Here is a 60,948-nt window from a genome sequence, read left to right as displayed (position 1 = left end):
ATGAATTTAGAATAGTGAATAGTAGTTATTTGGATAATGGAGTGTAAACTGAAATGTTCTAATAGTTTTCTCAACCACGTGGTACACTTCTTTATTTCTTTTAGAGTTCTTTTAAAGTTTTGAAATCATTTTGAAATAATTTGCTGGTTTAATTATCGTATCCCACCGCTGGTCACCACTGTAAGCCCTCCGATATTAGCCAGAGAGGCTCATGGTTAATAAAAGGGATAGCGTTTTGCTGCCACCACCCTAGCTCGTAGGGAAATTTAGAATAGTGGTTGAGAAGGGTCTTGAAATAATTACTCACGTTTCTCCTTTGTTTGAGTCCAATCTATATTCAAAATGCACTAAAACACTCGTAGGCGCACCCAAACTACTATATGTGTACCGGTGTGTTCGCATCTCACTCCACCAAAATAAACTTACTTCACACACTCTACATTGCCAATCCCTCCGCCTACCTCCGAGCCCTCAACTCGACTGCCGACCCGTGCTGACGAGTGCTGACCCTTGCATTTCCTCAGCACGGCCAGTCACCTCACATCACGCGGTTTAAAGGGACTTGGGTTAGTCCAGTTAATTTACACACTGTGTAATTACTAAAATACCATCTAAAAATTACTATATTAAAATAGTAGTGTGCGTGCGCGCTACAGGTCTATAATGGCCCCTCAAATTCTTCAAACAGAGTTAAAAGCTGATCATTTCCTTGTTTTCTGCACAAGTCTTTACACAGTAAAATATTGTTCTTCATAATAGCAAGCTGTGGTGTATACCAATTCAAAGTTGGCTAACTCTTTTTGTTAAGCTCCAGATTAGACTTACACACCTTTTTTTGGAAAGACTTTTCAAAATAAAACCAAAAATGTATTGAAAAATTTTTCAAAACAAATACAGGCAGACTCATTCTGTTGCAAAGTTGCCATAAAATCTTCATTCGCCAATATTTTTCTAAACTTCACTATTTTGATTTTTGTTATTGGCCTAAACACAAACTGCGTTTGATTTTTTACCAAACCATTAGTGGACATACATAAACTATCTAAACATATTTCTAAATACAGAGCATCATGATCAGATAAATCTGGTCTCAGAATCTCACACTTAAAATTTTGTAAATTTATATTGGTAATTATATTGTGTAAAACAAGATTCACCTCGTGTGGGTTTGTTATTTGTGCAATACATATTATATTGTCCTGAGTATATTTAAAAAACTATCAACACTATTTTTTTGAGTTAAAACGTCAAATTCTGCATTTATATCTCCACCTATAACAATTTTACATTTTAGGCCTACTAAGTATCTTAAAAGCACTTGTAGGGTTTGCAGAAAAATATCAGTCCTTCCCTTAGGTGATCTATAAAGTGAAACTATTATTACATTTTCATTAACGAGTTCTATACCAGTCACTTCAAAATGGAGTTCTTGACAATACATGCTTAAGTCTATTGTTTTAAAAATAGAATTGCTCTCAACAAAAATGCTCACACCACCATGGTTATGCTGGCTGCGACAAAAACTGTTTCCCAGTAAAAAATGCTCTGGAACTAGAAGCCCAACTTCTGACTGCAACCAATGCTCGGCAATGCAGAACACTGTGCAGTTATTCTTGCTGATCACCACTTCTAATTCCTCCATTTTGCACTTAATTCCTTGTACATTTATAAGTAACAACTGAATATTTGCAGAATTCTTTACAATAGTACGCTCAACAGTATCTGTGTTATTATCACATAGTGCTATTTCGTTAGCTCTTCTTCCTTGTCCCTCAAGTTTAAAGTAATTTGACTGTCTGTGGTCACTTCAGCAGGATTACTAACTAACTAACCCGTTGTGCCGCATGCTGCTGCAAAATCTTGTAGACGTCGAAACATCTAAATCTTGAGACCTTTCTGCTCATATAATGTTAGTTAAGGTTTGCAGGCATTTGACTTTAGCAGTATGTATGGGACGAAGTATATGAAATAGATAAATAGATTTAATTTTAAAAGGAGTGAAATTATTCAACTTATATTACAATCATATTTTCCTTTCGGTTTGAACCTTCATTAATTTATACAACAATTTTTATTTTTACTCGCATTTCTGATGAAATATCAGCTTTGAAGATTGGCCTACTACTCTTGTTTTGATGCATAATTACTATAGAATTTAAACAAAGAAATAAAAAATAAATAAATATTGACTTTATAACAGTTTTTTATTGCTTGAAAACACGGATAAAACAACGTTTTATAAAAATGAAACCTAACTAGATCGATTTATCACCCCCGAAACCCACTAAATTTCATGAAAATTGTTGGAGCTGTTTCCAAGATTCCGATTATATGTACAAGAATTACTCGTTTAAAGATATTTGATTTTTGTAGAAATTTTACATGAGTGATTGTGCTTGTTATATTATGTCTTATTGTTCAAACTAAGCTGTAAATCAATCCCAAAAAATTGCTTAAGTAAACTAAAAATAACTAAAAAATTACCACTTTACCTTTATATGGAAAACGCAAAATGTATAATAAATTTTCAATAAAATCTCTTAAGAATCCTTCGTAACCTCAATACTAAATTACATACAGTATCTTTAATTAAAGCAATATTTCCTACAGTTTGGCTACCTATTCTTGATGCTCTCTAAATTTGATAGCATTGAAATTTTTCATCACATTTTTTGTTCTACACCAGATAAAATTTTTGTTTTGTACTGCTACCTTACTTTAGTTTTTGAGTAACTTGGGGCTGAATTGCCTGTAAAAACTTAGGATTTCACAAATGTACTCATAATGGGTTTTCAGGTTGCTTACTTTGAATACCAAATAAAAAAGTCTGCTCTTTATTATTTATTTGTTGATATAAGGAAAGTGACCAACTTTTAGAAAGAATTGTCACAGGGAAAGACATACGTGCTATTTGACATCAGAGTCTGAAACGTCAGTCAATGGAATGGTGTTACAAGACATTACCAGTAAGTCAAGGCCAGCAGGCCATCTCAGCATGTAAGGTTATGGCAACTGTTATACTGGTTGTGCAATAAGGGACAACAATAAATGCTACAGTTCCCTGTTCCACCCTGATTAAACTGCAACATGCAATACAGAATAAGTGACATTATCTTATGTTAGGAGGTTTATTGTTTCATGACAATGCCAGTGTTAAATAAATTCATTATTGAGCATGTAGACAAAATAAAAATGCATATGCCAAGTCAAAACACAAATATAAAAAGAACATGATAAGGGTTCCTTCTCATTCAAAACCCAAATTCTAATCAATTCTTTTGGATGGGAAAAAAACAACCACTCCATTTTTCCCAGACCTGACTCAGTTCCTAGCAATTTTCACTTGTTATGCTACCTATAGGAGTTTTCTGACAGGAAGAACTTAGTGAAAGAAACACTTACGCTTGTTTTGTTCTATATAACCAGCAGAGTTGTATGACTGCTATTCACAAAAATCTTGTAGAAAGTCATGATAAACCTTTAAAAAATGGAAACTAAAAGTATGTAACAAGTAGAAAAAGAGGTAAGGAATTAATTAAAAGGAAAAATCTGTTATCATTTATTGGCTGAATGTTAGCGATGCCTATCACTCGAGGAGCTGGAAAAATTTCACTTGTCATCTCTGTCCACACTATATTTTCAAACGCAAACTAACTTAGACTTGAAATTTTGCATGATGCTTCCTTTATCTATATACATACATGTAACACTGAGTTTGAATCATTCTATGGAATTTGGCTGAGCATTAGCTGATATCTTTACATTGATCTTATGAGTAATCATGATGACAAAGAGAAAATAACAGAATAAATATTTTTTTAAAGAAGTTAATTACAAGTATTATACAATTTTAGCATGTGAAAAATTAAACTGTAGCTTATTCATAGGCTAACAAATTGAGTGTGAAGTCCATGTTAAAAGACAGTGGCAAGATTTGATTTAAACACATTCTTGCATTGTAGTACCCTCCCTACCTCATCCGATCTTTTTTAATTTAAACTTTACTAGGAAATCTAATGCATTAAATAAAAATTTGAAATTTTCATGGTGTAGAACATCTTTGAAAGATTTCGGCTTTAGAATTTAATTTTTGCATGAAATTTAATTTATTTGTAGACAAGAAGAATTCTATGGTGGTGCATGTTCAACTTTGGAATTCGGTTGTGTGTCATTAACCAGGCTGACACAATTTCTCTTTTGTCTGGCGGAAGGATGTACAATTTTCTTCTCTGTACGATGTATGTCTATCTTTCCGCAGGACACAAATGAAATGAGCTACAAATCTGAAATTCTCCATGCAAAGCCTATGGGGTGGCATACTCTTACTTGTCTTTTTATAAAACAGGACCATTTTTTCTGAATAACTTAGGTATATACAGAGTGAAAAGTGTCCTGGGACAGCTCAGTATATTTTAAATGGTAAATTGCATGTAAAGTGAAACGGAACACAAAAGTAAGACATAAAAGCTACTTTTCCACATTATCGATGTTTCTTCGCAGATGAATTGAACATCTCAAATGTGAAAAAAATCTTGATTAAATATAAGTCTAGATGAATGTCACTAATCCTTATCGTGCTAAACCAGTTGGACATGTCAAGCTGTATGGAGCAAGTTGCTCCAACAGGCACTAGGCTTTGGTCACAAAGTATGTTGCAGCATTACCAAGTCCTATTAGCACTTATTATTCGTGTATGCATAAATAATCATAGCTTTATTTTTATTGTAATAAAAGTATGATTTTACGTTGTTTATTCCATTTTTAATATTAGTACAATTATGTACAAACGTATTTTAAGATTATTCAATTAAAAGTAACATATATTTATAATAACCATAACTAGTTTGGAGTAATTTTATCTCTAACTTTACAATACAATAAGTACATGAATAAATTTTACCTGTAAAATCTCTATAGATGATGAGATCCAAGGTAATGTATTGATAAGTTCTATAATATAACATAAACATTTCTAAAAGGAAAAAAATGTTTGTCGGTTAAACAAATGGAGGTCAGACAATACTTATTATGAATTGTCATGGGATGTTTCTGCGTTGTGTATTAAGCTTTATAAACTAGGCAAAACTGTTTTTAATTTTCTAATATTTAACTTACAGCTGATATGTTATCAATATATAATGCGGATAAAAACAATACATCTACATGTTATGTATCTGTGTGTGTGTGATGTTTGAGAATTTTAATTAACTAAACAATACTTTTAGTATCTAATTTGAACAATTCCTTTAATGACAGTACCATTTTTGACATTTTTAGAGAAAGAAATTGGTCTTTCCTCTTTGTATTTTTACAAATTTAAAATAAATGTTGTACATATTGATTTTTGTTAAAATTCCTCAAATTTTGTGATTATTCCAGCATTGAAAATATATTTTTCACGAAATTGTAATTTGCTATAACGAAAGGTAGAATGGAGAAATGTGCAGTTTATTTGTCAGATTGATGGACATATGTAAACACCATTGATGGACTGATGGGTCTTCTGACGCTCAAGAGTTGAGCTCTTTGTAAATATACAATTGTGGCAACTCACAATAGGGGGAACTATTATAGCAGCATGTGTGTGTGGGTGTGTGTTGGTCTGACTGACGACTGCTAACACATCTTGTGTTCAGTGTTGTCCAGACCTTCTAGTCGACAAGATCATCTTAGAACCTTCATCAAGGTTGGTTATCGTGTTTTATGAACCTTTATCCAACAATGGAAAAAAAGGATAATAACCAAATTTTTAGTCTCATTATAAGAAACAATGTTATGTATTCTAGGGATAGTAATAATACTTATTAACTTAAATTTAATTTTTGTGAATTTCGTTAAATATAAAAAAAAATAATTTTTTATTTTGCTATATTTCTTTAATAATCTCTTGTATCTGATCCAATGCTCTTAATTGTTTTGCTATTTTAAATCATTGTGTTATATTAACTTCTTTCAAGACTTGGGTTCGTCTTTAATTTCATTATTTATTATTTTGTATCATTATTTGTATTATTTTCATAATAATAATAATATTAGTAAGGCTCAAGATTACAAATTATTTTTTAATAACTGTAAGAGTGCCAGAAACGGAGAATATGTTTTCCGCTGTATCTACTATCTATACTTGTATTTGTAAATTGGCTGCTGCCGTTGGAAAATAATAAAATAATAAAAATATATCTGGTTTGAAAATGATGTTTCCATTATAATAAAAACAAAAAAGTTTATCAACAATAGTGCTCTATCATTGAGTAAATTGGAAGACTAACATACAGAAATACATATTTTACATTGAATATGAATGATAATCGGTGAATGAAGCAGTGATGGGGAGGGGGGAGATATAGGAGTGTATTCCCTTTGAAATTTCAAGATCTGTCTATTACATATTTCATATTCCATACATTTACACTCTACAGAAATCTTTTGGTCCTAAAATAAATCAACTTTAGATCCTTACATGATTTTTGTTATGCTATTGGAGTGCAATCTTGTCAGTAGTTAAGGTTACAGTTTCCTACCAAGTTTTCTACCGTTCCTACAACAACAGTTTTAGTCCAAACAATGGAAATTTTGCTTCTAGCTATAGAGTATTTCCTTAGAGAAACTCAGATTAAATGGAATGCTCTTTTCCGATGTTCTTAACTAACATATGCAAATTTATCATTATGCAGTTGATAATCGTATTGGAGGTAAGAATTTTGTGCTGAAGTTTGCAAGTTTCTTTCTAAATAAGGACAATGAATTCACAAGGAGGGGTAGTTACAGACTATACACACATAATTGGAAATAGAAATATATATATATATAATATGTGTTTATTTCTTTGAAATAATAACTAAAAGTAATTCACTTCATATAATATATAATTATATTATTATTATTATTAATATTATTAGGCTTATAAGACGATACAAATCTTCAATTTTTAAGAATTAAGACATGTTTATCTCTTATTATGTTATACAATATTTTTATTATTACACTTAGTTATCAATATAAATACCTATTCTACGTTTTTATTTAGAAACAAGTTATAAACCTACAACATTTTAAAAACTTTTAAAGCAAACATACACATAAGAAACAAACAAACAATAAAATTATTCATTATAACGTAGAGAAATAGGAAAATTATAAAAATGTTAATTACTGATTAATATAAAACTTGATGTCTGGTGAAAGATCAAAGATCAGATGACTGCTATCACTTAGCGGAATAGAGGGAACTATAATTAATTCAAATATGTACTTTTCATAGAACTCTCACATTGTATAATATAATTTCCTGATGAGATTATGTTTAAAACTTTCAAGTAATTTATTATTCCATTTTCTCTTCTAAATCTCCATCATAATATGATTCACTACTTCTCAAATCATAAGTGAAGTGATAATAAGTAGAGAGTTTACTCATTTTAGAAATATTAAATTAATTGTGTTCTTTTACAAAATATTTTAAGGACTTAATTGTTTTGAAGACGTTTTATAAAATTTTATTTTCCAGAAATAATAACCCACAAATCAAAATATACATTCCTGATTATTTTACAACTAACAAAGCTCGACTACTATATTTATACTAATATTTTTTAGTGAAAAGCAGAATTTAACTTATTTGCAATGTAATATGTTTACAAAAAGTTAAGTTTGAAATCTATTGTACCAGTAATGTCTAAGAATTTCTCTCCTCATCTCCGTAATTCTTTCAATAATTACATACATTTTTCACAATTTTTAGACGGGACAATTAAGCATTTTGCTCATTTACTTTGAGGTCATTTATCTTGTATCACCAAATAACATTGTTATCATTACAAAAATTGGTATAAGAATTAAACCTAAAACCTAATTCATTAAAATAAATTATTTTATTTTATTCTATTAACATGTTTATTATGGTGCATGTATTACATCAGTAATGTGAAGGAAACAGGATTTTTCCGGACATTTCCTATTGTTCTGTGATACAAAAAAATCAGTAACACTACATTTCGAGATCTGCAATCTGATCTCTTCTTCAGGTAAATAACTAACCTAACACAATTAAAAACTAGGTTAATATAAACAAATCATACCAGAGTTGTGATACGCATAAGTCAGGAATCACAACCATTATGTTGTGAGTCAGCTTCACTAACTAAATCATGCACTTAATACCATACAAAACAATACTAAAGCTGAACTACAGAATACAGGTCACAATAGGTCTGCATTTGTCGACCAACCACCTACAACTGACCAGAGGGCCAATAGTAAATGGCAATTGTCATGACGGAAACAAGATGGCGGCAAAAAAATAGGGAACGGGAGTGGGCCTTTTTTATTGTTGGTTCATGCTAAATAAATTTCTTAAAACCATACTGTGACTCCGCATTGGTTTACTACAAATATCTAATCTGTTTGATACTTTTGGTTTTCTTTTCGATTTGTTTTTCAGAATTGGCAACCAAAGCGGCCTAATCTAAACTGATGGTAGACTGATCGGTTGGTCTGCCAATATAATGTACAAAGTCTAGATTAGTTCCCTTTTAAAGAAATGAGTTTCCCAATGTATTATGCCCAATTTATATGGTGGTCTTTGGAACAACAATGGTGTGCAATTTTAGACTTTTCTGATAGACCCTTTCTTGTATTTTCTTTGTGTTCTTTTATCATTACATATAATACATTGTTTTGTCTCTCTTATATATTCCCTGGTGCATATCTCTTGTCATAGTGATGATGTTAGCAACATATCCTATTGCTTGAGAAATATTATAACTAAATATGATTGTGACAGAAGCAACTAGCATGTGCTGTACTCAAGCAACAGTGAAGATGTTAGCAACATATCTTATTGCTTGAGAGGTATTATAGTTCAACATGATCGTGGCAGAAGCAAATACCATGAGTTGTGTAGATGTTGCAGTGAAGATGTTAGCAACATATCTTATTGCTTGAGAGGTATTATAGTTCAACATGATTGTGGCAGAAGCAAACATCATGAGTTGTATAGATATGTTGTATATATAATGAGTTGGTCTCGTATATGTGTATATATATATATATATATATATATATATATATATATATATATATATATATATATATATACCAATAGCAACCAAACTTTACTATCTATTAAATGGTGGTACAAGATAAATAACCTTAAAGTAAATGAGTAAAATGTTTCATTGTCCCATATTCAAATTGCGGAATATTTTACGTTATGTTATGGAAATAATTATGGAGGAGAAATTCTTAGACATTACCAATACCTTATATTCCAAACATAACTCCTTGTTTCTTGAGGTATTGTTATATGCTGAAGAGTCCTCAGGATGTTTATTGTCACAGGCCCTTAAGAGAAATAGAATTTCCGATCCTGATTATGTCCTCGGTTTCAACCAAGAACACAAGTTTCCCTAATAGTTCGACTATTAAATTAGTAACCTTTTTAATGATCAGTTAATCTTGTATATAAGAGTACATAATGCACCTATGTCGATTCTCCATATTTTTCATCTCGTATAAAGCTTGAACTCTTCAAAATCATAATTTAATTAAATCTCTCCATAGACATAAAATTCCATCGAGCAAACTCAGAATGAGATACATGTTAAGTTTCTTCTGTTTTGCAGGATTATATAGATCCTTTACTACCGTTTCATTTACCATGGAATTATGGGTTGTCAAAATGGGTTTAGACTATACCTATTTTAATAAAGGTATTGACATAACTGCATCATCAACTCAGTGCATTTACATTCCTCTCTACACTCATAATATTTCTGATGTTAATAGACACCAAACCATTACAATTCTCAATTATAGTCCAAAACAGTCGTGATAATTTTAATCATCTGAAACTTGTAAAGTTTCGTTTTAAAATAAATTGATTTTTAGTATCCAACCACATATATTAACAAATCACATAACACTACCTTGTTTCCTGTAATCCTTTATCATTATCAAAACAATCTAGATTACAGCTGTTTGCGAAGGTAGCTCATCTTGTTATTACTGAATCATAAAAGGACAAACAGTGTGATCTTGCAACAAACATTTTACCTGTATTATCTGTTGTTGAACTATAATAGGCAGCACATGTACAAGTATACTCAGTCATTCCAATGTACTTGTACGAGTGCTGTATATCATAGTTCAACAACATCATGTAGCTTCAAGTTCAGATTGTTTATAATTTTTTTTTTTAATCAGATAAATATGTTAAATAAGAGATAAACTTTTCATCTCTTAACTTGTTTTTGACATCAAGATTTTGGCTTGAGGCCATCAAGAAAACTGTAACTTCTGATTTTAAGTTAAACAATCTAGCAAGTATATTGCCTTTGGACAACCAAAAAACCTAAGTGTGATTAAGTAGATTTACTTGATTGTTGTTTAATTCTTGACACAATGTCTTAAAAACTCTATTGTTTAAAGCCTAGATTTAACATAACTTGCTAGTATAATTGCTTTTTTTAAAGCAACATTGAGTATCTCAGGTAGATTTTAACAGGCTAAAGCTTGTCTGTGTATGTTACAATGAGAACCAATTATATTAGAGTTGCTTTTTTGGCCAGTTCTCTAAATCCTGACGGGGAACCTGTCATAACTTGACCAGAGTACATATTCTGAAAATTTTCTCCCAAGAAAGGTCATTAGCTGCTATGAAGATATTAAGGGCAGAAAATGTATCAAAAGCTTTAGTTGTAATTTCTGGAGATTTTGAGATGAACATTTCAAAAATGTTTTTCTTCAACAAATCTCCATTAAATAAATCAATTACTTAAATTATAAATTAAGACCTTTTACAAGTATTTACATCAGTATTGCAGCACAACTACAAGTCTAGATATACTTTTAAATATAGATATACTATAAATTACAGATAAACTATTACATTTCAAATTCATATTCTTTTATAATTTGATAATTTTTGTATGTAAAGGTGTAAAAAGAGTTGTTAAAATAACGCCATAAATTAGTTAAAATAAATTACTTCAATTAAATGACAATTAAAAGATTTAAAACAATGGAATTAATCAACAAAACTAAAATTCAACAATTAATACAATATTTATAAATAAACTAATAATAACCACAAATAAATAATAACAAGAGGTTATAGACTAATTTAAAATAACAAGAAAAAAGCAAATGTAAAGAGTTGAGACAAAAACAACATCAATGAGTAAACTAACTCCAAAATACCCCAAAGGCTGTAAAAAGGATTAACCACTACCACACATAAAGCTTTTTTTCTGAAAATTGAGTCAGGATATTTATCAACCAATTATATTATTTTATTGAAAATTGGCCGTGTTGAAATTAAAACAGTAACTGGGCATTTTTTGAAATGTCGAAAGAAGGTTTTATTGCTCCTGGCTATTATTATTGTGTTTACTATCTCTGACTTTTGTTGTTGCCAGATGTACAAATAAAACAGTGGTGTTATGAAATATGGAGGTGGCCACGGATCTGGGTTGATTAGTCTTATTTTTTATTATTTTAATACACTGATACCTCCCTTGAAAACCTTTGCCCCCAAAGGGGGTGTGTGTCCCCGACTGGCAACTGCTGAAGTACGTAATGTTTGACCTCTAACTTGTATTTGCAATAGATCTCTTGTTGTTGAAAGATTACTGGTAAATAAACAACTAGTTTACGTGTCATCAGCTCTGCAGTTCTGGTTTATAAGAGTCAATACCACACCTTTGGAGAGTTTGCTAGACACAATAGTCCAAACAAAAAAAACATCTCTTATCTGAAATTGATATCTCTTATCTGATTTCCCTTATTTTCAAGTATGCACTTTTCTTCATACTTATATACATATCATCGGCATCCCATCTTAAATCTATGAGCCAGTTTAAAGTACCTGTCAATTATGCTATAAAAGAGTCACTTCTTGTTTGTCTTTTGTTTAGGTTTAGTAGGTTAGGTGAGGCTGAGACATAGTTTTGTGTAACTCCCAAAATGTTTTTGTTATAACAGCTGTTGCCAATTAAAATCCTAGTTATTTTTTTAAAATTTATATCAGATTTTAACGACTGGAGTAACTTTGGCAACACCTGATACATTTTTATGCCTATGTGTTCTGGCTTTCTTTCAAACAAGATAAGAATGAAGAGAGTGTATTGTGTTTTATAGAGATGGACTGTTTATACTCAATCTTTTCTTGGCGCTTGGGTTCAAGGTTTGACAGAAACATTCCTGTTGGTTATGACTTACTTTTATGCTTTCACCAACATATTCGATTTTTTTTTTACTTTGATGGATTTTTACTTTAATCAAATTTATGTTTTGGACCTACTTCTTCCAACATGCAAATTAGGGTGGAAAATATTTGGTCTTGAGAGAAAAAGTTGTATGCTGGTATAAGATTTGAATTTACTCAATAGTTTATCAATTCAGAAAGTACTTGGTATGTTTTATACTATAGCCGATCTTTTATATAAAATTAGTACTTTTGTGGATTGATAAAGTACTATAAATCTATAACTATTGAGACATTATAGGTCTTTTGTAGGAGAGCTGATGATTTTATTAAAAATTGTGTATTGAAAAGTCTTTTTAGATTAAGTTTTGTTAGTGTCTGTGATCTGCCATCTTCTAGTCATATTTTCATGCATTTAAGTGATTGTATATAATTACAAAAAAATGAAACTACACAAAAGAGCCAACTTTGAAGGAGCCGTTCTAAGAATTAAGAGGTGTTAGATTAAGATTGAATAGTGTTATGGAAAAGTACTCATCACACAAATCAAATAATATGATTTTATATAAATATTTTTTTAAATTTATTACACAAAGTGAAAAGATTTTAATAAGAAACAAAAATCAAAAGTGTAAGAGAGAAAGTACTATTTTTGGGTTTAAAAGTAATTCTGTGGCAGCAAGAAAATCATTGACTTTTCTGAGACAGCACTTCTATCAAGACCATATATTATTTCCTGATCCTAAGTGCAATCATCTGGCAGGTTTTATTGCTTGTAAAACACATTTCCAAACAAATGTCCAGTTTTAATATGTTACATAATAATTGCACACAGACTGTCAGAAATCGTAATGCCGAGAATCATATAATTTCTTTGTTTGAAGGTTATTTTTGACGATGGAAGGATTGTGAAGGAAACAGGATTTTGTGTTTCAATTGTGACTGATTGTTACAATTGTTTCACTGAACGATGGCAAATGTCCGGAAAAATCATACCATGTTTGACATCATTTTTAAATCACATGTATTGATGTTTCAATACTTTGTATAAGCACATAAATTTGGCAAAGCAGAATGAATGAATAATTTCTTTATTTTCACATGAAGTACAGAGGCGAAACAGATAACGTTAAACTCTAGACCTCAGTCAAGATCTATAATTGTCATATAAAAAAATTAACAAGTCAATAGATTTTCAACTCAATATTTAACTAGAGCATAAATAATAAGGGAGTGATGGGAAAGTTTTTGATAGAACTAAGAGGGTTGAGAGTACAAAAATTATAGACTAGTGACTAAGGTAATATTAACCTTAAGATTCTCTATTAAGAGCTGTATTTTTACCAGTCACTATAACTCATTAAAATTAAACATGATTAACGAACATTACATTCTTTGCTGTGACCGTTTTTACATTTTTATCTCTTAGAACAATAAACTGAAAATCGTACATTGCACTTAGTTCAAAAAGGACCTTTGGACTTGCTTCCAGAGTGAGAGGATATTCAGGATATAAGTTTGGTGGTAGAGATCCATAAGGAGGATCAATGTTCCAGCCCCTCCAGTAAAAGCAGACAGGGGGGTACTCAAGGGGGATGAGTCATGTGTAATAAAAATTACCTTGAGCCTTAAGAACAATGATAAACCTTGTGGAGTTTTATGCTCTTGTTTTTATCTTAGCCTTATGAGAGATGTCTCATTTTAAAGATATAATTAATATGTATCCAAATACTTTGTAGTAAAGTATTTTGTTAAGTGTATATATTTGAAAAATTTTTTATATTTAAACAATGAAATTCAACAAAATTTGAGATTTTTTTTCTGAATAGCCTATAAAAATTGCACAAAACTAAAAAGCGTTTGAATGCATATTAATTATATCTTCAAAATGAGATATCTCCTGTTGGAAAAACTCAAGGTCATTTACTACAGCCAGTTCTTAAGTCAATGCTAGCAACTGCCTTTAGCACTTAGGATACCTACCAAAAGTTATCTCCACAGGAGACTTATCTATCGATCCACTTTTGCACCCCAATATCTCAATATCTACGGTACGTGATTCATAGGGTTGTCCATATTTGTGACACTTTGAGTTTGCTGTACCCAGTGAAGGTTCAACTGGAAGGTATAAACCAGGCAAAGTGAACCTTCCTGGGGTTTGCTTTAACTATACCAGCAAACGAGCTCCTCATGCATATGAAGAACGGGGCGATCAAGTCAGGCGGAGAGAAAGAGTGGGGGCAGAGCCAAGCAGTACCGATAAATCCCGAAAATTCCTGACAAACACTGTACATGCGGCTGATAGCGACCTCAGTTCGGAACGGTTCTGATTTCTATTATCTTACGAATTAATGAGTCGTTTTATATTTGAATTAATGAGTCGTTTTATATCCGAACATATCTGCAAAACATAGAAATTATATCAAATTAATTATATTAATATTGAACTTTCTTTATAACTCCAAAGACACTTTACAAAATGTGAGATGGTGCACAACGAATAACATGTTATAATCTCATCATATTTTGCATATAGGCTTAAAATGACGGTAAATATATTTTTTTGTGCTATTGGAATATATTCAAATTAATAGGGCAAAAGCAACATATTATAATATGGAGTCCTTAATTGGTAGTAAATAAATTAATAATTACGCTACAAAATCTGCAATAAACTAAGGGGATTAAAAAAGAAACTTGCGAGTAAATATTCAACCAAAAACATAATTTTGAAATATGACAAAATCAATGAAAACTACTTGACTTAAATACCTAACATAGCACGTGATATCATTAATAAATACAAAATTTTCCTAATTATATTATATTACTGTAACTGACAAATTCAGTTACAGTTACATATATGAGCATATGTTTGGTTTACAATTTTAAACACTTATATTTATGTAAGAAATATTACACTTATATTACAGAATTATTTATGTAATACAGATGATGAAAATAATTTAGTCCTACTGATCTCTAATGCTACGAATATACAGATTTATGATAAAATTACAATTACACTAATTTATAGTGTAATAGACATCTGTGGCATGTCCTTTGATATCTTATCGTATTTTCTTTTGAGAACTTTAGTAGGTATTTGAAACACTTTGATAAGTATTCATATTTTAATAACCTCAAATTATTACTATCAAGTTTTAACTCATAGCAATAGAAATAGATTTCTCTGTCCGTTTGTTGGATATATCTAGAATGAAAAATAAACTATAGACTTGAAATTGTGCATGCAACTTCGACCAAGCCTGATATGTGTCATGTGTCGTCTGGCGTACGCGATTATAATGCTGATCTGATCTATAGTACATGGCAATTATCGAATAATTTCTAACTAATAGTAATGTAACCTACAAATTATATTTATTTGATTAAGGCAGTTGGAAAATGCAATGAACCAAATATAATGTTACGAAACAATTTTATTGATTTACATTTTAATACAAAAGATGCAATTAAAAAACTCAACTTAATTGTTGATTTTGTATTTTGGAGACCCTGAAGATCATTATTTAACTACTATGCTAAGAACACAAGTCTCGAATGTTTTGAAAAGTTTAAATGTTTTCAAGCATGAATGCTTACAATCACATTTGAGTGACTAAGAAAATTAAAAAAAAAAGTACAATTAAATTGAGAATTCACTTGTAAACAAACAAATTTCTAAATTTTGCGAGTAGGGCTCTTTTTAATCCTCCTGGATGTTTAATCCACCCTCGAATGTTTTCTAGCTACGCCACTGAATGTAACGAGGTTACTTTGTTACATTAGACTTCCTTACGTCTTTTTGGGTCTTTCGATGCTCCGTTGTATTGGTTTATTTGTAGACAAGATTAATTGCCTGTCATTAATTACGTTGTAAAATCAAGGTTTAATGAAATAAATTTAATTGCGATGCATCCTGCAGCATCCAGCTTTGAAAATGTAATATATATGTATGTTGAGAAAACTCTTGAGAAATATAATGATGTCAATAGATCATGGTAATAATACCAATGCCATCACATCCAATGTCCCATTTAGGAATTTCGCTGAAGATCACATTGGATATCACAGAGGAGATGATTTTTTGGAACAAGGGTCAAACTTAACATTAAACAGATTTATTCACAATGAGGCTTATGTTGTATTCAAACTTGAGAACAATGTACAATTTTAAGAACTTTGAAAGATTACTCTAAGCTTGATGACTTTAACTCTTCAAGGCTTGATCGCCCCATTCTTCATATGCATGAGGAGCTCGTATACCAGCAATGGGTAATGTAGCAATCTAGCACTTGCAACAAAAGCATGAAATACCAGGCTTTCTCTGAGGTTCATTTAACTTATGGAGTGTTATCAAAAGAAATCTCAGTTACTTCATTTGACCTAATAATATATGTCTATTGAAAATAAGTGGTCTGTCCTAGAGACATGGTAATAATGTCTTGTGGTATTTATGGCTTTCAAGAAAACTCTTGAGAAATATAATGATGTCAATAGATCATGGTAATAATACCAATGCCATCACATCCAATGTCCCATTTAGGAATTTCGCTGAAGATCACATTGGATATCACAGAGGAGATGATTTTTTGGAACAAGGGTCAAACTTAACATTAAACAGATTTATTCACAATGAGGCTTATGTTGTATTCAAACTTGAGAACAATGTACAATTTTAAGAACTTTGAAAGATTACTCTAAGCTTGATGACTTTAACTCTTCAAGGCTTGATCGCCCCATTCTTCATATGCATGAGGAGCTCGTATACCAGCAATGGGTAATGTAGCAATCTAGCACTTGCAACAAAAGCATGAAATACCAGGCTTTCTCTGAGGTTCATTTAACTTATGGAGTGTTATCAAAAGAAATCTCAGTTACTTCATTTGACCTAATAATATATGTCTATTGAAAATAAGTGGTCTGTCCTAGAGACATGGTAATAATGTCTTGTGGTATTTATGGCTTTCAAGAAAACTCTTGAGAAATATAATGATTGTCAATAGATCATGGTAATAATACCAATGCCATCACATCCAATGTCCCATTTAGGAATTTCGCTGAAGATCACATTGGATATCACAGAGGAGATGATTTTTTGGAACAAGGGTCAAACTTAACATTAAACAGATTTATTCACAATGAGGCTTATGTTGTATTCAAACTTGAGAACAATGTACAATTTTAAGAACTTTGAAAGATTACTCTAAGCTTGATGACTTTAACTCTTCAAGGCTTGATCGCCCCATTCTTCATATGCATGAGGAGCTCGTATACCAGCAATGGGTAATGTAGCAATGTAGCACTTGCAAACAAAAGCATGAAATACCAAGCTTTCTCTGAGGTTCATTTAACTTATGGAGTGTTATCAAAAGAAATCTCAGTTACTTCATTTGACCTAATAATATATGTCTATTGAAAATAAGTGGTCTGTCCTAGAGACATGGTAATAATGTCTTGTGGTATTTATGGCTTTCAAGAAAACTCTTGAGAAATATAATGATGTCAATAGATCATGGTAATGATACCAGTCTGCCATCACATCCAATATCCCATTTAGGAATTTCGCTGAAGATCACATTGGATATCACAGAGGAGATGATTTTTTGGAACAAGGGTCAAACTTAACATTAAACAGATTTATTCACAATGAGGCTTATGTCGTATTCAAACTTGAGAACAATGTACAATTTTAAGAACTTTGAAAGATTAAACTCTAAGCTTGATGACTTTAACTCTTCAAGGCCGTAGAGGACATTTTCTACAACCATGAAGATTTTAAGCCTTTCATTAGCATAAGACAAGGACGTAGCCTGCGAGGAGGTCCAAGGGGTCCGAACCCCCCAAGTTTCCACTTTTTTCAATTACATTTTATGATTATTATTATTTCAATAATTCAGTATTACTGACATGTACTGCTAAAAGATCGTTCTCAATAACGGGTCAAGAACTTTTTAATAATAATAATAAATGTGTTTATTTTTCTAATTCAATTCATGTAAATAGAATATACAATATACAGCTTGAGAAAAATATACCAACCCCCCCCCCAAAAAAAAAAAACAAATGTACTTGTGTGGGAATCATCATCAGCTTCTTAATTAAAAGAAAGAAAAAATAAGGAGCAAACCCAAGTTCTACGATAACAATATAAAAATACAAACAAATTTAATTGTAAACAAACTGAAATCACCCTAAATCATTAAAGTTACACAGGTTAATTGGAGAAATCCAACCTTTAATCCACCTTTAATATAAAAACATGCATTTATAAAGTAAGAATAAAATATTTTTACTGAACAACTAAATATAAATTTTCAACATATTCAACACTTTTACTCAACAATCAAACTTTCAGTATTTAATATATATGTATATATATAAGTATTTAATATATATATATATATATATATATATATATATACATATGTGTGTGTGTGTGTGTGTGTAGATCTATTACATTTAATTTCACTTGGAATTTAATTTAAATCTTAATTTAGAACTTATAATTTAAAGAACAAGATGGTGCCTTACTCTCTGTCCACTACGGGAAAATATCAATTGTCTGGACCCCCTTCTTTTTTCCTGGCTAAATTCTTGGAGTAAGATGAATTTATTAAAGGTCTACCATTGAAATAGTCCATGATTTGTCGTGAATTACCCCAGTATTATAACATTATGAGGTTGATAATTTTTTACCTCTATGTATATGAAAATAAAGAACAAGGGTACCATCTAAATGTTATGAAGGTCTTGCTGCACCCAATCATAAAATGTAGGCCTTCTTCATGTTCCGTTATTGCAAGATTTATAGCATTCTACAATTACCACAAATGAGTCCAATTACCACTACAGCATTGCTGCACTTCCAGTGTAAATTCACTTGTATTTTGTTTATTTTGTATCTAGTGGAAATTTACTCTACTGGAATATTCCTCACCGTACACTCTAATGCTTTATTTACTGCATAATATAAAGTATCTAGTCAGGCTATACAAAAATATTGGTGCAAATGATAACTTGCTATCATTGATGCTTTTCTCTCAGCATAAAAATAGAAAAATCCATACATTTCTAATATTAATTATGTGGAGTATTAATTAGTTTGAATAAAATGGATTATCAAATTAATCATTATCTACTCGTAACATACATATGGTGAAAAGTCGATTTATTTTGTTTTTTCTGGTAACAAACTGATACGTATTTTAAATACCTGATTATGATTTAAGAGGATTAAATTAGCTGGCTGTTTATAACAAGTTGACTGAGGCATACACGCCAGTAGCTACTGGTTGGACATGGTAAATATGGTTCTGGATCCACCAGCATAGAATCAGCCTAAGTGAAGGTGTTAAACTATGTTAATATAAGTTTAACACTAGCACACACACATAATTTAACGCATTGACTATACCGACTTACTATTATTCCGACTGTCCTAAATTTGGTACCTGACCAGTGCGGCAGTGAAGGTGTGAAATCTAGTTATTGAAATTAATTTAAAAGTAGCAAAATTGCAATATCTTAAAAGGTTCATATACTAATTCATAATGTCAATCAATATAACATAATGTCAAGGTGAATCCTCGTAGATGTGAACACCTCATATTTGGCAATTTTATGTTATAAACAAGGGGCGCACTGATAGGGGAAGTGAGGGATGAACGGGACCAGTTCCCCCCAAACAGAAAATTTCATAAAAAAAATCTATTGGATAATAGTAAGTTTTCAGCTAAACAGAACAATTATGTTGTAACTTTGAAAAAAAATAGTCATAATAAAATATACAAATTCAAACTTTATAGATGTTTTAATTTACAGAATATACGTCTCTACACATATTGTAATTCAATTTTGTTCCAACCATTAAATATTTGAATTTTATCGTCACGCAGAAACTAAGAAAGTGAGGTACGCTTTTACTATTTCTTGTGGTTTCTACCTGTACCTGGTATGTTCAGTAAACGAACACAAAATGTACTAGTAATGATTTAGAATCATACGTAACAGAGTACATAATTCTAAAATGGTGTAGGTACACATTCAAATTACTGTTACTGCTAAACCCAGGAACGACGGTAACCAAGCAATGTACTCGTACTTGTTTAGAATCATATGTAACAGAGTACATAATTCTAAAATGGTGTAGGTACACATTCAAATTACTGTAACTCGTCTGCTAAAACCCAGGAACGACGGTAACCAAGCAATGTACTCGTACTTGTTTAGAATCATACGTAACAGAGTACATAATTCTAAAATGGTGTAGGTACACATTCAAATTACTGTTACTGCTAAACCCAGGAACGACGGTAAACCAAGCAATGTACTCGTACTTGTTTAGAATCATACGTAACAGAGTACATAATTCTAAAATGGTGTAGGTACACATTCAAATTACTGTTACTGCTAAACCCAGGAACGACGGTAACCAAGCAATGTACTCGTACTTGTTTAGAATCATACGTAACAGAGTACATAATTCTAAAATGGTGTAGGTACACATTCAAATTACTGTTACTGCTAAACCCAGGAACGACGGTAACCAAGTAATGTACTCGTACTTGTTTAGAATCATACGTAACAGAGTACATAATTCTAAAATGGTGTAGGTACACATTCAAATTACTGTTACTGCTAAACCCAGGAACGACGGTAACCAAGCAATGTACTCGTACTTGTTTAGAATCATACGTAACAGAGTACATAATTCTAAAATGGTGTAGGTACACATTCAAATTACTGTTACTGCTAAACCCAGGAACGACGGTAACCAAGTAATGTACTCATACTTGTTTAGAATCATATGTAATAGAGTACTCATAAAATGGTACAGTTAAATGTTCCAGCTACTATTAATGCTAAACGACTCTGATTACCAGGAACGTCAGTAAACATGTAAAGTATCTGTATCATAAAAGTTTTAGCTTTGATCTTGATTTGTGATTTAAATTTAAATATTTTGTACAATAACTTATTAATGTTATAATTAAATTTCGTGGGTCTTTTTCGTTTAAGGGCCAGCACCTTACAAACATACTATACCTGACTGACAGTGCATTTAATAGTTTTTTTTTGTTTTTTGTGTTATTAGTTCGTAGGGCAGTAGTCCAGGTACTACTTCTAGTATAAACTCGTCTTATCTTATCAGTGATAAACGCGCGCCGCTTATCTTTAGCCTGTAATGAAACCTGCGTTAGTTCTGTCTGAGTTTTGTGTTCAATAAAGCGTGGTAAGTTGATCTGGGCTTGGACTTTGCAAGCTCGAGTTAATTTTTTTTTCTAAAAGAGCAAGCAGCGCAAAGCGCTGCGCAGCGGGCAAGCATCGCGTGATCTGAGTTTTGAATAGGCAAGCTAGGGTCTTTTGAGCTGGCCCTTAAACGAAAAAGACCCAATTTCGTTTTAGTTAAATATACTTCATATAAACTGTATTTGTTTCAGAATATTTTAATTATCCCTATATAAATTTCCTTGTGATTGGTCGTAGAGTGGTTTTACTGTAAACTATACACTCAGACTTGATCTTTGTCCTCCTTTTATTAGTTCAAAAGTACTATAAAATAACAATTCTTGAACCTATATCTCAAAATTTTCACGGGGAAAAGCCTATTGATATCATGGGTTTCTATGCTCCCAACTCCCCGGTGTTCCGGACACCCCCCCCCCCCCCCGAGAAGATTTCTGGGTGCGCCACTGGTTTTAACAGAGCTTGTGCAAAATTTCATCGAGGCGAATTTTTGAATAGCGTCAGGAGTGATTATTTGACCACATACGCGCGTCTTACGGGAATTTAATTTAGGCGTATATTTGTCAAATAAGCTATATTCAAATTTTGTTTTAGAGCCTATATGTATTAGAATCGTTTTTGAATTTTTAAGAAACGCCTTCAAATTAGAACTGCAATGTTTACGCACACAATATAAAGAACCAATAACTTCACGGTCTGGACGACAAAGTGACGCTAACCTCACGGTGGTGCTTCACATGGATAGTACAATCTGCGATAACCAAATGCAGTTTAATGAAACATCTAGTAGTGTGCTCAAGTATACTGTTATACAGGTATTTGTTGCGATAATACCGAGAGGAGACTTTTAAAAGTTCTCTGTTCTGCTGTTGCTGAATGTCAAGAAGGGTATAATGATCTTATAAATATTAAATATACTATAAATATGTTAATGTGGATAAATAGCGCCCATAGTTGTAACTCGAAAACAAGAACTGTAAAGAAGGTATCAATGAAAAACCACCAGAATTTATTTTGACATCTGTATGTTGCTGGAGGTCAAGAAGGGTATAATGATGCTATAAATAACAAATATGTTATAAACAATGACAAATCTGTTAATATGGATATATAATACAAACAGTCGTATCTAAAAAACTAGAACTGAAAAGAACTATCAATGAAAAACCACCAGACTTTATTTTGACAGCTGTTATTTTGCTACTAATACTGCATTATAACACTAACTGGCGTTCCTTTAGATGTGGTACACCACTAACGTCCATAACCAGAGGAGAATACAATAATTATTGGCCTTGGCCCTGGTCCCCATAGACATGTACAATACTATTTCGCCAAGTTTCCTCTTGTAGCGCTAGCATTGGTTGGTACGAGTACTACTATGGCTGATAGTTACATATGTCGCCACAAGGTAGCAGCGCTATGTTTTATTTCACATTGTTAGTGAAATATATTAAATTTTGAAATATAATAATGTTGCATTTAGTAAACATACTATACAGTAATATTAGCTATAATAGTAAGTTTAGTACGATGCGTATATATTTTGAGTTAAATAAGGATTTTAATGGAAAAGACAATTTTTCTACTTCCACATTAAATTTATTTAAAAATAAATAAATATTTATTTTTAAATACATTTTTATTTATTAAATAAAAATCAAAGGATACTATGAACAAACTTCAATTCTGTTTATGAAGTATATTTTACGTAAACCTCTTTTGCAAGTTATACTTTAATAAAATTATCAATACTATATAATCGCAACTTTTGAAGGTCACCTTCACCTTGGTGTGATCGGTGACTTATTAAGTAGTAGAGAAGTTTCGGTTTACCCTTTGTTGCTATTTTATTATCAGGTCGACCTGTTACTTCGACTTAGGTACATGTATACGCGATAGGTACGATAATTCATGAACCAGTACAATATACGATAGTTTTTACCGCACCTTGAAAGTAGCCTACGATAATATTGATAAAAAGTTTAAATCAAGCAATATTTTATAAACAAAATTTTGAAAATCTATACTAGTCGGCGTCATATTTTTCCCTTTATCTATATAATTTACAAGGGCGTAGCCAGCGAGGGGATCCAAGGGGTCCAAACCTCCCAAATTTGTATTTTTTTCATTAAATTTTTAGTAAACGATTATTGTTATTTAAATAATTCATTATTACTGATATGTACTGATGCAAGATCATTCTCAACAAAGAAACGGGTCAAGAACATTTTAAGGAATAAAATGGGGCCTTACTCTCTGTCCATTATGGGAAAAATATCAGTTGTCTGGACCCCCCCCCCCCCCAATTTGGTCCTGGCTATGTTCTTAGCAATTTATAAAGAATTTTGAGTAAAACACTACATCAATTATTATTTTATACACACATAAACACATTTGTGCTTTTTCTAAAGCACAAATGTGCTTTAGAAAGCACATTTGTTTACCTATACCCCAATGGTGTTTACATAGCCTAGGATATGTCGGTATAAGTAGAGTTGTGTGTGCTTCCCACAACCTTTCCTCTGAGCGCAAAGACAGACTCGAAAACTAATACCAGTAAATAGTGTCTTGAACAAAAGAATTTGCCGGAAATAGTACAATCAGAGTTAGCAGTAAACTAACGGTAAAAGAAAGCATTGGTGAGTAGATGATATTTATTTTGTTTTATTTTACATTTCAACGGACATCTCCATTTTTACAGTTTTGAACAATAATTAAACAATGAAAGTAAACAACTACAGTGACAAATAGAGCAATAACGATTAATAAACTATTTAAGTGACGAAACGGATATAAACTATGAATAACAATAACGTAATTAATTATTAGTGTACCGTGATTTGAACTATGGAAAACAACGAACAATAACAGCAATAAATTAGCACGAAACAATGAGAATAAAACCATGAATAAACAAGAATAGACAAGAATTAACAAGACACAATATATAAATAACAGCAATGAGAGACGTACAGGTAAAGTATAAGAACGAGTGTCTTCCCTCATTGTGCAACTACTAGGCAGATAACTCATGCAGACCGGCGATCCTCCTCTTGAGCACTGGTAGGCCTATACTGTCCACAAAAAAGTCAACGATGTCGGCGACGCTATTACCAGAACTCTATATCGAAATATATTTTAAAATCTACCTCTACCTTTATTTCTTTATTAATTTACTTGGTACTTTTAGCGGGTTTCTATTATTAACATATTGTTTTGAGTGCGGTTCCCTTTAAAATAAATAAAAATTAGCATTATCCACGTAATAAATAAATTGACATTGGTGCATTTCCAGTTCCAAATGAAACAAGAAAAAGGGTAGGCGTAGCGTAATTAGTTATGTAAATATAACTTAGTATAGGTAAAATGTACATGGTACGAAAATTTTACCCGAAAGTAGATCATTGTTCGATGTTGGTACGATAATAGGTTTTAAAAATCTGGCAACGCTGCTCACCACACTATTACTGTAACTTTACTTAACACACATTGGAACTAATGAACTGAAATCGTAATTTGTAGTCGTTGCTCTGAAATGAGCAAATTAAAGACTGTTGAGAACACCTCATCTGTGCGAAAGCGCCATTTAAATCTTGAAGGCGCCACATACATTTCCAGTCCTCCCAAACAACCTTTAGTCGATGTCTCATGCAGCAATTAGTTCAACAATTGTTGGTCTTGTCGTTTCTTTGTGCCCATAAATTATTTATTTACTGTAGGGTTTCCTTGACATTGATTTGTTACTTTTATTTATTTGTCAAAACTAGTGTCGTATTTGAATTTGTTTGGTGAAACACTATGGAATTTAACATATAACAGCGGAAAATTTATACATCAGATAATGGCGTAGCCAATAGAAAACACATGCTGATTTTCCCATTCACCATCTGATGAGATTATCGATAGCATACCATCGATGATCTGAACTAAAACCTCAAAGGAAAGGGGTTTCTCGTATTATGCTATGAAAAATGAAGGCAAAGTGATAATTTGCTGTTAAAGCCATAGACTACTTTAATAGCCTCAGCCTTCCAGAGAGGACACTGCCGAGTTCAAGTAACATACATTTTGGACCCGGGATTCGTCGAAGTGATTAAGATTTTCTATTGACTATAAGAATATAAAACTTAGAGCATATAAAATCAAATGTGATCCTACAGTTACAGTCAATGGTTTAACCAAGACTACTCACGTTTTATAGTCCCGTAAGAAAAACGATGACCATAAAATCACAAAAAGATAAAAATATTGCAGAATCAAGATTTAATGACAAACTGATTGTTTGTATAAACACGATACATAAGAGGAAAGGCATGTTCAGTACGGCTATTACGTAAGTAAGATGTAACAGGCCCTATTCAGACCATTTCGATCTCTTAGAGCCACAAAAATTAATATTATTGTTATACTTGAATTGGGTTATATCCAAGAAATATTACTATTAAAATTATTGAGCACTTTTCGGATAAAACAAAGAGAAAATGTATTAATACAGTTCTACCAAACTCGGTGAAATTGTCAGTTCTTATTTACTAATCAATTGTTTTGGTTCTTAAAATTAACTCAAATAGTCTATTTAAAGTGTGAAATCAGAAAATATCTCTTATCGTCCTGTATGTTCTTGGTAATCGAACTGACCAATCAAACATCTGAGGATGTCGTAGACGGTTTATAAACTCGTTAAGAAAACTATCGCTTGGATTATTTGGACACATTTGGTAATTAATTAAATCACAAAAATAACATTAAAAATATTACCAATTACTTTAACACTAAATAAAAAAAAAGTAAAGAATGTCTTATTTTACCAGGCGAAGTTAGGGCTAAGAAGCCCTCTCTAACACTTAACCTGGGGACCAACGGCTTAAAGGTGACTTCCGAACCACCACCAATGGCCGGGCAGGCGGGCCGCTTGCAAGGACAGGATCGCTCAGCGGTCACCTGTCCAAGCAGCAGCCACGCTCGGCGTTGCTTGATCTGGTTATCTTGCGATAACCGCCGTACCCACTGCACTGCGCCATTGGCTAAATCATTGTCTTACGTGAATAACGTGTTTTATGTTATTTTATTTTTACACTACAAAATTTAAAACAATAATTTTTGAAATATAAATTAATTTAAATATGTAACTTAGCCTACTCCATTGTGTGTCTATGAACTAAATTCTCTTTTCAACGTGACTACAACATTGGAGAACAATCTTAAGTGGGATATTTTACACCAGTGACATTTGGATTTATTTACTTTGTATTTTTATTTTATTTATTTATTTAAAGAAATAACTGTCCAAAACTATTCGAAAATTTTTATGATTTCCCCGGCAATTCATAATGAGTCCGTGAGTTTTTTTTTTCAGAGAGATGTGACCTTATTACTATACTCTACGCTACGCTATGGTGGAGAGCGTACAAGCTTGCATGAAGCGTACAGCGAAGCTATAATACGAGACATATCAATGCAAACCTGGGTTGTGGTGCGTTGTTGCCGGCGTAAAGGGAGAATAACTAGTGATGGGACAATCGATTGAATCCAAAAATCGAACGATCGTTACTGCTTATCTTTACTTCTCATCTATCTTCCTAGAACATTTACCTTCACGGTTTAATTACATTAACACGTGCTTACACTACGACAGAATGTCAGCGAAAAATAATAATAAAAAAATGCCCACAAACATGATTGTTAATAAATATAATAATAATCAAACACCGAATAACAACCAGATTTAAACAACCGGATCGAAGCGAGACATCGTCGCGTCAGCTGAGATTGAGAAACAGCTGATATGGCAATGTGGGCAAGGTGGGGGGAAGTGGGTGCCACTGCCACAACACTGCCCATAAGGCCAGGCTTGTAATGATGTGTCTTACTAAAGTCAGTTTAATCTACAGACACCCTACCATAGACCACGCCTGGTAGGGAAGTTACTCAATAGCACGGAGTTATTTTAAAAGCTTCTGGCTTGTTATGGCCACAGATGCTTTTTTGACTTATCAGCTTGTTTGATGTTTATCGCGCTTCTAAGCTACTGGGAAAACAGTGTGCTCTATTTTTGGTACTCGTGTCCCACCTGTAATTTTGATATTTATGTTACAATATTTTGTCAAGTCCTGTGATTAACATTTTTAGGCAGCGGTGTTGGTATAATGCGAGTGAGATAGATGATGTAAATTATATTTTTTTTTTTAAAAAAAAATTAATCTAGATATATAACAGTGATTAAATCGCTGTCCAGTTAGACGACAGCTATGCACATATTATTTTTGACCTGTTTTTTTTTTTCAATTCCTCCAACAATACTTTATCTTGCAGATTCTGAAGCAGTGGATTAACACCTTAAATTGTGTTTGTTGTTCAATTACAGCTGATTTAAAACACTGAAACTAAAAACTGCTTAGTGTTAAAGGTCCACATTTGAATAATTAATGTAAAAAGATGTACCTTATTCACAAAACAAAGTAAATCATCAATAAAATTTATCTGAAACATCTCAACTTCTCGATAAAAATGACTTTAAAAGACAATATATTACTTCTCTTGTTTACATAACAAATTTGAACAATACGTTTTTATATTTAATTAATTGTTCACTCATCCGTTCATCAGGTATTAATTTAAAATTTCCAAGATGTACAGCCTACTATAACTAGAAAAACTATTTTTACTTCTAATATACAGAGGAAGAGAATTCAATAATTTTGGACCAATGTAAAAAGACAATTTTTGAATAGGGATAGTCTGAATTTAATTATTACAATGTTTTTCTTGTGTCTTGTATTGCATTGTAAAAGTGATCTAAAACATCAAAATTACTTCTGTTAAAAAAACGTATTTAACACATTTAAAGAGTAATATTTGGAAGCATATTGAAATCAGTCCTACAAAAATGACTGAAAATAAGGATTATTTATTATATACAGTATCTATATTAACAATGGAATGATTTTCATATGTAAAATGAGTTTACGTGGAACATTGGTACTTATGGGATATTTTTGACTTATTATTTCCACATACAATCACTTCGTGAACAGGAATATACGGATCCATATTTTAAAATAAAAAACGCCTTTAAACTCATTTTAATGCTATTAAAAAGTACAATACTCATGTCTTTCATAGATTTTTTTCTGTGTAACCTGTCTTAAAATTTACACAATTTCAAAATATTTGTATTTAACAACCCACAAAAAAATTATTACATACCCTATTCATGCAGCACTAAAACTTGTAAACAATTTTTACAGTTATGCCATTAGTATGGTTTTCAAAGACACTAATAAATAATAAATATTGCATTATTGTGATCAGTATTGTGTTAATAATGTAAAGACATACTGGATTGTAAAGCAGTTGCGTCGCAATAAATAATGTCGGGAGCGGTAAGAACTATCAACTTGACAGTTCAACAATAGAAAATTTTGTCCTGATCTCCAAAAAAGAGAACTGGACACCTTATCAAAAGAAGAACTCACAATATATATGTGAAAATGGTTGCAACATAATAGAACAAGAAGAAAGTACATAAAAACTGTTTAGAAGTTCCCAAAAAACACGAATAGATGCCATAATTTATGTAAAAAGATATTAAATACCGATTTCAAGAGCTAATTGATGCATTAAGAGGCCGGGTCTCCCTCTTAATAGCCCGGGCCACTTTAGTTAGCGATTGTTTACTTTGTGGTATTTTAGTGCGAAACAAACCAGTGCACCAACCAATAATAACTCACCTTCCGTTTGTTTACCCGATTTCTTTATAACTCACACTTTGTAGCTAATGCACAGCCAACGTATCTAATGACGTAAAAAATATTCTGTAGCCATAATAGAAGAATTGTTCAATACAATAAGAAGTCCATAAAATAGTACTGGGCGAAAGTATTACTCTGCCAAAATGTACTAAAACGGTGAATTTACTCTGTATTTGTATTTTTTAAGATATCACTTTTTATACAGATCTAAAAAAACTATACCTGATGTGCCCAAAGCTCCTTCTCCAACCTAATAACAACACATTACGTCTTTTGTGCATTTTAAAGCTAATGCCCATTTCCCCAAACTGAAAATTATTTCTTCAAATGGGATGAACCACCTCAAAAAAACTATCTTCATGTGACAAAACCAACCAAAGCAACAAAGAAAACTAAAATATGATCACACTGTTCAAAATAGATAACATTTCAACAATGCAAAATTCAAACTACAAACCGTTTTAGATTAAATCAACTAAGTGACCTCTAATTTTTACCATTATTCTTTTATTAAGACCTTAAAAATGAACACGATAGGGTTAATGTTATAAATCTTTTACTCACTCTTACAAACCCTATTGTTTGAAAGTTGTTACTTTGCCAAATCCAAATTTTGCTGTTGTTATTTTGTTCAATGACAGTTTTAGTAACTCTCTGAGTATTTCTTGTAAGGAATAGGGGATATTTTGATCTTTGGAATAAAATTTCTTTCAAATTGAGTGATTTGTTATAATATAGCCTAACTTACACCTTACATTGCACTAGAATTCAAATATTTGGCAGATACCTGTAAATAACAGAGAGCCTTGGAACTCAGGCCTCCGCTTATTGTCATGAAGAAGCTTCCTCGAAGACTATCCAGAAAACATCACAACGTTTTGTAAGGATCATTGACGAGTTAGTGAGTTAGTGACGATTGAGATTATCTTTCTCTTCCCAAGCGAAGGATGACCATTATCATACGAGTTCCAAAGTGGGACCATTAATATCACGGGTTCTCTGCGGGAAGGTTGACACCAAACCCACATTTGGCAGCAGATTTCCAGAACGGCAAAGAAGGTGGTGAAAACGTATAAGAAGAAGCTCAAAACGAACTGTTTACATGGTTTCGACATCTGAGACACCTAGACTACAGAATATTGTGGTTCTAGGTGAAGAGGTATTCTCATTGTCTCATAATCAGATGCATAATTGAGTGCACTACAATGTTTTTGACACGATCTTTAGAGATATCAAAATCTTTAGAGATAGCACCGTGCCTAAGCCTGGTGCTTAGGCACGGTGCTTAGAAGTGATCTCTAACAATTCTTTTTGTTTGTTTGTTATTTTATGCAATAATGGGACACTGTTAATAGTGTCAAAACTGTACCAACAACTATAACTCAACTTGTGTAGGACGACATTAATTAAAGTTCAAGATTTGATTAAACTTTAGTTATCGCTCTTTCACACAGCTCATGGTATATTTTGAGGAATCAATCAAATGCAAAAAAATAATCTGGAGTTAACACATTATGTAATTGTTGCAGATGAACATAACCAATATCACGGAGGCTCTAGTCACCAATTCTACTGTCAACGCCACAAGCACAGTCGAAGAGTACGTTCCCTACTGGATGAGGCTAGAGACGTACATGGTTCCTGTCGTCTTCGCACTTATTTTCATACTGGGTTTTATCGGGAACGGAACCCTGATCCTCATCTTCTTACGACACCGGAACATGAGGAATGTGCCCAATATCTACATCTTCTCTCTGGCTCTTGGAGATCTTCTTGTGATCGTCAGTTGTGTCCCCTTCATCTCGATCATCTACACCTTCGAGTCGTGGCCTTGGGGCGATTACATCTGCAAGATGTCCGAGACGACCAAGGACATTTCCATCGGAGTCTCCGTGTTCACCCTAACAGCCCTGAGCGTGGAACGGTATTTTGCGATCGTCCATCCGATGACCAGGCACATGTCAACTAAACCCTTAGCAATCGTGACGGCCACTGCCATTTGGGTGGTTTCCATCGCATTCGCGATTCCTGCAACCGTATTCTCCCACTGTGCGGTAGAGTTCCTCAAAGAAAAGAATGAATCAATTTTTGTCTGCACCCCTTTTCCCACCAGGGAGCACGGGAGGTTCATGGTTACTTTTCAGTTCTTGATTTACTACTTCATACCGATCATCATAATCGGCATCTTCTACTCGTTGATGGCCAGGCACCTGATGTTGTCCACCCGTTGCCTCCCCGGCGAACACGGGCAGGGTCAGTCGACCCAGATTCAAGCCCGGAAAAAAGTCGCAGTTATGGTCCTGGCTTTCGTGATCATCTTCATCATATGTTTCTTCCCCTTGCGGATCTTCATGCTGTGGGTCTATTACAACGAAGATTGGCAAAACGATTACAACTACTTCTGGCATTACTTCCGCATCATTGGTTTCTGCCTGGCTTTCTTCAACTCTTGCGTGAACCCCATAGCTTTCTACTTTATCAGCAAGGCTTTCCGGAAGTATTTCAACTACTATCTGGTCTGCTGCCCTTATGAGACCTTAGAAGAGTCCACGATCGCAGCCACGAATAGTTCTATCAGCAGGAGACAGAACTCCGTCATGATGACGAGCCTCAAGGACAGTCACGAGAAAACCTAACTGGTCAGCACTGCTGATGTATCTGTTGACTTATTAAGTTACAATGCTAACAATTTTAAGTGGACCTTGATTGCTCTGCTACCACCGTATCAATGGTGAACTTATAATATTCAATACGCTTTTCCTCCTTTTGTAATTTTAGTTCACTTTTCTGCCTTCACTGTAAAGTCAGTTCACAACTTTGTGCCATACACACATTTAATCAAAGATCACCTGGTTTTTAGTGAGTTGGTCTGTTTGTGCTTGATCATTGAATCGATTCAAACGGAGTGCTCTCAATTAGAGAATGATAATGTTCAGCCATATATTTTTTATTGTGAAACAAGAACGTAGCCAGGAGGAAATTAGGAGGGATCCAGACAACTGATATTTTCCTGTAATGGAGAGAGAGTAAGACCCCATTTTGTTCCTTAAAAAGTTCTTGGACGGTTTCTTTGTTGAGAACGATCTTTCAGCAGTACATGTCATTAATGCTGAATTATTTAAATAATAATACTCGTTTACTAAAAAAATTAATAGAAAAATTAAAAATTTGGGGGTATCCGGACCCCTTAACCCCCTCGCTGGGTACGTCTTTGTCGTGAAGTAGATATATTGAGAGGGATTGAAGATACCAGACAGAGTAAACCAAGTGAACACAAAATAAAGAGCATTGCATCATTTTGTATTCGTCTCTTTGATATTTTTTAATTATATAAGTAAATTCACTACCATTAGTTTTAAGGTCTGGAATTCCGTTAATTCACTACCAATGATGTTTGTACTTAAATTAGATTAAATTTTGGTTTTCTTTAGCCAATTGTGTTAGTTAATAATAGTAAATACCTGGAATGAAGTGATTTAACGGAAAAGAACCAACTCGTCTTATCTTATCAGTGATAAACGCGCGCCGCTTATCTTTTGCCTGTAATGAAACCTGCGTTAGTTCTGTCTGAGTTTTGTGAGTTGATCTGGGCTTGGACTTTGCAAGCTCGAGTTAATTTTTTTTTTTAAGAGCAAGCAGCGCAAAGCGCTGCGCAGCGGGCAAGAATCGCGTGGTAGTGAATTAACGGAAAAGAACCTAAATTTAAAATGTTTCCATTAATTTTTAAAACGTTAACACTAATTATAGCTAATTATTATTCTTAGCTTACAATACACACATAAAATTTGTAACGGTTTAATACTAACAAAATATGTGATTGCTGTTTTCTAAACTTTGAGAACAACATACACAATATTGTCTTTGTTTCTCTTTTTTTTAGTTGGAAAAGCTAACTTTATTGAATGGGCCCCTCGAACTACGTTGTACGTCGAAGTACACAAAGCAACGTTGTAAACACATTCTGCATTAATTTGTTGTAAAATACCATGTTCACATGGATGAAGATTTGAACGTTTGTAACAGTTGTAACGTTGCTACCGAAGATAAGAAAAGAATCTGGATAATGCAAGGGATGCAGGGAACCTATCGAAAATAAACAAGGCTGTTCCTGGTAAATTGAAGTAACGCATCAACGTCTATCACGCATTGTAAGATTTTTAGTACTTATACAACACCACTATGCTTTGGAACTAATAATAATATTCATATTACCACTCAAAAGTATTATTATTACTTAACTTTAATTTTAATGTTAATATTAAAGGTAATACCTAATCTCTAGGTTTTCTTATAACAAGTGCCATTTTTCATTGGGAAACCATACTAAGTAAAGACAATATTAAACTATTGTTTATATTATTTATGTAGCCTTTTAGTAAATACTATTATTATATTCTATTTCTAACAATAAATTACTTAAACTTACTCTGTTGTCGTTTTCAAGACTCTTACCGGTACGTTTCTGACGGTCGGTTGTGAGTTTGTCGAGCTAACAAACAATATGCTCTAAAAAAAACTATCATTTTATATTTTTAACTGTTTTGGTATCCTTCCATTTTGAAAAGTGTTATGAGTGCGTTAATTTTTTAAATTATTTAGTAATATTAATAAATTTAAACATAGCTATTGTTAACACACTATATAAAGGCTTTCAAAGAGTTAATTGCTATTTTTCGTCAAGATAAGGTAGTATCTTGCCCTGGCGTAGTTCAACACGGTGACAGATTATTGTATAACAATAATCGATTATTGTATTTTGTTTTAATCGAAATCTCTAATACTGTTATTGATGTTGTCTCTGCAGTACCCAGTCCCTTCAGTGATGGTGAACCTCATGCTACTTAACTTCAAATTTTTTTCATGCTTTTGTGCCCATATCACCGTTGAAGCAGCATCACAATAAAACAAAATCTTCTCAACTTAAAAAGTCTGTTTTACTAAGCTGCATTGATGGCTGGTCATTTCTACAGAATAAAGCGGCAATAACGAAAAGCAACAGCTTGGATGACAAGATTATGGTTCTTTAATAGGCCACGGCCACGGCCCCTGCCCCACATCTGTTTTCAGTATTTTATTTGCCTGTTAATAACGGCCTGGGGCAGTGCCCTTTTAGCCATATGTGAGCATCAGTCTATTATCCCTTTGATAAACTGATAATTTTGCCATTTAGTTACTCCAGCCAATAATTTCCTCATTCAATTACAAATCATACGTTTTGAGATTACGCATGCAATTGTTATGTCGCTCTTTCTACATCAAAGGTGGCAGAAAGTACTTTAATGTTCAAAATCCCGATTTTTTAAGCTTTTTGGAATATTTATGTTGGGCACCCAAGCAAAACAATGGGAATTCTGAATTTACATATAATTAAGGGGAGCACTTCGCCCTATCTTCGTAATGTTAACATAGGTACACTTATCTCAAGAACTACTTGAGGTATCTTCATAATTCTTTTTTTCATTTAAAGAGGGCTTCTAGGGGAACACGTGGAACCAAAAAAAAAATTTTTTTTTTTGGCATATACCCTAAAAGTTATATATTTTTGTTTTAAATAAACGCTTGTCAAAAACCTATTATAAATATGTGTATATGTATGTATATAAATATTGAACTCAGTGAAATGTGATGTTTTTAGTGGTTCCACATATGTAAAACAGTGCTACAAACATACAAAAAAAATTTCATATTCCTACCATTTGTAGTTTTTGAGAAAAATTTACTTTTGTATTGAAAACCGCAACTTTCGGAAAAACACAAAAAACGGAAAAAATACTGCTTTATTTACCTTTTTCAGTACATTCCAGGTGCATAGGCTGGCTGATCTCCTTCCTGCTCCTCATATTCATCCTCCCAGAACTTCTTTTTAGTAAGTTTTTTCTTCTGTCTAATTTTTTTCTCTATATCTTCTTGAGCTTTCTCTGCCTTCCAAATTCGCCGCCGGTCAAGCTTTTTTCATTGCTGTAATAAAATGCTGCCCTGGTGACACTCCTATTTCTTGAAATACTTTGCATTTGCCAATGTAGCCATCATTAAAAGCTGTAACAGCTTCATATATGCCAAATTTCAAAGTTTTAATCTCCACAAATGTTCTTTTAGGTATGTAGGTCAAAATGACATTGTTGAGGGACTCATTGGGATTTTGAGTTTTTTCCCTTAGTACATTTGCCCAGTAGAGTTGATTGGCTAGATCTTGAAAAATAGGTTTAATAAATGTCATTAGGTTTTTTCAGGCAAGTGAAAATGGCTGCCATGATCATAGTTTTCATTGGATTTTACGGCTTTGCGGTACTTACACCAGGTTTCTTCATCATCTGGACATAGTCCATGTTGAGGCCTTTCATTAGAAGACATCACATGGAAAAACTCTGCCCAAATGGCTTTTTTCATGTCTTCAACAGAGTTTGTGTTGCGTCTAATTGCCAATCCGTAGTATTTTTGGAGCTGAATAATGGCAGAATCTGTTTAGCTTGTTCTGCCGCCAAGTCGTGAGCCGTCAGGGAGTGTTTTAGTCTTAGCTTTTAGATTTTTTAATCTCGATCCCATCCGTTTCTGGACATGGCCTATGCATTCTATCTTTGTTATGGCAGTATCACCATAGGGCTTGGCTTCGCATACACTGGAGTACGCCTTGCTGTCTCCATCACCAAGGTATTCAAGTAACGAGCCTCATACAATGCCTGCGAGCGCTGAAAAATTGCGACTGCTCCAGCAACTTCCATGGCTCCACTAGAACCTTCAAAGTTTGCGATACAGCCATCACCATGCGTGTTGTTTAGTCTATTAGTGCATCTGCAATATTTAGATAAAATCTTCGATGTCTAGGACCTTACCGGTTGATAAAGATGTCACTGATACCACTCCATTTAGTGAAAGGTGACCCCGCTTCTGCCATGAGCCATCAGCAGCTATAGCGAGGTCTCTGCAACCATCATTATCCGATACAGCTTCTTGCACAGCACTTTGCATTGACTTCTTACACACTAACTCAGCAATTGAACCCAAGTAATGCTCATGTTCATGATATCTCAAAGGCGGAGGTGTAAGATTCATAAAAGCGCAAAATTTTCTCCGCAGCCCACTCTACCCTTTGCCTATGTTACGCATAGCATAAAACCAAACGAAGATTTAGGTCATAAAATGTGTTAGGCCTATCAGACTTTGCTTCATTCTGATTAGTGTTAGGCCTGACTAATTCAGAGTTTGTCACAGTAATAGTGTTTTCACAATCAGAACAGCTGACTATAATTTTTGATGCTAGGCCTACAATGTGTTTTACTTTGTAAACAAGTTGGCCATGGCAATTTTTACACACTGAAACGTTACTAAGAGCCTCATTCAACAATCCTATAGAAGATGCACTTTGAGGTCTTGGCCTATCCACATTTGGAGTATTGGTACCTCGATTGTTACTTGATCCTGAGAAACTAGGCCTAGGACTAGTTGGAGGGTTATGTTGATTTCCTTTGAAAACGCGTTTTCTTGAAAGCAGGCTTTGAACGTGGCATTATAAAATTCACTACACTTTATAACAAAAAATACTCAGAACTCTCCACTAAACTCACAAAAAACCATAATCATTTACGTAATTTTCACTCTCTAAAACAGAAATGTCAGTAACCAAAACATGTAATGCTACCTAGGTTATAAGCAATGGTTATAAAAACAGATGTTTTGTTGGTTAGTGTAAGTTGTTGACATAACAAACTGTCACTGCCAACCAAATCATGAACATGACTGCAACGAAGTAGTACTATAACAGCACCATTCAAAGTGTGACTGCTACAGGCCCGAAACTGCCTGCAGGCCTATTTAAAAAAAAAAATATTTCGGACACTTCTAGTCATCATAAAAAAAATTTAATACCACCATTGTTTATCGGGAAATTCCAAACTTTAATAAAAAAAAAAAAAAAAATTTGTAATTTTTGAGATTTTTTACGAAGTGCTCCCCCTTAAATATACTCAGGGACGGATCCGGAAGGTAACTAATTTGGATGAGGTGGGTTGTACCGACGGGGGTGTGAGTTCGGAGAGGTGGAATACTCCTTCGGGTTAGTAAAGAATAGCTTGATAATTAATTAATTTTTGTATGGGGTTCGGGGCTACAGACATATTCTCAAAACAGCTGAAGCTCTGATGTGGTGTTCTTGTATTTTATTAGAGAGAGTTCCCATCCAAATGACAGTAAATTACTCCAACCATTGAAATGTTGTGCACTTAAATAAAAGTATGCTACAGAAAAGTAACTAAACATAATTTCGTTAACTGCTCTGTATGCATGTTTCCTTAAAATAAATTACTAATAGTTACCTATGGTCGTATTAAACTAGAACACACACACACACACACACACACACACACACACACACACACACACACACACACACACACACACACACACACACACACACACACACACACACACACACACATTATAATATTTTTACTTTTTTGATTTGTGTACATTATTTATCCAAATTTTGTTTTCCGACAGACTCTAGGATAGATTTAAATTTAAATGACGTTATATATAACTATTGAGGACTTTACCAATTGTGTAATAACACTTTTTGTCAAACTTTTAGTCTGTTTATGCTTAATTTAAGTATAATTAGATGTACTATTTAAAATTTGTATCAAGTGTATGTATTTAGAAAATTAAAAAATCTGTTAAGTCTGTAAGTTAGAGGTTTTATTAATTTCTTAAAATTTCGTTTTAGAATAATGGTATTTTATATTTATGTAAAAATTATTCCAAATTTATATATGGAATACGTGCTTACCCATACATATACAAGCACGGGTAACTGTTAGACCAATATTAGCTGCTGTGTATGCGAGCATTCCCCAATCCAACAGCCAGAATCCGATATTAATACAAAAGCCACAGCTTACACACTCAGCAAATTCAAGTCATAGTCTACTTTTTAAATCTGTAATTATGTATAGCCTATCAGTATTATGAAATCTTGTAATATTTATAAAAATTACGCATACCTATTTAGATTTGGTATGGCAAAGTTACTACAACATTTTGTGTGTTTCTGTCAATGTGGGTTTTATTGATTTGTGTATTGTTATTTTTATTATTTTATTTAAATAAATATTTTTTGACATACATGTTCAGCTTTATTTATTAAAAATAATCGTTGATTTGTGCAATGCATAGCATCGTCTCCTCCTATACTGTTAACACAATATAACAGTATATCTGATTTAATAAACATCCCACATTTTACGAATATCCAGTAATGCTGTCAGTGTAAACAGGATTTTGGTTGGATTATTTACTCTTTTGTATCCCTTAAGTGACTCACATTGGTAAGAACCATACCAGTATCTTGTTGAAACCTCTTTTAAAACGGATGAAAAATTAATCCTTTACAGGTTTGTGCTCTATTTTATAAACTCATTACTTAAAAATTGTATAACTGTAAGCCAAGGAATAAACAACTATTATTTTTCTTATTACAGTACATATTTGTAAGCGTTTATAACATCGTACTCAAATTATTTAAACAAAATGTTTTTTTGTTTTCTTATAAACACGCGGAAAGAAATACATTAATTTGAATAGCTTAAATTAATAATAATATATTTTATTGAAATCTGATATATATTCATTAATAAAAATACAAGAAATGGTATGATGAATATTGTATATGTAGCTTCTTGTCTATTTAAGCCATCTTACATCACATAACGGTACGTTATTTGTCCATAATACTGTATTATGAAATTTGATTAAAACAGTGTATAAATACAATTAAAATTGATTGCTAATCGGTTGAATAATTTATTTAGCTAATAACGTAACACATTCACCCAAGCAATATTATTGTAAAAGTAAAAGTGTGATTGCGTGGGAACCAAGCCTCAGCCCAGACGCTCAAGAACTCTCCAATAATGGAAAAAGAATTGGCAAAATCCATTATGTAATGGTAAATAATGTGTGCTATAGCTTGGCAAAATTGAATATCCTTAATTTATCAATTGGCATCGGTGAGTCTCTGTGAAACCCTGCGATTATTCTCAGATTCTCATTAGTGTCACAATAAAATTAAATACTCGAACCTCCTCTTGCGGCTGTTTACAATAAGTATAAATTTTGAAGTATAATGTGTACTGGGGAAAACCTTATAGTTCACTAGACACATTAATCTCTTGACAGTAACTACATCTATATATTTCTAAACTGTCATCCCCTGTCGGTGACCTAAACATTCAAGTTCTTACATAATTTTGCTGGTTTTATTCGCACAGAAAGTAGGAAAGTATGAATTATTGATGTGAGATGAGAAAACGGTATAATTATACTTATAATTAAGCATGTTTTTAAGGTATCATCATTTTTTGTGGCATTTTTGATCGTGAGTGAGTAAAACTTCACTGGAAATCTGCAATGTGATCTCTTTCTCAGCTGAATCTCTTCCTGAGTTGTCTGTGATAGGTTATTGTGACTGACCAGATATATGAAACCTGTTAAAATTTATACTAAATTAGTGTTAGTCATATCGTGTACATCTTTTATTGATCATCAACATTTTGTTGATATATTCATTTTAAAAGTGTGCTTCTTAGAAATGATACGGCTATTAAATAACCCAAAAATGTATTAATACGAAACAAATTGCAGAGTATTATGCAGTATTATTAAAAGAATAAAATGAATTATCGAATAGCTGGAGGATGTGCCTAGACCTATCAGATTTGGAACATTTCTTGCGCAAACAAAATTAAAAACCTGTAAAAGATAATGTTCATAGCGTAAATCATACGCTACCATATCACAGTTTTGAGACATACCATATCACAAAAAAGTGGAAGATGTAAAATGTTTTATCATACTCAACTTAAATGACCAGCAAAATATAATTATTATGTTAAATTCCATTGTTAGCCCCCAAAACCCGAACTTTTCTAGAAAGTTATGCGTAGTTATAGTTCATAATCAGACTGACATCACATAAAAAGGATACGTTTGTTCTCTGTGGTGATAGATATTGGTATTATCTCCAGAGATAGTTTTCATTTGTCGCATAGAGATACGGGGGCTGCTTTAGCCCCACTGATAACAGGAGGAGATAATGCTAGCCGCTACAACTGTAAATAGATAAGACACAATTTGGAAAAAAGAAACGTTATCTTGTCTTGTTCAATCAGCTTTAAAGACTGTTTTTCTGGGTTGGCATGACTATTTAATTAATTAAGCATAGAAACAAATTACTTTTTGAGACAGCAACGGAATTCACCTAATATAACGTATTGTAAGTATAATGTTTTGATCCACTTCAACCACTGTTAAGTGCTTTTACTAAGTTGTAGTACACACGCAGCTTCAAACAGACTAGAGTACTATACGTAAAGGTATATTTTATTATAAATAGTTGTAAAATTTTTAATAAAAAAGTCTGTGATTATTTTTTGCAATATTTGACATATTTGCATTTTGTACAAATAATTAATAAACTATATTTTAATATACCAAAATATTCTATAAAATATAAATAAATAATTTTTACAATACAAAAAATGTATTTGACTATGTGAGTGCTTTAAAATGTACGATGAACGTTATCTGGCAATTCTAGTCGAACAAAACTGTACATTCTGTGGAACAATTTACAAAAATAATAACAAACTGTACTAATTATTTTAAAACTTGTATGATTTATAACACGTAAATAAATTTATAAAACTTGTTTCTCATAGGTAAATTTAGTAATTAATAATGCTAGTCTCCACATTTATATTTCGACGCGCCTTCAGCGCGGTAAATACTAACTGTTATTTCATGCAAAACGCTTCCTTAGATTGAAGGCGCTAAAAGTTTGCCAAACAATTAGGGAATTAGTATTTTGTTAATTGCATACAATCCTCTCGCCAAAAAGATTAATTTATATCTTAATATTTACTTCAAATTATTATCTGATTGTTATTTCAAATATAATTATTATTTATTTATTTTTAGATAAATTGCTAAAACATATCTGCAAATCTTGCCTTGTCAATGTCCTGTATGGTTTTAACTATTTTTTACTTCTTAAAAAATCGTTATTGATATTGAATTAGTGTTACTTTTTTAAGTGTTGACTTAATTGCTTCTTATACCAAGATTGTTTAGTATAATAGTTTTCTAATAAAAATCCAACCTTGAAATAATTGTTTCCCTAATTTTAGTTGCAGTCTTGCGGGATGTTTTTTTGCGTAATAAATATATGAGGTCGTAAGCACAGATCAGATTTTGTGGTTTAAGTATTTATGGTTGTTTTAATTTGAGTTTTAAGTATAATACAATTAAGTTATATATATTTTATTAAATAAACAATACTAATCTCTGAAAAAAGAAAGAACACTTAGGTGCGTACAAGAAGTATGTTTTAAAAGAGATATTTTGTGTGAAATAATTCCAAGACTAAGTAAGGAGGTAACTTGGTATTATTGTTTCTTTAAAAAATCTAAGCAGTTTCACTAAAAATACTTGGTACAATCAAAGGTATCATAAAATGTTTAAGGGGATACGTTTAAGACATTACTTTTGATTTATAGTTATCAATAATCAATCAATGATTTTATTTGTATTAACAAACAGACGATTCTCGGAAAAAAACAACAGTAAAAATATAAACTCATCCAATTGTTTAGTTGCAAAGTAGCGCTTTTAATTTACACTGAGTAAAGTAGTTGTTCTCGTTACTTCTGAAAAATATTTTCAACCCAACGCTACTATATTTTGGGTCTATATTAGTGTTATTAAAGGGTTGTAAGAATACTAATCGTCTCTGATAAACATTCTGATTGGAGTAACACAGTTTCAATCCAAAGCTGAACAAATCTTAGGGAAAGGTTGGTTTAAATTAATTTCACTTTAAATATCTATAAAAACATTTATTTTCTATATTTTATTAAAAATAGTCAACAATTCATGTCTTATTTCTAGCAACTTTTCAAAGTTGTTAACCTAGTTTTATTAGTAAAAATACAAATATTTACATGTTGTTATATTAAAATATTAAATAAGATCACAGCTCTTGATTAGTTCATCTCCAGCCTTTGAATGGCCAAACAGAGAATAACTTGGAATATATTCACTAAATTATTATAATGTAGTCGCACAATAATGTAGCTACCTACTTCGATGTACTCTAGTCAACAATAGCACTACAACAATAGCACCAACGATCTTTGTCAGACTTGATAATCAATTCTAATAATATTATTTCTAATATAAAATCCAGTCTTTAAAACTCTCTCAGATTTTGTCGTGGTTCTTCAATAAATGATAAAGAATTGAAATTTAACGCAATTCTTAAAATTGTGATTTGTTTATAAAATTGTCTTGGATTTAAAGGCTTTTCGAAGACGTAGATTTGGAAAAGGACCTTTGCAGGAGTTTGTCTTGGGATTCAAAGAACGTTTGACTGGATGAATCCTGTTGACATTTCCTAGTGAGTCCAATATTGTTTTGACTAGTAAACCTTCATCAAGGGTTATCTGTCCTGGGGTTCTCTTGCGACATGTTTCTACTGAACTAAACACCGTTAATCACAATCTTCACAGAGTTCTTTTCCTGGATCAGCTTCAGCTCCTCTGGAGCTGGAGCAGGGGCAGGTAGGAAGCGTCTCATGCAGGGTGTGATGAGGCGTGGATCGAGCAATTCCAGAGGCTGAGATTGAGTGAGACAGGTGACAGTCAGGCCTACCAACAACCCCACTAGAGCTCCCAGGCCGGAGAAGTACATATAGGACAGTTGGTAAAGCGGAGGTACACCTTCAGCTATCACTGGAGAACCGATGCCAGCGTAAGAGGACGCAACTGTGGTACTGCAACAATTACAAAGGAGATTTTGAGATGGAGCAACCACACTGATTGACAATTACAGACCTATTTCACTTTTCTAAAGATTTTGAAAAATCGTATAAAACATTATTAGAACAGGGATTTCAATTTTATAGAATCAAAATGTTCTTACTTTAGAGGCTTGGTAATTTGTTGATACTTACTTCAAGACATTGCTGCCAACTAAACATTGGTCAACACTAAGGATCTTGCTGGGAAATTGTAGCTGTCCAGCCACCATGTAGTATTGGGATCCTGCCACGACCCAGGTCATAGACACCAGACTAGCCACTGCTCCCCACAGTGCACCCTGTTAACATTAAATGCATATTTTATTGTATATCAGAATATATATAAAACTTTCGCTTCTATGTCTAAGGCTGTTATACTCTTTCTTTTATTACTTCTTCGATGTTAAAAGTAAGAAGTGTAACGTCTTTACTAAAAATATAGTGAAATTATTTTTGTTATTTCTTTTTGTTTCTGAAATTGACTTTGCTCTATAAGAAGTGTTTATGTTGTTTTAAGAATGATTGGAAATTCTTTTACTTTAAGAGTTATTTAGAAAAAATAAAGAACAGAACCACCAATAATAATTTATTTATTTTGTAACATATATCGGTTGTAAACTTTATGAGTGATTAAGTTTATTTTATGATTTGTAAGACTATGTTTTGAAATGGCTTACTGAGAAATTTAGGCTCACCTTTGAATTCACCCATGGGAAGAAGATTCCGACCGAGAAGATGTAGATCATGGCGCCGTGGGTGATACTAGTCACACTGATCGCCATCTGTACAAATTAAAGTTGTTAAGCCAACGATTATAAGGTAGTCTATTTTAAGTATATTTCTGGATGTGCTTACAAATTATAACCTGACCGGTGAATGTTTATAGTTTGACTCACAAAAAAGGTGGATTGGTCAAATTGGATTGAGAATTCAATTTCAATTTCTAATGATTATCTCACTACGTAACACACCTGCATGATGCCTCCTAACTTTTCAACGATGAAGATGAGCAGCACGCAGCAGGTGCCAACGACCAGAACGATGGCCTTCATGACTAAAGAGGCGGTAGCGTCGCTCTTGGGCGATTTCTTGTAGAAGGGGGCGACGAAGTCTTCGTAGAGGGTTCCGGCTACAGTGTTCAGACTTGCAGACATCGTGCTGGACAAAACACATTAGACAGTGAGCTTTAGTCGTAAACAGCTAACGTTCTGTTATGTAACAGAAAAGTAACAGGGATTACCTTAATCATGCTAAATTATGCCATTAATTTACAGAAATAATCCGGATCAACGGTAGTACTGTGTGCAAATACAGAGCACTCAATCCAAGGTTTAAACGATTTTTGCACCATTATCGATAGTACCCAACACCATCGATACATGTGTGAACTTGTTGATAGATCAATGAATGATCTGAATTATGCCATTAATTTACAGAAATATAATCCGGATCTGGTGGGGGGGGGGGGGGGTGGGGGGGGGGGGGGGTGGGGGGGGGGGGGGGTGGGGGGGGGGGGGGGTGGGGGGGGGGGGGGGTGGGGGGGGGGGGGGGTGATGTTAAACTGAAACTCTTTTCGTGGTTTAGTTAAGTATTAGATTAGTTAGACACCTGATGAAGAGATCAGATTGAGAATTCGAAACGTTGAGTTATGGTTTTCTTACTTACCTATATTAAATATAGGATAATGTTATCTTTACAGGATCTTACTGGTACTCCAACAAAAATTGCAGCTTTTCTTTCATCCAAAGTCCTGTAGGATTTTGGCAGGCGATATTCCCAAGAAAATAAACATCCTTACACTCCAGAAAGCACACATTAATTGTGGTTTTATAAATGTGTGGAAGTTTAAAGCTCCTACTCCCAAAAAAGCACGAAATTTATGCCACTCCAAAAGCTTTATAGAGGACGTTCATGGTTGCCTACATAAGTGTATGGGAATTTTTAATATCTTACTGAAATGAACATGTAGTGCTCAGATTTCCCTAATGCTATTACGTATATATCCAGTATTGATGATAACTCAGGTTTATGAGTGTAATTAATTCGTAATTTAAATGCCTTCTTGCATATTTTTTCTGTCTGCTCAGTCTGGACCCTGATCCGTTTGCTCGTCACACACTCTGCTCCATGCTACTAGGCTGCACATTCACTCTGCTCGCCTACCAAGCTTGCAGTCCTGGGACAATACAGCGATTCATAGCCGTCCCTACCCAGCTGGCAGCAAAGAGGTTAGCTATCTCTAATACTTTATTACTTACAATGTTTTATCGTTAAAGTTTTATTGGATTGAACTAAGATTTCCCACTCAAGGGTCTTTTATATACAAACTCATATGTCTTCCTTTTTGTATCATACTCAGAAAACTCTATGAAGACATTTTAAGATAAATAAATAAATCTTTATTGTCACAAACATTTCAAAATATAGCACAGCTATAAAACAGGTGACATTGTCAAATATTAGTATAATCTACAATACTCTTGTATGAGTAAATCCAAACAACCAAACATACAATGCAATAAAACGCGCAAGACAGCAATAAAACGCATAAAATAAAACAGGGTATTAATTGACTTATCATAGGAAAGCAATTGTGTCAACTTGTCGAACTACTTAAAAAAAAAAAAAAATAAAACCATTAACGTAATGCAGTGCTTAAAATTTAAACATCATTTAAAAACCCACTTACCTTATAATGTGTTTTTGTAAGTAAAAAACTCCTTAATGTTATCTCGGAATGAGCCTAAATACATTAATTCCTTAAACGTTAAAGGTAATTTATTGAAAGGTGTTGTTTCCCATGTAGGATGGTGTCTTTTCCACCTCTTTCTGATGATGTCAGGAATATTGAAAGTTAGTTTTATACCTATTATTATTATTGTGTTTATGGTTTTCATTACAAAGATTTGCCGTAATTAGAACGGTTAATAGAGTTTTTAAAACTATTAGGCTTGGTACAGTTAAAACTTTATGTTCATTACGCTTAAAAGAAGCCTTCCAAGGAAAAAATGTCATTATTCTTATAAATTTCTTCTGAATTTTGCAAAGTTTATCTATATCTGTTGAAAACCCCCAGAACTCAATCACGTACTGAATTGAATATGAATAAGCATCATATATGATCAAACATCAAACATAATTTTAAATCTATAGTATGTCTCAAAATAAGCATTTGAAAGTATGCTGAGTTCAATTTTCTTAAAATAGTTTCAATGTACTTAGTCCATTCTTAATGCAAATTCAGTTCTAGCCCCAAGAAATATCATTTTGAACATCTTTTATGGCTGATAAATATATAAGCGATGAAACATCATTATTATTACACTTAGAACTAAATAATGAAACTGTGGACTTGCAGAGTAATAATGTGGTCGACTGCAGGCTTCATTGGTATGAACACTCTGGCAGTGTTGGTTGGTCTGATCCTGTACGCCAGGTACCATCACTGTGACCCCATCGCTACTCAGGTACTCTACGTGGTTTACTAATAGTGGTTTTGAATAAGTAAAGTAAAGTAGACTTATTTACCAGGCGAAGTTAGGGCTAAGAAGCCCTCTCTAACACAACCTGGGGACCAACGGCTTAAAGGTGACTTCCGAACCACCTTCAATGGCCAGGAAGACGGACTGCTTGCAAGGACTCCATCTAAGCAGCATCCACGCTCGACGTTGCTTGATTCGGTTATCTTACGATAACCATTGTAACCCGCTACACTACGCCACTGGCTAGAACATTTAAATTATAAAAAACACTGTTGACGTTATATCAATTAAATAATAATTTCAAAAACATCCTACAGTTACACATAACGTAGCTATGGTAGGAAGGGTTAATTAAATTGTAATGTTGAGTTAAGCTTCAGTTCATCTTCCTTTTTATTGCAGCGTCTGATATCATCTAGCGCACACAGCTACGTTATGTGTAGATAAACTCGGTTGTTCCACAGTGCTTAGAAATCGTGTCAGAACATCGTAGTGTACTCAATTGTGCATCTGATGAGACAATGAGCCTACCACTTCACCTATCCATAGGTGTCTCTGATGTCGAAACGATGTAAAGGCTCGTTTTGAGCTTCTTCGTCGCCGACTTTCTTTGATCTCTTCAGACGAACATGACTCCAGTTTCCAGGAGTCAAATCTGAGACAGCGTCAGATACCAGACGCTGCAATAAAAAGGAAGGTAAACTGGAGCTAAACTCAACATTCAAAATCCTACAGCTGTTTACGTGTATATGTAGTGATTTTACTGTTGATTATCTAAATCCCGAAGATGTTTAAATAGTTAAACATTGTACAGATAATAATGTTAAGACTGATCCTTTTTGAACTGTGAGAGAAATCAGTAAGAATTCTCTCACGATCAATAGGGGATCGTCCTTTCTAGTTTTTTGTCATCTTTATTGAGTCCAATAGCCACAAAGTCTCTAGTCTAACTCAAATTTAGGGTAATTCTAAGCAATATATGGGTCAACCTCGATTTTTCTCATATTACAATATAATGTTCCAATAGTCAATTAGAAAAGGAAATGACTAGAATTTCTTGCTGGAAAGCAGTTATTGGGAGCAGGCAACCGCGAGAATTACCTATTAGTGATCAGGGGCACTGACGTGATCTGGGCTTCAAATTTGGAACTACTCGAGTTAATTTTTTTTGTAAAAGAGCAAGCAGCGCGAAGCGCTGCGCAGCGGGCAAGCATCGTGCGTGATATTCGTCTATACTGAATTGATTCAGGCCAAAGGAATGACACAGATTCCTTTACCAGATTTTTACGGAGATTTTGTATTGGGCGGATTATATTAGTTTACTTTGCTTTCCAGCATGTAATTATGTGTTTAAAATTGTTTTACATACATTACCTACATTATATTGTAATATGTAATAACAATTTATCAGAAATGTTTAATAAAAAAAAGGATCACGCACGATGCCTGCCCGCTGCGCAGCGCTTCGCGCTGCTTGCTCTTTTAGAAAAAAAATTAACTCGAGTAGTTCCAAATTTGAAGCCCAGATCACGTCAGTGCCCCTGATCACTAATAGGTAACTCTAAGCAATATACGAGGTCTGGCGGTTGCCTGCTCCCTATAACTGCTTTCCGGCAAGAAATTCTAGTCATTTCCTTTTCTAATTGACTATTGGAACATTATATTGTAATATGAGAAAAATCGACGTTGACCCATATATTGCTTAGAATTACCAAATTTAGAATATTTATTTGATAGGTTTCTTTATCACCTTTTCTTATATTGGTAGTCTCGTTCTTAGTTCCTTTCAAATTAATTTCCTTCTAATTTAATTGTCAACTAGTGGTGTAGGAGTATTGTATTTCATATTATACCTTGTTTGCGTTGTACCTTATAGAAAGTGAAATTCTCTGGTCAACTACTGCCCATGTTCGTGATGGAGCTAGGAGCCCAGATCCCTGGCTTCTCTGGCCTCTTCATTGCTGGTGTATTCAGTGCTGCTCTCAGGTATGTGTTATAGTGCAAGTTTCTCATGTGAACACTAAATGTGAACACTACAACACTAAAATGTCAGTCGAGCTCTAAAAGTTTCAAATTGGTTTCAATAACTGTTACAGCAGCTAATACATTACATTGTTTGTAACAATTAAAGTGTGAAAGGATAATAAGGTTTCGGACATTCGCCACCGTTATTATGTCAAAAGATTGTTTAATAAAACATTTCAAGGATTGGAATCTATCCTCTTCGTCAGGTGGGAAGGTAATTAGTACATAAAATCACAGTTGTCTTGTCTTGTCACTCCCAGTGTAATCTAGTCATTGTTGTTTGTTTAATAGGTAATATGAGGCCATTAAGTATTATTTCCTAATATACGAGTACACCTGGAAAGTTCAATCCTCAGTTTACTTATAAGTTTTGTTATTAGATTAGAAGTTATCTAGAAATTGTTTTATGTTCTATTTAGTAAAAAGCGAATGGAGGATGTTTGAAACTATAAAAGTTTGTACACAATTAGATAAAATTGGAGGAAACCGAGAGATGAACGAGCATTTAAGCTAACCTTTAAATGGTCTTAGATCAATTGGAAAACTTAAAAGTACATTCTTAAAAATAATATTCGAACTCCCTGCCGAACACTCTTTCGTCACTCTGGCCACTTAAGTACAGAGCAATTGGAGGAATAAATGACCACTTAAACCTCATAAAGCATCATTTAATATTCATAGCTTGTGGAATCTATAATAAGTCACATATCCAATATTCCACAAGTTCCTATGCAAATGTACATATATTAATTTGATGCGGAGCAAGTCGTTTTATTCAGTTCTGTTTTGTACGTGTATGTTGATGTAATGAACTTCAACCCAACGTATAGTTTATTTTAAAAATAACATAGCAGGACATTCATAATTCTAAAATTGTAAGCAATGAACAGTTACAATTTGAACATTATTGCATGACATATGATATTTATAAAACTGTAATTGTTGTTTACACTCAAATTATGATAAAAATAAACATTTTAGGATTGCTTTAATGGCTGCTCAGAATATCACATTATCTAAATTGCAGTAACGACTAATTTTTAATCTTTACGACGATTCATGAAAGATACAATTATCCATCAATAACCTCATTATCCTAATCTTTTGAATAAAAGTAGGATAACATAGTGTTAATGGATATCTTAAATTAGTGTCTAAAAATACGTTTTTATCTGGTATTTTTATTAGAAAATACTAAAAAATTCGACATTCATAACTTATTTCCCTAGAGTATCGTTTGATATGGCATTGATAGGTGTCGTCTCCAACAAACCAAACAAGTTAAGCTAACTTATAATTTATAATTTGTATTGTTATTCAGAGTGTATGTTTTGAACACATTTGGATGTTTTATGTTAATGTTGTGTTCATGACTTGAATTAGATATGTTAAGTACGTTTTTGTTTATAATTATAAACATGTCATTTCATACAAATTATTTAATACATATGCACAATTAGCGCTGGGTATAAGGTGCCTCGTAAACATCAATTGTATTAAAATTGATATTACACAACACAAAATAAAATTTAGTATTGAAATAGGTAGCCTGGGAATACTACTATCATACATTTCAGTAAGTTACAAAACATTACACTAGAAGAGGTTGTGAAAAAATATTTTAGAATAAAAAATTCATTCAAACCGTAAGCTACTTGCTGATCATTCCCGCTCTACAGTCTTATAAAGGAATCGTAAAAGTTATTTAGGCTTATTACGAAGATGCCTACTGTACGTTAGATGAATGTGTAGCATTTGGCTGATGTTATAGATAGCCTGTTATAGATAAAGGAGATGCTTAGCGAACGTAGATCTCTTGCAAGACATTGCCAGTCTGCAACATCTGTAGAAGAGAGTCTTCGAGATCAATTGCTGCTTGGTATTAAAAATAGAACACAAAAAACCTCTTAGAGAGTATACTCGTAAAATGTTGTGTCTCGTCTGAAATATTTTGAAATGTGTGCGCATGTATTTGAAAGTTATCATAAAATCTATAGCTGAAGGACCTAGCTACGTATGAATGTTCCTAAATTTTAAAATTTTCAATTACTCTTTAGTAAACGATTATTATTTAACTAATTCAGTATTACTGATATGTACTGCTGAAAGATCATTGTCAACAAAAAAAACGGGTCAAGAACTTTTTAAGGAAAAAAATGGGGCCTTACTCTCTGTCCACATGGAAAAATATCTGTTGTCTGGACCCCCCCCAAAATTCTTTTTCTGGCTACGTTCTTGACCTGAAACTCAACCCGGGATGGTTACACTTTTGTTGACTAACATCAACAGGTTTTAATTTTAGTGGAAAGCATTGTTTCAGATGTGGAGGCAGCATTCACAATGCTGGAATTCGATATTTAGCTAAAGAGTAAAATGTGAAATTAGTTTCAAAGTAAAAATTACATTGCTGAAGTTTGTTTCAAGTTTGATCGGCTAAGAGTCAGAGTAAACGACAGCGACTAATCACTTGAGAGCTGGCAGTTCACATTCGTCTTCATCTGGTTGTGTTATCAGTGAAGCAGCATCTGTCCCTGCTGTAACACATCAGACAATAAGCAGGATACCGGCTGATATACTATATAATCTAAAAATATTGTCTAAACATAGTCTTCTAAAATCCAATGTAATGGTTAATATTGATGGGACTTTATGGTTAAACAGAAGGACTATGACAAAAAAAAACGAATTTGCGACAGTGTCATTCAGTAGATGAAGGCTGGACCTGTATCATTCTTGGGGTAGTGTTGAGCTTGAGATGCTGATCACATTAGGCGCTGAAAAGTAAAATCACTTGAATGAATAGTCTTGATCTCAAGAGGAAGGAATGTTATATTTTCCAAGTAGGTCCAGCATGCCATATTATTTGTGCCTTATAATTTTTTATTGTTAACACTATTCCACATGGTTTATTTCAGGTGTATGATGACGATTGGACGGTTATGTTGATGGTGTTGTGTTGTGTTCATGGCTTGAATTAAATATGTAAAGTACGTTTCTGTTCATGATTATAAACATTTCATTCCAATCATGTTATTCAATACATATTGCAAAGCAAAATATGCCATTTCTTAGAAGACGTTTTAAAAATATTACCAACAAAATTAAAATTTAGTATTGGTTTTATATGATCTAAATAATAGATTGACTCTTTCCAAATGAAAACCCAATTGCTCCCATGTCCACAGTACAATGTCTGCAGGACTCAACACTGCTGCTGGAACCGTCTACGAAGATTTCGTGCTCAGAATCCACTCCCAGCACTCAGACTCAGCCGGGGCCTTGATCGTCAAGCTCATTGCCCTCGTATTTGGAATCGCTTCAGTGCTACTGGTCTTCTTCGTATCTAAACTGGGCGGGATCCTGCAGGTGAGATAGGTATCGAGTATCTTTAACTATATTTATCTATTATTTTGTCCATGTCAAAGTGGAACACTTGAACTCATTGAACACTTTTTCCATTTGCAGTTAGCCCTAAGTCTGCTTGGAGTGACACATGGAGCAATATTGTTTCTCTTCACCTTTGGCATGTTCTTTCCTTGGGGCTCCACCAAGGTATGTTTTACTCTATCTCTAATTTCTTTTCGATGGTGACATTAGTTTGTATTAGAATGTGATCAAGTAATCTTATGGCAACGTAACATACTATGTGATTAAGTATTGCAATGAATTACTACTGGATTGTAATAATTCCAAATGTTGCCCTGCAGGGAGCATTATCTGGAGCAGCAGCGAGTCTAGCGGTGATGGCATTCTTCGTGGTCAGAGCACAAGTTGCCATCGCCCACAGGCATATCCAGTTCCCAGGAAAGTCCTTGAGCATCGATGGCTGCGAGGGTGCCCTTAAGTACGTCAAGGGTTTATTTAATTAAAAGAAGAACAACACGCAGTTGTTATGTTTAGTTTTGTGTGCAGTATCATCTTGTCAAATTATGACCAAAAGGGTTATCTTCACAGTGCACATAATTCCAAAAAACTAAACAAATTTTAGTTTTTTCACGCCAAGGAAACGGCAGGATCCTTGGTCATCAAGTCATGTTGTGTAGGGAAAGTCTCAGCCGTAAATAGCTCTACTAACATTTTGTTCGATCCATCTGATTATTATAAATGCAAACGATTCCAAGTTTGAGTAACCTATGTTGAATTGTAAATTTAAATTGAGAGAAGATAACAGGATTGAACATTCCTTTAATACCCACGTATAAAAAGTAATTGAGTATAGTAAAGGAGAGATTGGATACTGAATATGAGAAAATGTTTTTCCTTAGCACTTTCATAGACCTTCAAAAACTGTTTTCTTCAAAGGTCTCCAAATTCCATGTTAATGCTGAAGTTCAATTGTTCAATTCAACTTACTTACATTCAAACACATAAACCAAGGCTATTGTGATGTGTCTGACGAAGACAGCCTTGCTATCGAAAGGCCTCACAAAAATAAAAGTTTTAAATATTGGTTAGTTGTTTGAATGTAAATAAGTTCACAAGTAGCCAATACAAGCTCCATCTTCAACATTGTTCAATTCAGTATAATTTAATTAATAATAAATTAAAAACTGGATAAATAGACATTCTAAGTTATAAAGAACTTTTTATTTTAAGCCTGAACTAATCTTATCGTTGCCTTCCAGCATGACACATCTGTTGATCTCCTCTCACACCGGGATTGGCAGCCAAACTTGGTCAGATGGTTCAGAACCCAAGATCTACCAGTTGTCATACCTTTACTACAATCTGTTGGGAGCCCTGGTGGGTTTCCTGGTGGGGATTCCGGTCAGCATTTTCACCAGAGCACCCCTTGGAGATCTCGATCCACGGCTGATAGTGCCGCAACTTCGGTGGTTGCTACCCCTTAAACACAAAAAGAGGCCTTCGAAAGTTTTCCCAATGGATGATGATGTTACAGCGAGTGATTCAAGGGAGATGGCTTGTGTAATGTCAATGTAGTTCAATTATACGGGGTTATGGACGATTGGTACTCTTTGGTATCATCATTGAGTACATACCAAATTTGCTATCTTTAGTAGTAGCTAAGGAAATTTTTCAAAATACTTTCCTAACCTACCATGGCAACTCCAAGTAACAAAAAAAATTAAAATTATGATCTGGTTCTTTATGTCAACATTGATTAGTCCTATTCAACAACATTCAATGTAGAGGCTATTGCCTATTAGTAGTCTGATTTATATTACTTGGCTTCATAAAATAAGAATGAAACAATAAGAATTGTTAAGAAAATGATAAATACTTTCTCGTGACAAAATAATATGAGAGATAAAATAATAATAATTATTGAATGTATTATGTTATTAAATGCGTAATAGTTTTAATTTTGTAATTTGTGTACAGATTATTATAAAAGTCAATCATTTTAACTTACTTTTATGTGATGTTTGTGTTTCAAATTAAATTACCAACAAAGGTAACTGGTATTATATTCCTATATTACTCCGAACAATATTCGAGTACCAATTGAAAATAAAAATTTTTCAATTGCTTCTTCTCCTTAACAGTGATGAGATTGTGCAATATTGATTTTTAACTATATTGGTCGTTACATAATGACGACTTACAGTTTCAAAATGAGGTTTTATAATAATGTTTTATTTATCTGTATTACCAAAATATCTAATAATTGTGTACTATTGGTATACGATATAGGTTGGAAATACAGTTTAAAAATAAAATTTTGCGATTCTGTCAAATGTCTACTGATATTTCTGGAGAAAAAAGGGAGGCCTGAATGATATTCAATGCACCTGGTCCTGGTGATGACTATGCTCGTCGCTTTTGTATAACAATAAGAATATGCGGTAATACAATTCGTGCCATTCAACAGCTCGAAGATAGCTGCAATTCTGTACTTCAAGAAGATCCTATTTATCGATCCAATTTAGGAGATCCTAAATAGTTCCAATTTAGAGTTTATAGTTTGTAATGAACTCTTTCACTAATAATAGACTATAATCTGATCGAAGTATAACTGACATTTTTGAATTCTTTTACAATTAAAAAGCCTCAGTAATAGCAAATTATGGTACCTCACAACTGTATTAAAATTAAGACCTTTTTGGACAACTAAGTATTATAGTCCATAAGAGTAATAATTACATTTCTGAATATTATTAAGATTTATGTCACACCCCAGCGGAGCAAGTGCTTTTTATAATTCAATCTTAATTAAAATTAAACTAGGCTATTGCCGGTTATACTCAATTTAATGAATTAAAAAAGTAGTTTGATTTAGATATTTTGTCTTTCGATCATATGTTATTTTGGTTATTTAAACACGTATGTGGCAGAAATTCAGATCCTAATAATATTATAAATGCGAAAGTGCCCTTGTTTGTTTGTTTTACCTTCATGGACAAACTATTCAACCTATTGTCCTGGACATTTACATGGATATTCTTACGGTCTCTGAGATTAATTAATCTATTCTTATTTCAAAAATCTCTCCAGGATACGCCCCACTTGTCTCTAAAGCAGCAAAAAAAATCCCATCTTGGTCTCTAAAGTTTTATAATAAGAATTGAAAGAGCCTGTTAAATATAACTGTTCTGTGTAAACATTGCATTATGACAGCAAGATCCAACCAATATTTTCAATTTGTTTACATTTATAGAGTGAAAACATAACTAAAGTAACAACGATTCTTATTTAAACAACGTGACAACGGGGCAAACTAAATAATTTATTCTGGATTTTACCTAATGAACTAAATCGGGAATGTTTACATGTGAGGTATTGAATTTGGTTTCCTTAGACATTCTGGGACGTTATATTTACAGTAGCTGAAAGACCAACACGGAGGGACTGGGCATTAGCTTGATTCAACAAACCTTTGCTCCGCGACTACAATTTAAGCGAGCGCAGTGAGTCTTTGACTATAGCAAGTGGAATCACAAAGCAATACACGAGATACAATATTTATGATAGAAAATCGTCAAGGAGACATCGTGTGCATTTCTCACTGATGAGGCAAACGATACTGATTAGGTATATAAATACCGGTATAATTCCGAGAGGTATTAGAATGATATTGAGAACAATAATATGAACAGTGGTATGATATTGGGAAACAAGAACATGTACTTTACTGCATCAAGTATTATCTTTAAGTATGTACGGCAACTGTCATAATTTAAGTATTGACATATGTCAGTATTAATGATGTTGACTTTAGTATTTAATTTTCAATAACAATATCTATATCTATACAATTTAGAAAACTTTACGATTTTTTAATCCAACCTCATTAATATAGATCTATTTATATTGTTTCTCTAGGCAAAATAGCAAACTCCAATTTTGCCTTGGAAATATAATTAACTTGAACTAGAAGTGCAAAACCTGAATTACTTACAATTTTCTTTTACTTCTGGCCCTCTTAATCATGAACACCGGAAAATGGGTACCTGATATATGATATACGACCAATTCTATGTTCAAAATATCATAGGACCCTATTGTATTATACAACAAGTGCTTTCACTTAGAAAGTTATGGACTTCGATTTAAGTGTTATTGAAATCGTGGGAGCTGTTTAAACAAATGCACGGAATGTTGCATAGAAATTGAGGGCAAAGCCGCGGGTATGTGCTCGTACAAAATAACTGAATCGTAAAAAGTAATGGCTTTGTAATGTAGTAGTAGCATACTCTCCCGGCAAGTGAGAGACAACGATAGTAGTATAATTAGTTGGCGAGACATCTGAGTTAGTATCCCGGAGAAATAAGTACTTTTTGTAATCCAATCTTACTTTGCATTACTTGGTGCATCTTAAAGTACACTGCATGAAGAAAGGCTCTTTGTGTGGAACTTTTTTATAAATCGTGGAACAAAGTTGGGTATCAGTATGCACTGCAGTTAACTTATTTCATTGTTCTATTTGTTCTGAGAAGAACAATTCTATAAACACTACTCAAATTATTTATGCCACCAAATTTGTAAAAAAAATCATACACTTACTTAAACGTGTAATTTTGTCCAAAGTACTATAATGAAGATGTATTACAACATTTATTTCTTTGAAGTTCATTAATAGTTATTTACTGAACAAGTTATGTAATGGCATCTATTACAGAACTACGGAAAAACGGGGAAAAGCAAGTTGCATTGATCGCCCCAATAATCATCATTATAAAATGGTTTGTTGTAAATAATAGGTGTGGTACAGTGCTGTACCTAAATGTATGCTCCAAAGCAAATGCTTCCTTTAAAATCCATGAAAACATTGGTTACTTTAGAATAAAATAGGACATGAGGGTATAAACGTTTATAATCTTCTCGTGCGTAGATTCACCCGTCGCCACTGGCCACTCATATTGACCATAATTAAAGTATAATGTAATCGTAACATTAGTGCTAATTGAGGTGATTACATGACTGGTGGGAAGGGAAGGTTTAACGTGTAATAAACTTTTCATTCCATGCTGGAGGCAATGGTGCATTGTGCTGTTACATCATAAAATCATTTTCCTTTTAAAGTCAACAGTATAATTTTATAATCATGCTCACATCATTACCCACGTGTCCTCGAAACAGACATAACATCAATCACGCATGACATAAGATTCGGAATTTGGCGGTTTTTGTACCTGTTCCAATCTGTTATCTCAGTCAGCTACCTTGAATTAACTGGACAAAGGAGTAGAGCGTATTCCTAACCTCAAGTTACTTTAATATAATAGTGCACATATGTAGAGCAATGATGGGAAGGGTTGATTAAGTTAAGAATGTTAAGTTCAGCTTCCATTTAGTGCAGCGTCTGAGATCTAACGCTGTGACAGATTTGACAGATTCCTGGAATATGGAATCAATATCCATCTGAAGAGATCCAAAACAGTCGGCGGCGAAGAAGCTCTAAACGAACTCTACATCGTATCGCCATCAGAGACACCAAGACTGCAAACAGGTGTAATAAAGATGAAATGGTGTTCTCATTGTCTCATCAGGTACACAACTGAGTGCACTACGATGTTTCTGAGACGATCTCAAATCACAGTGGAGCAACCGAGTTTTTCTACACGTAACGTAGAGCAATGAACTGGAAATGAGCTTAACATTGTTTATAATGGTGCAATTGGGTTTTTGGTTGGATAAAAAAAATAAATATAAATATGGTCACACTTCTTAAAGATAAATTTTCTGAAGACAGAAAGAGAAAATTTAAAAAAATTATCATTCCACCCTCATGGAGCGATAGGAAACTTGCTTAGCTTTTTTTCAGGGAAATAATTTAAAAATTAAGACCTACAACTTTAAAAATTTTAAAAATGTACAAACCCAAAAGCCGATTATATCCCCTTAATGAACGACTTGAAATGTAACGAGTAAAAGTTAATCACATAGTTGGTTTTCGAAATATTAAGAAATCTGTTGAGTTTTCCACAAACTCGAGAGACTGCAGACTAGCAATATACTATTATTTACAATTATAAATCGATGTATAATATTTATATACAATTATTACACGATTATATCTCTATGACTCATTAATAATCACCAAGAAATGACGAAAGAAATGCTGAAATAATTTCTAATTCGGTTACAGTAACTAATGTTATATTATATATATTCCGGCTTAGTTAATTGGCCACTTGAGAAGTGTTTTTTTTTCTAAAATACATTAATACATTAATATTTTAGCTGTCACAAAATCTAGCTAATCCCTCCAACTTAATTGGAACGACTATTTGTTTAGTTTTATATTCACAGTAAGTCTCCTTTAAGATGACTTTCCTAAACAGGAAAAACCCGTAGAGAACGAGTTTTTAATAAAGTCATTAGGGGTAAATAGTATGCATTTGAATTAGTCGGTTCAAGTAATATTATAACTGGAATCATGGTAACACGGTTATATAAAGAAGACAAGGATATGAATTTTTTATGGTATTTTACTTTGATTTTGTTCAGTATTTACATAAATGGTTCCCAATTAAATATTTTTAAAGACCTCTAACCTGGATTCAATTTTGGTGGCCACCTTTAAAAAAACAATATTTACGTAGGTTTAGAAAAGAAATCGGGTATCTTTTTTAATGTTTATTTTTGACCTATACTGATTGTGAGTAGAATGTTTGCAGCATAAATTACATTTTTGGTAGTAAATTGTCAATAATATAACTTAACATTATACTGACAAGTAGCGAGAGCTACTAGGGCTTTGACCCTTGCAGACACTAAGTAAAAGCCAAATCGGCAGAGGCTTAGAAAGACGTGGGGGAACAACCCCCCCACAGCCACAGCGACTGTACTGACTGCAAGATCTACCAGTTGTCATACCTTTACTACAATCTGTTGGGAGCCCTGGTGGGTTTCCTGGTGGGCATTCCGGTCAGCATTTTCACCAGAGCACCCCTTGGAGATCTCGATCCACGGCTGATAGTGCCGCAACTTCGGTGGTTGCTACCCCCTTAAACACAAAAGAGGCCTTCGAAAGTTTTCCCAATGGATGATGATGTTACAGCGAGTGGACTCAAGAGAGATGGCTTGTGTAATGTCAATGTAGTTCAATTATACGGGATTATGGACGATTGGTACTCTTTGGTATCATCATTGAGTACATACCAAATTTGCTATCAGTAGTAGCTAAGGAAATTTTTCAAAATACTTTCCTAACCTACCATGGCAACTCCAAGTAACAGAAAAAATTAAAATTATGATCTGGTTCTTTATGTCAACATTGATTAGTCCTATTCAACAACATTCAATGTAGAGGCTATTGCCTATTAGTAGTCTGATTTATATTACTTGGCTTCATAAAATAAGAATGAAACAATAAGAATTGTTAAGAAAATGATAAATACTTTCTCGTGACAAAATAATATGAGAGATAAAATAATAATAATTATTGAATGTATTATGTTATTAAATGCGTAATAGTTTTAATTTTGTAATTGGTGTACAGATTATTATAACAGTCAATCATTTTAACTTACTTTTATGTGATGTTTGTGTTTCAAATTAAATTACCAACAAAGGTAACTGGTATTATATTCCTATATTTACTCCGAACAATATTCGAGTACCAATTGAAAATAAAAATTTTTCAATTGCTTCTTCTCCTTAACAGTGATGAGATTGTGCAATATCGATTTTTAACTATATTGGTCGTTACATAATGACGACTTAAAATTTCAAAATGAGGTTTTTATAATAATGTTTTATTTATCTGTATTACCAAAATATCTAATAATTGTGTAATATTGGTATACGATATAGGTTGGAAATACAGTTTAAAAATAAACATTTTGCGATTCTGTCAAATGTCTACTGATATTTCTGGAGAAAAGAGCGGCCTGAATGATGTTCGATGCACCTGGTGATGACTATAAGAATATGCGGTAATACAATTCGTGCCATTCAACAGCTCGAAGATAGCTGCAATTCTGTACTTCAAGAAGATCCTATTTATCGATCCAATTTAGGAGATCCTAAATAGTTCCAATTTAGTGTTTATAGTTTGTAATGAACTCTTTCACTAATAATAGCAGTATAATCTGATCGAAGTATAACTGACGTTTTTTTAATTCTTTTACAATTAAAAAGCCTCAGTAATAGCAAATTATGGTTCCTCACAACTGCATTAAAATTAAGACCTTTTTGGACAACTAAGTACCGGTATTATAGTCCATAAGAGTAATAATTACATTTCTGAATATCATTAAGATTTATGTCACATCCCAGCGGAGCAAGTGCTTTTTACGAATTAAATATGAATTAAAATTAGACTAGGCTATTGCCGGTTATACTCAATTTAATGAATTTTAAAAGTAGTTTTATTTAGATATTTTATCTTTCCAGCAATTTGTTAGTTTGGTTATTTAAACAGTATGTGGCAGAAAATTCAGATCCTAATAATATTATAAATGTGAAAGTGCCCTTGTTTGTTTGTTTTATCTTCATGAACAAACTATTCAACCTATGTCCTGGACATTACATGGATATTCTTACGGTCTCTGAGATTAATTAATCTATTCTTATTTCAAAAATCTCTCCAGGATACGCCCCACTTGTCTCTAAAGCAGCAAAAAATCCCATCTTGGTCTCTAAAGTTTTATAATAAGAATTGAAAGAGCCTGTTAAATATAACTGTTCTGTGTAAACATTGCATTATGACAGCAAGGTCCAACCAATATTTTTCAATTTGTTTACATTTATAGAGTGAAAACATAACTAAAGTAACAACGATTCTTATTTAAACAACGTGACAACGGGGCAAACTAAATAATTTATTCTGGATTTTACCTAATGAACTAAATCGGGATTGTGTACATGTGAGGTATTGAATTCCGGTTTCCTTAGACATTCTGGGACGTTATATTTACAGTGGCTGAAAGACCAACACGGAGGACTGGGCATTAGCTTGATTCAACAAACCTT

The 60,948-nt window shown here is 33.1% G+C and overlaps 3 protein-coding genes across 3 annotated transcripts; 2 read left to right on the top strand and 1 right to left on the bottom strand.

Annotated features, from left to right (window-relative positions):
• The first annotated feature begins 5,583 nt into the window (after positions 1-5,583).
• Positions 5,584-32,265, top strand: LOC124353718 (neuropeptide CCHamide-2 receptor-like). The gene is made up of 2 exons (XM_046803689.1): positions 5,584-5,686; positions 30,741-32,265. The coding sequence occupies exon 2, from the start codon at positions 30,741-30,743 to the stop codon at positions 31,845-31,847; it is 1,107 nt and encodes a 368-aa protein (XP_046659645.1). The 5' UTR covers positions 5,584-5,686; the 3' UTR covers positions 31,848-32,265.
• Positions 32,266-42,083: 9,818 nt separating this feature from the next.
• LOC124356224 (sodium-coupled monocarboxylate transporter 2-like) lies at positions 42,084-44,214 on the bottom strand. The gene is made up of 4 exons (XM_046807409.1): positions 44,032-44,214; positions 43,756-43,842; positions 43,214-43,359; positions 42,084-43,033 (listed from the first exon to the last, which is right to left on the bottom strand). Exons 1-4 carry the CDS (start codon positions 44,212-44,214, stop codon positions 42,742-42,744), a joined length of 708 nt encoding a protein of 235 aa, XP_046663365.1. The 3' UTR covers positions 42,084-42,741.
• Positions 44,215-44,713: 499 nt separating this feature from the next.
• Positions 44,714-53,714, top strand: LOC124353717 (sodium-coupled monocarboxylate transporter 1-like). Its single transcript, XM_046803688.1, has 7 exons — positions 44,714-45,288; positions 46,419-46,527; positions 48,419-48,528; positions 51,753-51,933; positions 52,033-52,119; positions 52,275-52,411; positions 53,193-53,714. Exons 1-7 carry the CDS (start codon positions 45,188-45,190, stop codon positions 53,506-53,508), a joined length of 1,041 nt encoding a protein of 346 aa, XP_046659644.1. The 5' UTR covers positions 44,714-45,187; the 3' UTR covers positions 53,509-53,714.
• The last annotated feature ends 7,234 nt before the right edge of the window (positions 53,715-60,948 follow it).

The sequence above is a fragment of the Homalodisca vitripennis genome, chromosome 2 (genome assembly GCF_021130785.1).
Source record: "Homalodisca vitripennis isolate AUS2020 chromosome 2, UT_GWSS_2.1, whole genome shotgun sequence".
In the NCBI taxonomy this organism is placed as follows: Eukaryota; Metazoa; Arthropoda; class Insecta; order Hemiptera; family Cicadellidae; genus Homalodisca; species Homalodisca vitripennis.
Note: the sequence above shows the minus strand (reverse complement) of the source record. Positions and strands in the feature narration are given on the sequence as shown.

Coding starts and splice junctions, on each gene's coding strand:
- LOC124353718 (XM_046803689.1), top strand. CDS start 30,741: ATGAACATAACCAATATCACGGAGGCTCTAGTCACCAATTCTACTGTC.
- LOC124356224 (XM_046807409.1), bottom strand. CDS start 44,214: ATGTCTGCAAGTCTGAACACTGTAGCCGGAACCCTCTACGAAGACTTC. Junction 43,360..43,755: donor TCCCATGGGTGAATTCAAAG/GTGAGCCTAAAT, acceptor TAATGTTAACAG/GGTGCACTGTGGGGAGCAGT. Junction 43,034..43,213: donor GTTGGCAGCAATGTCTTGAA/GTAAGTATCAAC, acceptor TAATTGTTGCAG/TACCACAGTTGCGTCCTCTT.
- LOC124353717 (XM_046803688.1), top strand. CDS start 45,188: ATGCTACTAGGCTGCACATTCACTCTGCTCGCCTACCAAGCTTGCAGT. Junction 45,289..46,418: donor ACCCAGCTGGCAGCAAAGAG/GTTAGCTATCTC, acceptor GTGGACTTGCAG/AGTAATAATGTGGTCGACTG. Junction 51,934..52,032: donor AACTGGGCGGGATCCTGCAG/GTGAGATAGGTA, acceptor TTCCATTTGCAG/TTAGCCCTAAGTCTGCTTGG.